The sequence below is a fragment of the Myotis lucifugus genome, unplaced genomic scaffold, assembly GCF_000147115.1.
Source record: "Myotis lucifugus unplaced genomic scaffold, Myoluc2.0 scaffold_13, whole genome shotgun sequence".
In the NCBI taxonomy this organism is placed as follows: domain Eukaryota; kingdom Metazoa; phylum Chordata; class Mammalia; order Chiroptera; family Vespertilionidae; genus Myotis; species Myotis lucifugus.
In genome coordinates, this window is record NW_005871061.1 from 6,587,140 (window position 1) to 6,659,228 (window position 72,089).

Consider the following 72,089-nt stretch of genomic DNA (forward strand, 5'->3'; position numbering starts at 1 on the left):
AATATATAAATATCTCCTACAACTGAAAAGAAAAAGCAAAACAAAAAATAACCCATTTAAAAATGAACAAATGTTTTGAATAGACATGTATCCAAAGAAAAAATTCAAATGGCTACACTGAGGGATCATCTCATACCTGTTAGGGTGGCTATCTCTCTCTCTATATATATAAAAGGCTAATATGCAAAGTGTCCCCTCGGGAGTTCAACTGGGAGAATGGTAGTTCGATTGCTTGCTATGTTGTGCGCTGACCACCAGGGGGTGGCACAGAACATGGTGTGTGACCAGTGGCGGTGGCAGGGCGCTGAGGTAGTGAGGGAAGCGGTGAGCTGGGGGAGCACAGGTGGTGAGGCGTGGGTAGCGAGGGAAGGAGGAGGCGGGGAGGTGGGGAGGCGGGGAACCTGATAGGCCCTGATCGCCAACCAGGCCTAGGAACCCTACCCGTGCATGAATTTCATGTACTGGGCCTCTAGTTATGTAATAAAGGGATAACAAATGCAGATAAGGATGTGAATAAATTGTAATTCTTATACATTGTTGCTGGGAATGTAGACTGATGCAACCAAAAAACAGCATGTAGGTTCTTTAAAAAAATTAAAAATAAAACTATAATATAATTCAGCAATCCCTCTTTGGGGTATATATTAAGAATAATTAAAATCTGAATCTCAAAGAAATACCTGAACTACCATGTTCACTGGAGTATTATTCACAATACCCAAAATGCAGAAACAAACTAAATGTCTACCAACAGATGAATAGATAAAAAATGTGGTGTATACACACAAAGGTAATTTATTTTAAAGTTTCTTTAGAAATAAGAAAATCTTGTCATTTGCAACAATTAGGATGAACATAGAAGATAGTATGCTAAGTTAAATAAGCCGATCACAGGAGGATAAATATTACGTTTCCACTTATCCAAAATAGTCAAACTTATAGAAGCAGAGAATAGAATTGTGATTGCCAGAGGCTAGGGAGAGGAGAAATTGGGAAGTGTTGCTCAGTGGGCATGAAGTTTCAGTTACACAAGATTAATAAGTTCCAGATTGTATACTTAGCAATGTGGTATTGTGCACTTTAAAATATGTTAACAGGGTAGATCTCATGGTAATTGTCCTAACACACACACACACACACACACACACTCTTCAAAAGAGCACAAGGAAATGTTTGGAGGTGATGGATACCTTGATTTGGTGAAAATATCACAGATGTTTGCATATGTCCTAACTCATCAGGATGAATAAATCAAATGTATGCAATTATTTTTATATCAATTGAACCTCAATAAAGTTTTTTTAAATTGAACTTATTGGGGTGACATTGGTTCACAAAAGCATACAAGTTTCAAGTATACAACTCAAAATAACATCATCTGCACACTACATTGTGCACCCATCACCCCAAGCAAAGTCTCTTTCTGTCCCCATTTTCCCCTACTTTGCCCACCTCCACATACCCTCCTTTCCCTCTGGCTATCACCATACTGTTGTCTGTGTCTATGTGTGATCAAATATATATGTTTGCTTAATCCCTCACCTTCTTTCATCTAGTCCTCTAACACCCCTCCCCTCTGACAACTGTCTGTTCCATGTATACATGCCTCTTTCTATTTTGTTTGTCAGTTTATTGTGCTCATTGGATTTCACATATAAATGAGATCATATGGTATTTCTCTTTCTCTGACTAGCTTATTTCACTTAGCATAATAATCTCCAGGTCCATTCATACTGTTGCAAAAGGTAAGATTTTCCTTTTTTAAATATTTTATTGGTTTTTTTACAGAGAGGAAGGGAGAGGGATAGAGAGTAAGAAACATTAATGAGAGAGAAACATCAATCAGCTGCCTCCTGCACACCTCCTACTGGGGATGTGCCCGCAACCAAGGTACATGCCCTTGACCAGAATTGAACCTGGGACCTTTCAGTCCACAGGCCAACGCTCTATCCACTGAGCCAAACCGGTTAGGGCAAAATTTTCTTTTTTACGTCCTAGTACTATTCCATTCTGTAAATGTACCACAGCTTTTTTTACCCACTCATCCACTGATGGGCATTTTTGCTGTTTCCAGATCTTGGTTATTGTAAACAACGCTGCAATTAACATAGAGGTGCATATATTCTTTCAAATGAGTTTTAATTTTTAATAAATCCCTTTAAAAATGAAAGGAAATAAATGATAAACACAACATGTATGAAACATTTATTCTATTAAGGAGGCAAGATCAGACAGAGGAAGATCATAGAGGCAGATATACTCGTATATGCTACTGGCTCTGGGTTGGGTGGTAAATTTATGGTCAAATTAACAAGAAGACCATGAACCAATTCAATCCTAAGCACCTGAAGACCAATAATAAATACAGAAGTAAATGAATTACACATATGTGGGTATACACACAAACATTCACACAGAGAGACAGAGAGAATGTACAATGGGGATATTATTTTACACAGTGCTTCTCAACCTTTCCTACCTATATATTCTTAATATCAGGAGATTAAACTGCTAAAATCAGATAGCCTGACATAGGAAACTTTGTAGGAGGTGCATATGTTCATTATCTTGATGTGGGTATGGCTTCACAAGTATATAAAAATGTCAAATCTTATAAAATTATTTACTTTAAATATGTGCAGTTTATTTTAAAGAAAGTATAGATTAATAAAGCCATTAAAATAAAAATTTAACAAATATAAAAATAACCAGGTAGCCTGTAGTATGAGAGCAAGCACAAGAGTCCCAAGTTTATATTAAAATTTTATTTGAAAAACAATGAAGAAATACCACTACTCACCTATTGGAATGGCCAAAATTCAGAACACTGACAACATCAAATCCTTGCAAGGTTGTGGGGCAGCAGAAACTCTCATTCATTGCTGCTGGGAATGCAAAATGATACAACCACTTTGGTAGACAGTTTGGCCATTCCTTACAATGATCCAGCAATCAGACTCCTTGATATTTACCGAAAAGTGTTGAAAACTTATGTCCACACAAAAACCTGCACACAGGTGTTTACAGCAGCTTTACCGGTATTCATCAAAAACGTCCTCAGGAGGTGAATGGATAAATAAACTGCAGCATACCCAGTCAATGAAATATTATTTAGTACTACAAAGAAATGAGCTATCAGGCCATGAAAAAACATAACAGAATCTTAAATGCATATTGTTAAGTGAAAGAAACCAATAAAAAAAGGTTACATACTGGACTTAGCCAGTTTGGCTCAGTGGATAGAGCGTCAGCCCTCAAACTGAAGAATCCCTGGTTAGATTCTGGTCAAGGGGACATACCTTGATTGCAGACTCTATCCCCTGGTCGGGCACATGCGGGAAGCAACCAGTCTATGTGTCTCTCTCACATGGATGTTTCTCTCTCTGTGTCTCTCTCTCCCTTCCACTCTCTCTAAAAAATCAATGAAAAATATCCTCAAGTAAGGATTTTTTTAAAAGGTTACTTACTGTATGATTTCAACTTTATGACATTCTGGAAAAGGCACAACTATGAAAACAATAAAAAGATCAGTGGTTTCCAGGGGTGCAGAAAAGGGGGTGAATTGGCAAAGCACAGAGGATTGTTAAGGCAGTGAAAATACTATACATGATACCATAATGGCGGATACATGTCATTGTACATTTGTCCAATCCCGTAAACAACACTTAAAGTGAACCCAAATGTAAACTATGGACTTTGGGTGAATATGGTTGGTCAATGTAGGTTCATCAATTGTAACAAATGTACCACCCTGGTGAGAAATGTTGAGAATGGGGAGGCTGTGCATGTGTGAAGGCATGGGGTATATGTGCAATCTCTTTACCATCCTCTCAATTTTGTTTTGAACCTAAAACTGCTCTTAAAAAAGAAATTCTTTGACAAATGCATGTTCTCCCCCTGAAAAGCATTATAAAGAATCATGGTAAGCCAAAAGACTTGTATGCGTGCATATAAGCCTAACCAATAGACAACAGGGGGGTGAGAGCATGAGTGGGGAGGAGTAATGGGGGGACAAGGACACATATGTAATACCTTAATAAAGAAATTAAAAGTCAAAAAAAGAATCATGATAAGGATTGTTTTAACTTTTTCATATTAATGAAATTGTAAGCTTTAGGAAATCCCAACACTTTCCACTTTTTTTGAACCTTCTTCCTCTCGTGCCAAGTTGCTGGAGTAAACTATGTCTCCATTACATGCTTCTAGAAAGAAAGCTCATCCTGAAATAAAAATTTCTATCTTAAGAAACAAAGCATGATAAATGTAGGGCACAAATGCTAGTTTTGAGCCTGGATTGGGACAGTTTTGTTTTTCCTATTTTTGTGGTATTTTTAGTCCTACTGACACCTTAGATATTCTGAAATGTTCTGATTTAGTTCTTAATCACTTACTTGGAGCTATGAAAATGAGGGGGAACCCTGTTGGCGTGGCTCAGTGGTTAAGCTTAGACCTATGAACCAGGAGGTCACAGTTTGATTCCCAGTCAGGGCACATGCCCTGGTTGCAGGCTTTTTCACCAGTAGGGGGTGTGCTGGAGGCAGCTGATTAATGATTCTCTCTCATCATTGATATTTCTATCTCTCTTTCCCTCTCCCTGCCTCTCTGAAATCAATGAAAATATATTTTTTAAAAGAAAGAAAATGAGGGGGAAATGACATTTATCCTGCTTAAGAATTCCTTCTAAATATTCCTTCTAAATATTTGAATTGAGACTTTGCGATAAAATGTACTAATAAACCAAAGCTTTAGCTTATGAGACTTTGTCAAATACAGGATTTTATTGCACTAATTTAGAATATACATTAAAATTATAGATATATAGTATTATTGATTTTAGAAGGTTTGGTTTATAGGAGTATGAATGGATTTAACCTTGAGCACCCCGTTTACTGTTGAGGAAAGTGAATCTCCAGAGTGAACAGCATATGTGTAACTGTACTAGAACCTAAATATTGTTTCCCCTATGTTCTTTCTGCTCATCACACTGCACAATAAAAGCCTCAATTCTTCCTAGTTGAAAAACTTTTAATTTTTAGGTATAATATATAATAATGAATATATAGTGAGATTCAAAGGTTTTTTAAAATATATATTTTTATTGATTTCAGAGAGAAAGGAAGAGGGAGAGAGAGACAAGAACATCAATGATGAGAATCATCCATCTGCTGCCTCCTGCAGGCCTCCCACTGGGGATAGAACTGCAATCCCAACATGTGCCCTGATCAGGAATTGAACCATGACCTCCTGGTTCATAGGTCAACACTCAACCACTGAGCCATGCCGGTCAAAGGTTAATATATGTGAACTCCAGAAAGTTAGAATTAAAATGTGAATTGATTTGCACCACCAAAAATGTATTAAATTTTACTTGATATTGGAAAAATACTTCACACAAAAAAACTACTTAACTCTTATTTTTCCTGTTTTACTTTTTGGTGCTAGGTAAAATAGGTAGAACTTTTCAAAATATATTTTACCTTTTTAAATACTGCCTTAATAATAATGATAAGTCAGATAAAGGTTGAGCTAAAAAAATTTTGGAGTTCATTTTCCCAGTTTTTCCACTGGGCTAACCTGTTAGGTAAACAACACCATCTGTACAGAATGCACAGCATGTTCACACCATTATAATACCGATTCTTTTTAACCTTTGTTAAAGTTCATGTCTGTGACATGTGAACACGGTTTTCTGGATTATTGGGAAATATATGCCTAATTAGAGTTGAAAATGAGATCTTTTTTTGTGTTTGGTATTTGAGTGCATGTCCAATTTAATAGGCTTACATGTCATATACATATTTTGAATGACAAGATGCAATATACTGAATTACATCTATAGTAGATTATTGATGGAAAATTATAGTCCCTCTTTTGAAATCTATTACCTTTCAAGAAAAGATATTTGAATTTTCATGCACTGTACCTGCTGTTCTTATGTATACCTTATTTTTAGTATTTCTTGTAAGAGACTAACCAATGCTTTCAGCATCCACCATTCTAATCATGAAGTATTGAACATTCTGAAAATAGGTTTATGACAGATGAAATTATCTGATTGCAGGGCATAATCATAAGCTTGATTTTTAAAGTAGAACTTTGATATTGCCTTGTCATGCTATTTATGTTCAGCTGAAAGTTTAGAAAAATCCATTAAGTTAGATTTTTCTTGAAGGAGGTTTGTTTTCCTGCAATTAGAGATCCTTAGATAAGTTAGTCAACTGGTCCCTCATGACTTCTCTAACTTACTGTAAATTCCAAAAAAAAAAAAATGCTTCCCTTAAGTTTGCTGACTGCTTAACAAAAAGCTACTCCGTACACTTAAGGTTCTGTTATTAATCATTATTCTGAAAACTACTTGAAATAAATGAATAAGATAACCCTGCTTGCTGGCTTGTGCAAATTACCTAAAATTTAGGCTCTGAAATTATTTCAATTATTTTGTCTTTGATCATATTTCTTATAGAATGACCTTAGACTCAACTCAAATAATTACAAAAATGGATTTATTAGTGTCTTTTCATGCCTCTGTTTCTCTTTTCTACTGAGCACTATATGCCTTTAATCTTCCTGAGATTTTTGAAGTAGGCAATAATTAAGGACCAAATTGTGACTAAATTCTCATTATGAAGCTGATATTTTTTAGCTACAGCTCATCAGTCCTAATAAAGGATTAATGTTAATGATGGTTTTAAAAAAGAAAAGCAAAAGCAACATATTAATTTTTTATAGGGACTGAACCTTCTCTTTTCCCCATCAACCACAACGTTATAGTAATCATGTGACTGTTTTTTCCTTCTACTTTTTTCTGACTTATTTTTTTAGAGTAGTTCTAGGCTTAAAGAAAAATTGAGAAGAAAGCTTAGTGTTCCTGAGTGACATTAATAAGTGATTGAGTAAGAAGCCCTGGTCCTCCTTCCCTCCATGAAACACTAATTCAACAATTAATAGACAAGTTTCCTTTGTGAGAAATCCAGAAATAGTCGAGGTTCCTGAACCCTGGATAAACACGAAACTATCAACAACAAAGTGGATACAAAAACATCACACACCCTCTAATGATAAACCCTAGCCCTGTCATAATGTCATCCAATCAGGAGGAGACTCCTCAGCTCCGACCTTCCCCCTGGGGAGGGAAAGAGGTGGGTTGCATAACCAATGCCCCAACTTTTCCCCAGAGGAATGGCTTCTATCTGGCCTGTCTCAGAACACCCATGACACCTTGTCAAATGGGGCCAGTGAGAATAGAGATGGCAGTTTGCGTTGGCAGTCACCATAGCCCTAAAGATCCTCTCCCCTCAGCTCAGGACAGAGCAAGCAGACAAAAATCCGAGATCTCAGCTCTCCCTGGAGGGGAATACCCCAGCTCTTGTGGGGATTGCGCAGAGGACTGGCTTTCTCCTGAAGGCCAGTGAGAAAAAATACAGCAGTTTTAGCTGGCAGTTGCCATAGCACCATAGCCCCTTCTTCAAGTCATGATAGAGGGAACAGACAAAAAACCCCAGTTCAGTTTCTCCCTGAGGAGAGAAAGAGGTAGAACACACATCTGTTGCCCAATATTTTATTTTTTGTTGTTGACACTATTACAAATGTCCCCCATTCCCCCCACCCACTTTGCCCACCTCTATCCTACCCCAGCCACCACTGCCTTGGCCTTCACCACTCTGTTGTCTGTGTCCATGGGATATATATATATATATATATATATATATATATATATATATATATATATATATAATTTCAGAGCCTTTGGCTACTCTCTTAACCTTCTTTTATGCAGTCCCCCCCTCCCCTCCCCTCTGACAGCTGTCAGTCTGTTCCACATATCCATGCCTTTGGCTCTATTTTGTTCATCAGTTTATTTTGTTCATTAGATTCCACATATGAATGAGATCATATGGTATTTGTCTTTCTTTGACTGTCTTATTTCATTTACCATAATACTCTCCAGGTTTCTCCATGCTGTCTCAAAGGGTAAAAATCCTTCATTTTTACACCTGCATAGTATTCCATTATGTAAATGTACTACAGATTTTTTATCCACTCATCTACTGATGGGCACTTAGGCTGTTTCCAGATCTTAGCTATTGTAAATAACGCTGCTATGAACATAGGGGTGCATATATTCTTTCTGATTGGTGTTTTGGGATTCTTAGGATATATTCCTAGAAATGGGATCACTGGGTCAAAATGCAGTTTCCTTTTTGATTTTTTGAGGAAACTCCATACTGTTTTCCACAGTGACTGCAACCTTTAGCATTCCTGACAACAGTGCACTAAGGTTCCCTTTTCTCTGCATCCTCACCAGCATTTGTTATTTGTTGATTTATTGATGATAGCCATTCTGGCAGGTGTGAAGTGATAACTTGTTTTAATTTGCATCTCTTTGGTGATTCATGTCTTTGAGCATTTTTTCTTATGTCACTTGACCATCAGTATGTCTTTAGAAAAGTGTCTATTCAGATATATTGCCTATTTTTTAATTGCATTGTCTTCCTGGTGCTGAGTTGTATAAGTTCTTTATACATTTTGGAAATTAACCCCTTATCAGAAGTATCGTTGGTGAATATGTTCTCTCAAACAATGGGTTCCCTTTTCATTTTTCTGATGGTTTCTTTTGCTGTGCAGAAGCTTTTTAGTTTAATGCAGTCCCATTTATTTTTCCTTTGTTTGCCTTGCACTAGGAAATATATTGGTAAAAATATGTTACACAAGATGTTTAAGATTTTATTGCCTATGTTTTCTTCTAGGATTTTTATTGTTTTGCGACTTACAGTTAAGTCTTTTACCCATTTTGAGTTTGTTCTTGCGTATGGTGTAAATTGATGATCTAGTTTCATTTTTTGCATGTGCCTGTCCAATTATCCCAACAACATTTATTAAAGAGACTCTTTTACTCCATTTTATGCTCTTGCCTCCTTTATTGAATATTAATTGATCATACTGGCATTGGTTGATTTCTGGGCTCTCTGTTCTGTTACATTGATCTATATGCCTGCTCTTGTGCCAGTACCAGGTTGTTTTAATTATAATGGCTTTGTAATATAGTTTGATATTCAGTATTGTGATCCCTCCAACTTTGTTCTTCTTTCTCAAATTGCTGAGGCTATTTAGGGTCTTTTTTCATATATTTTTTGGGGATATTTGTTCTAGATGTATGAAATATGCCATTGGTATTTTAATAGGGATTGTGTTAAATTGATAGTTTGCTTTGGGTAGTATGGATATTTTAATGATGTTGATTCTTTCAATCCATAAACATGGGATATCCTTCCTCATGTTTGTATCTTCCTCTATTTCTTTCCTCAATGTCTTATAGTTTTCCAAGTACAGGTATTTTTACCTCTTTGGTTAAGTTTATTCATAGGTACCTTATTTTTGCTGCTGTTGCAATAGTAAATGAGATTGGTTTCTTAGTTTCTCTTTCAGATAGTTCACTAGTGGTTTATAAAAATGCCACTGATTTTGGGGTGCTAATATTGTATCCTGCTACTTTGCTGAACTGATTTATTAGATCTAGTAGTTTTTTGGTGGAAGTTTTTGGATTACTCTGTACAGTGTCATATCATTTGTGAATGATGACAGTTTTACTTCCTCCTTTCCAATTTGGATGCCTTTTTTCTTCCTCTTGTCTGATTGCTTTGGGTAGGACTTTCAGTACTCTGTTGAAAAAGAGTGAAAATATCTCTTTTGTTCCTGATCTTAAGGGAAAAGTTTTTAGTTTTGCTTATTGAGTATGATGTTGGCTGAAGGTTTTTCATATATGTCCTTCATTATGCTGAGTTATGATCCCTCTATTCCCATGTTGATAGGAGTTCTTATCACAAAGCGTGCTGGATTTTATCAAATGCTTTTTCTGCATCTATTGAAATGGTCATGCGATTTTTTCTTTCCTTTTGCTTATGTGATGTATCACATTTATTGATTTGCGAATATTCTACCAACCCTGCCTCCCTAGAATAAGTCCTCCCTGGTCATGATGGATGATCATTTTAATGTATTGCTGAATTTGATTTGCTAATATTTTGTTGAGGAGCTTAGCATCCATATTCATCATGGACATTGACCTATAATTTCCTTTCTTTGTAGTGTCTTTATCTGGTTTTGAAATTAGGACAATGCTGGTCTTGTAAAATGAATTTGAATGTCTTCCCTCCTCTTGAAATTTTTTTAAGTAGTTTAAAGGTGTTTGTTGTTCTTTGAATATTTGGTAGAATTCACCTGTGAAGCTATCTGGTCCAGGACTTTCATTTGCTGGGAGTTTCTATTTATTTGTTCCCTTTATTGATTAAGGTATTGCATATGTATCCTTATAAATACTGCTTCAAATTCATTAGACATTATCAGTCTATTCTAGTTTTCTGATTCTTCCTGATTCAGTTTTGGAAGGTTGTATGTTTTTAAGAATTTGTCCATTTTGCCCAGATTGTTTAATTTGTTGGAATATCATTGTTCATAGTATTTTCTGACAATTCTTTGTATTTCTATGATGTCAGTTGATTTCTAGTTTCATGCCATTGTGATCTAAGAAGATGCTTGATATAATTTTAATTTTCTTGAATTGTTTAGAATTATTTTGTGTCCTAGCATGTGGTCTGTCTTTAAGAATGCTCCATGTGTATTTGAGAAGAATGTATATACTGCTGCTTTGGGGTGAAATGTTCTGTAAATGTCAATTAAATCCATCTGATCTAATGTGTCATTTAAGGTCGCTGTTTCCTTCTTGATTTTTTGTCTGGAAGACCTATCCATTGATGATAGTGGGGTGTTAAAGCCCCCTACTATAACTGCACTGCCATCAATCCCTTAAAGTTCACCAAGAATTTAAAAAAAATATATTTAGATGCTCCCATGTTAGGTGCATATATGTTTACCAGGGTTATGTCCTCTTGTTGTATTGATCCTTTTAATATTATATAGTGTTCTTTTTGTTCTATTTTTTGGCCCTTGTTTTAAAGTCTATTTTTGTCAGCTATAAGTATTGCTACCCCAGTTTTGTTTTCAGTTTTGTTTTTTGTTTTGTTTTGTTTTGTTTTGTTTTGTTTTGTTTGTTTGTTTCCATTTGCAGGGAACATTTTTTCCATCCCCTCACTTTCAATCTGTGTGAATCTTTTGTTTTGAGGTGGGTCTCTGGTAGACAGCATGCATATGGGTCAGGTTTTCTTATCCATTCAACTTTCAGCTACCTTATCTTTTGATTGGAACATTTAATCCATTTACATTTAAGGTTATTATTGATAGGAACTTATTTATTGCCATTGTTTTCTTTATATCTATGTTCCTCTCTCTCTCTCTATTTCTTCTTCTTAAAGCAGTCCCTTTAACATTACTTGCAATGCTGGCTTGGTGGTGGTAACACATTTCTTTCACCTTTTTCTTTTTTAGAACGCTTTTTATTTCACCTTCAATTTTTTTTTTCTGGATAGAGTAGTCTTTTATTCAGGTCCTTGCTTTTCATCACTTTGGATACTTCATGACAATCCCTTCTAGCCTGAAGTATTTTTGTTGAGAAATCAGTTGACAGTCTTATGGGAACTCCCTTGTAGGTAACTTGCTACCTCTCTCTTGCTGCCTGTAAGATTCTCTCTTTATATTTAACCTTTGCCATTTTAATTATGATGTGTCTTGTTGTGGGGCTCTTTGTGTTCATCTTGATTGGTATTCTCCTTGCTTCCCTGAACTTGTGTGACTTTTTTCTTAACCAGGTTAGGCAAATTTTCTGTCATTATACAGAGTTGACATCAATAGCACAATCCATAAAAATAAAAATTGATAAATTTGGCTTCATCAAAATTAAAAACATTTGCTCTGTGAAAGACTCAGTTAAGAGGATAAAATGGCTAGGCACAGAGTAGGAGGAGATATTTGTAAATCACATATTTGCCATAGGACTACAATCCAGTATATATAAATAACTCTCAAAACTCAGTAGTTAAGAAGTAAACAAACCAATTAGAACATGGGCAAAAGACACAAACAGACATTTCACCAAAGATGAGCAGATGGCAAATAAGCACATAAAAAGTTGTTCACTATCATTAACCATTAGGGAAATGCAAATTAAAGCCACAATGAGATACCACTATATACTTATCTGAATGGCTACACTAAAAATTCGTGACAACACCAAATACCATTGAGGATGTGAAGAAATCAGATCATTATGCATAACTGGTAAGGATGTAAAATGATACAAACATTCTGGAAAACAGTTTGATAGTTTCTTTTTTAAAAAAGGTATATATCAACTAACATACAACTCAGACACACACTCCTGAGCATTTATCCCAGAGAAACAAAGGCAAATGTTCACACAAACCTGTATATGAATCACATTTACTGTGGCCTTATTCATAAGAGCTGAAAACTAGAAACAACCCAGATGTTTTTCAATGGGTAAATGATTTGAAAAATACACAAAACTGTGATACATCCATTTCATGCTGTGTGGGCTGAATTTTGTCCCCATGAAAACGAATATGCTGAAATCTTAAACCCCCAGTACCTCAGAATGAGATTATATTTAGAAATAGAGTTTTCGAGTGAGCCTTAATTCAAAATGACTGCTGTTTTACTAAGAAGAGGACATTTGGAAAAAGACACATACTGAGGGAAGACAATGTGAAGATACAGGAAAAAGATTGTCCTCTATAAATCAGGGAGGTAGGCCTGGAACAGATCATTCCCTCATGGCTCAGAAGAAATCAACCTCAATTTCAGAAGAAGAAATCAATTTTAGACTTTCAGCTTCCAGAACTGTCAGACAATACATTTCTATTGTTTAAGTCACCCAGTCTGTGGTACTTTGTGATGGCTTTCTTAGCAAACTGATACAGGGTTGTGATAATTTCTTGTATGTGTCAACTTGGTTAGTCCACAGTACTCAGGTATTTGGCCAAACACAGTACCGAGATATATGGTCTAGGTGTTGCTGTGAAGATATTTTTATATAAAATTAATATTTAAATCAGTAGACTCTGAATAAAGTTTAATGAGAGTGGGCTTCATCCAATCAGTTGAAGACCTTAAGAGAAAAAAAAAGACCGAGGTTCCCCAAGAAAGAGGAAATTCTGCCTCCAGACTGCCTTCAGTCTCCAGTTGCAACATTAACTCTTTCTGGTCTATAGCCTGGTGGCCTCTTTTTGTGTGTGTTTTTTTTTAAAGATTGTTTTGGCTGTTCTAAATTGTTTGCATTTCCATGTATATTTTATAATCAGTTTATTCAGATTTTGGAATTTCTAGCTTCCACAATTGCATAAGCCTTAACTATTCTCTCTGTCTTCCTCCTCCCTACACACACACACACACACACACACACACACACACACACACAGGTCTTATCAGTTTTGTGTTTCTATGAAGAACTCTGACTACATATAACTCTGACTACACATCTAATGTTACTGAGTTATAAAAATGATCTATTACAACAACCTGGAGGAATCACCAGAGAATTATAGTGTATGGGAGGAAAAGACAATTGAAAAACTTACTTATTGTATAATTTTATTTATATAACATTTTTTAAATGACAATAGTGTAGCAACAGAAAACAGATTAGTAGTTTCCAGAGTTTAAGAAGTGATGGGGTCATGAAAGAAGTAGATATGGCTACAAAAGTGTACAACAAGGATCTGCTTGGCAATGGAAATGTTCTATATTTTTACTCTATAAATATTAATATCCTCATTATGATATTATACTATAGATTTGTAAAGTTATACCATTGGGGATAAATGGGATTGAGTACATGGGATCTCTCTGTGTTGTTTCTGAAAACTACTTTGAATTTTCAATATCTCAAAATATTAATTTTACTTTAAAATTCTATTTTGTTTCTATACAACATCAATGAACAATTCAAAAATTGTATTAACAAAAGCATCCCATTTACAAAACATCAACAAAATAAAATATTAAGAATAAATGTACCAAATTAATTATAACTCTTCTACTCCAAAATTATAAAAATTATTGGAATGAATTAAACATTATCTAAATGAATGGAATAAAGTCCCATATTTATTCATCAAAATACTATATTTAATGTAATTAAGTTGGTATTACTCCCAAACTGATCTACAGATTCAATGTAACCCCTAGTAAAATCTCAGCTGCTAGGTTTTTTGTAGAAATTGACAAGCTGATACTAAAATTTATATAGAAATGAAAGCAATTTAGAATAGCCAAAAATAATCTTTAAAAAGAAGAACAAAGTGAAGAACTCACACTTCCCAGTTTCAAAGCTTACTATAAATCTACAGTTATCAAGCCAGGGTGGTACTGGCATAAAGATACACATATAGACTAATGGAATAAAATTTGGAATCTAGAAATAAGGACATACATATGTGGTCAATTGATTTTCACCAAGGTTCCTGAATTCATTCATGAAGGAAAGGATGATCTCATCAAGAAATGTTGTTGCAACAACTGGATGATCACACACAAAAGAATGATATTGGATTCTACCTTACACTATGAACACGAGTGTACTCAAACTGTATCATAGATCTAAATAAAATAGCTAAAAATATAAAACTCTGAGAAGAAAACTTAGCAATAAGCTATGTTGATAACGTTGAGTTAGGCAATGATTTCTTACATACCACACCAAAAGCAGAAGCAACTACCATCACAAAAGAGATATTAAACCTTATCAAAATTAAAAATATTGCTGCACATGATATCAAAAGGGTGAAAAACAACACACAGATGGAAAAAATATGCAAAAGCATGTTTGATGAGGAAACTATTTTCAGAATATATGAAAAATACTGCAATTTAATAATATAAAGACAAATCCAACTTAAAAATGGGCAAAGGCTCTGAATAGACATTTCTCCAAAAATGGTCTAAAAATGCCAACAAGTACCTTAGAAGGAGCTCCACATCATTATCCATCAGGGGAAAGCAAATAAAAACTACAATGAGATATAACTTCACATTCATTACAATATTTCAAATAAAAAAGACAAAAACAAGTGTTGGTGAAGATGTGAAAAAATTGGAATCATCACTGTTGGTGCGAATGTAAAATGTAGCTACTTTGGAAAATATCTGACAGTTCCTCAAAACATAGATTTACCATATGATACAGAAATTTTATTCCTAAGTATATACCTAAGAGAAATTAATATGCATGTCCACAATATAATTAGCACACAAATGTTCAAAGCAGCATTATTCAATAGTCAAAAAGGAAACAACCCACATGTGCATTAGCTGGTACATGGTTAAGCAATGTGTGTGTGTGTATGTGTGTATGTGTAAAGCCTAAGCGACCGTCTGACCGGTACTTATGACGCACAATGACCACCAGGGGGCAGATGTTCCAACCAGTAGCTATGATGCACATTGACCACTAGGGGGCAGATGCTCAATGAAAGAGCTGCTGAGCTGCAGTGACTTGGCAGCTGCGGTTCTTGGGTGATGCACCCGGAACCAGAGAGGAGGGAGCCCAATTCTGGGGTGCATGACCTGAGAACCACCCTATTGCAATCTGGGACCCCTCGGAGGATGTTGAAGAGCCAGTTTCGGTCCGATCCCCACAGGCCAGGCCAAGGAACCCCACCAGTGCACCAATCTGTGGACTGGACCTCTAGTAGTGATTATAAAAATGAATAAAGGCTATAAAAATAATGAATTACTGATTCTTGATACAACATTGATGAATCTTGAAAATGTTATGCTAAGTGACAGAAGCCCCGTATCATGTGATTCAATTTATATGAAATGTATAGGATAGGTAAGTCAGTAAAACATAAGGATGACCAGTAATTGGTATAGTGTTTCTTTTGGGGTGATGAAATATTTTAAAATGAGATTGTGATGATGATTGTTCAACTCTGAATAACAAATCTGTTTAATATTATCATTGAATTGTACCCTTTTAATAGATGAATTTTATGATACTTGAATTATATATTTTAAAGGTGTAAAAATAAAATCAAAATTTTAAAAAAACTTAAAAAACTAGAGTAATATTTGTGTATAGTTCTTGTTGTTTTATCTTATTATGATACTGTTTTCCAATGTTACTTAGATTAATTATTTCCTTCACTCCCTTCAGTGTGGCTATATTACTCGTTGATAACACAGTAAATTTCTTCTTTTATTGTTTATATACTACCTTAGGTTTCCCACATTCTTTGTGATTTTAATTGTTTATCAACCTTTGGTGTTTCTGAAATAACATTGTTCTGAAAAGCAACATTATAAAGAATAGTATACTCAGAGGTGCATCACTAACTTCCAACTTACCTCCTCAAACTTGTTCACATTTTCTAATGTTTCCACCCCATTCCTACTTAACCCATGTTAGGTAACTCATCTCTTTAGTTTCTGGCTTGTCCTTTCTGTATTTTCTTTCTGCACAAGTTAACAGATGTGTCTACTAGCATATTTCCTTATATATCCTCCTTATAAAATTCGGCATATCATAGACACTCTCTGGATGTTGGGTTTTTTTTTTTACTTACATCATATTCTGGAAACCCCTCTATGATCAAGGATGCCCATTCTCCCCATCAGTCAATATTCATTCATAAAGCTATTTCTCATTCTTATCTTATAGCTACATAGTAATCCATTTTGAAGATATACCAAAGTTTATTCAACCACTTTTCTGTATACTTTTTTCTTCATATTTTAGAATTATAAATGGTGTTACAAAAGAATAACTTTGTGCAAATGTATTTTCATGGCATCTGATGTATATTTTCAGGGGAAATGCCTATAAATGGCACTGTTGGCTGAAGGGGTAAGCACATATAAAGGTTTCTTAGGTATTGTCAAATTCCCTTCCTGAAATATTGTACTGGGTATAGAAGGAACATATCTCAGCACCATAAAGGCCATCTACAACAAACCCATAGCTAACATTACATGCAATGGAGAGAAATTGAAAGTGTTTCCTCTATGATCAAGAACAGGGCAAGGATGCCCATTCTCACCATTCCTATTCAGTATGGTATTGGAAGTTTCAGTTAAAGAAATTAGGCAAGACAAAGAAATAAAAGACATTAAAATTGTTATTTGCTGAAGATATGACCCTATATATAAAAACTCCCAAAAGAATCATTTTAAAAAACTATCAGAATTTGTAAAGTGGCAGGATACAAAGGAAACATAGAGAAATAAATTACATTCCTTTACATGGGCAATTTTCAACCTTTTAAATCTTGTGGCACACATAAACTAATTATATTAATCTTATGGCACACCTAAATATATTTTTTTCCAAACTGACACAAAAACAGTATAATTTTGATTCATCCACACTGGATGGCTATTGTTGTGTTGGCTGTTATCATTTTTTTTATTTGACAATATAAGGAAAAAGAGGTCAGTGCTTCTGACTAAATAGTCAGTTATTGCATGTTTGAAAAAAATTCTTGCGGCACATCCGTGTGTCTCCTATGGCACACTGTTTGAAAATCACTGCTTTACAGTGATAAGGAGACATTAGAAAAAGAAATTTTAAAAAAAACATTCCATTCACAATAGCATCAAAAATAATAAAATATTAGGAATAAGTTTAACCAAGGAAGTGAAAGATCTGTACAATAAAAGCTATAAAATTTTGCCAAAGAAGACACAAAGAAATGGAAAGATATCTCATGTTTATGAATTAATGTTGTTAAAATGGCCATACTACCTAAAGCCATTTACAGGTTCAACACAATCCCCACCAAACTACCAAGGAAATTCTTCACAAAAAGAGGGGAAACAATCCTGATATTTGTGTGGAACCACAAAAAAAAAAAAAAAACAATTAGCCAAAGCGATCCTGAGAAAAACAACATCAACAAGAAAGCTAGAGGTATGTGACTTCAAATATCAAACAACACTACAAAGCCATAGTAAAAAACAGAATATGGTATTGGCACAAAAATAGACACATTGACCAAAGAAACAGAATAGAAAGCCAAGAATTAAATCCTGGTATATAAGGTAAAATAATATTTGACAAAGGAGAAAACGGACCATAGACTTAAACATAAAACCCAATACCGTAAAACTCCTAGGAGAAAATGTAAGGAAGAAGTTCATTGATACCGTATTGGTCTTGGCAATAACTTGGGGGCATTATGCCAAAATCACAAATGACAAAAACAACAAAAAAAACAACTTAAAACTTAACAAATGGAAGCACGTCAAACCCAAAAGCTTCTGCACAGCAAAAGAAACAATTAAAATGGAAAGACAACCCACAATATTGGAGAAATTTTTTCAAAACTCTTTCTTGAATAAGGAGTTAATATCTAAAATATATAAATTACTAAGAATTAAATAAGAAAAACCAAACAATACAATTAAAAAATGGGCAGAAGAACTAAAAGACATTTCTCCAAAGAGAACATCAAAATGGCCAACAGACACATGTATAGATGCTCAGCCTCACTAATCATCACAGAAATGCAAATCAAATAAAAACAAACAAAAAAGATAGATCTATCATACAATCCAGCAATTCCACTTCTGGGTATATACCCAAAAGAAATAAAAACAAAATAAATTTTGATGAGATATTTACACTCCCATGTTTATTGCAGCATCATTCACAATAGCCAAAATCTGTAAACAACCCAAATGTCAGTCAGTGGCCGAGTGAATAAAAAAGATGTGGTATATACACAATAGAATATCACTCTGCCACAGGAAAGGAAGATGTACTTCCATTTGTGGCAACATGGATAAATCTTGAGCATAATATGTTAAGCGAAGGAAGTCAGACAGAGAAAAACAAGTAAGTATATGTGGAATCTTAAAAAGTTAAACCTGTAAAAACAGAGACTATAATGGTGGCTAATAGGGTAAGAGAAACAGGAGTAATAGTGTTTAATGGCACAAACTTTTTTTTTAAACAGCTTTATTGAAATATGATTCACATAGCATACAATTCACTCATTTAATGGCTTTTTAATACATTTTTGGACCACATCACCACAATTTTAGAACATTTTCATTATTCTCCAACTAGTAAATAAGCCATAGAGATCTAATGCACAGTATAATGAATATACACAATAATATCTATATATATAAAAGGCTAAGCGACCAGACAACTGGCCTGTAAGTATAACGCACACTGACCACCAGGGGGCAGATGCTCAACTCAGGAGCTGCTGTGATTCTACCTTTGGCCATGGGTTATGTTGTTGCTGGGTCACTGTCGCGCCGAATTTGGTTTACTGTACACTTGCGTTTGTGTTCTACACCCTGTAGGACAGCAACTTTGCAGAGTGCCCTCTTGCACTTGGTACCCCTCGGGACATGTAGGAGAGCTGGTTTAGGCCCGATCCCTGCAGGCCAGGCCGAGGGACCACACCTGCCAGAGGGACCCTCGCTCACTCCACAGATGCCCAGCGAGCCCTGGTGCCACCCCAGGTGCGGCCATCTGGGGAGGGACTGCAGGAGGTTGGCTCCAGGACATGTCTGTCTGTCTCACCCAGTCCTTCCCCGCTGGCCACCTTCTAATTAATTTCCTTTCAATGTGCATGAATCCATGCACCAGGTCACTAGTTGTATTATAATTATGTAATGTGTCAAATTTGGCAATAAAATTATAATATATAAATGTATCAAAATAACATGCAACTTACATAATGTTACACATCAAATATATTAAACTAGAGGCCCGGTGCACAAAAATTTCTGCACTCGGGAGTAGGGGGCCCCTCAGCCCAGCCTGTGCCCTCTCGCAGTCTGGGACCCCTCTGGGGTGACCACTTGCTGGCTTAGGCCTGCTCCCCGGGGGATTGGGCCTAAGATGGCAATCAGACATCCCTCTGGCAACCCAGTAGCCCTCAGGGGATGTCCATTTGCCAGCGGGGAGCAAACCTAAGCTGCAGTCAGACATCCTTAGCGCTGCTGAGGAGTCAGGAGAGGCTCCCACCACCACTGCTGTACTGGCAGCCATCAGCCTGGCTAGTGGCTGAGCAGAGCTCCCCCCTGTGAGAGCGCACTGACCACCAGAAGGCAGCTCCTGTATTGAGCATCTGCCCCCTGATGGTCAGTGTGTGTCATAGTGACCAGTCATTCCCAGTCTTTCTGCTGTTAGGGTCAGTTTGCACATTACCCTTTTACTATATAGGATAGAGGCCTGGTGCATGGGTGAGGGCCAGCTGGTTAGCCCTGAAGGGTGTCCCGGATCGGGGGGGGGGGGGGGATCCCGCTTGGGTGCCTGGAGGGCCGTTTTCAGGTTGGCAAGCAACTGAAGCTCCCAGCCTCTTTATTTTTATTTTTATTTTTATTTTGGGATTTATTTATCTTCGGTGAGGGACTGAGGGCCGTTTTCAGGCAGCTCTGAGGCCCGGCTCCAGCTCTGAGGCCGTGGCTGGCTGAAAGCAGGTATCCGGGGTTTGTGTAGCTTCTATAATTGAAACATTGTAGCTGTCCTGCCAGCTCCAGCTCTGAGGCCCGGCTCCAGCTCTGAGGCCATTGCCGGCTGAAAGCAGGTATCTGGGTTTGTTTAGCTTCTATAATTGAAACATTGTTGCTTCCGGAGCTCAGAGCTGGGCCGCGGCAGGCGGGGAACCTTGGCTTTCTCCATCACTGGAGCAAGCAAGCCTCCTGCTCGCTTCAGCTGGGTGGCTTCCGGCCGCCATCTTTGTTGGCAGTTAATTTGTATATCCTGCTTATTAGTCAATGGGAAGTGTAGCGGAGGTATGGTTAATTACCATGTTTGTCTATCATTAGATAGGATAACACTTTTTTTAAAGAATTTTATTGGAGCTTGTCAAATTGTCAGTAAACGATGGCAGATGTTGATTCTAGATGAAGGCTATCCTTTAGAAAATGTGGCTCTTTATTGATAATATTATAAAATCCAATGTATTGTAATTTCAGTGTTCATCTTTATCCTACCTCACTGTTTTTACCCTCAACCATCACTAGATTCATTTCTGTGACATTTCTGAAATGGCCTCATTGAAACTCATGCATATAAAATCATGATATAATAGAAAATACAAAAGCACTGCATTTTCAAAAGCACTGAATTGCTTACAGAATGAAGCAGTGGCCAAAAGTTTGTTTAAAATGACTTTGTAACTTGTCAGGACATGTATTTCAATTTTTGATAGATAAGAAATATAGATGTATATTTAAGTAAAAGTGTTGCGAGTTTTTCTTATGGAGGGGAGACATCATGGTTGAATGCTCCTATGGAAAAATGACTACTGCATAGTATGAAAGAACGATTTCATTCTATCTTCCACACCTCAGAATACAAACTTTTTATCACCCTACGCCAGGAAATATGGTGCTCCCTAGATTTTGCATTTGTAGAATGTTCAAGTCATTGCTGAGGAGTCATGTAGTAGAGACCTACAATGTCCTCTCTGGGGTAAATTAGTTAATCTTTTTGTCAACAGAATACTAAGACTTTTTTCTTACTAACTCTTATGTATGCTGTGTGGTTCGGTCATCATACTATGAAACAGATTATTGCATTATAGTCTTAACATACAGGATATAGACTTAAAATTGAATTAATGTTATTAATTTTTCTCTTTCCTTAACTTCTTCCTTTAAAACAGAGATGGGGAACCTTTTTTTCTGCCAAGGGCCATTTAGATATTTATAATATCATTCATGGGCCATATAAAATTATCAACTTTAAAATTAGCCTTCTATATTTGGTCAGACATTTAATTAACTCACCCCTAATGCCTTGGCAGGGCCAGACCAAATGATTTTGTGAGCCTTATACGACCCATGGACCAGATGTTCTCCACCCCTGTTTTAAAAATTGCAACAGTATATTTTGTTTCACGAATTTTTAAAAACAGATAAACAGAACTTATATGTACAGAAAAACAGAAAATATGGGATAATAACCTTTATGAGCGTTAGCATCTATTGTGTGCCAAGACTTGTATTTGTTACAGAAAGTAACCCAGTTAATCCTCAAAATACTGCATGAGATAGGTGTTACAAAATCCATTACACAGAAGGGGAAACGGAGTCTCAGAGAGTTTAAAAGAAATTGCCTATAATATGGCTAAAAAGTGGTGGTGTCAAGATCAGACTTGGGCTTGTATAATTCCAAAGATGATTCTCTACTATTCCATGCTACCTTTAGAGATACTATATTTTGCATGTTAATGAAGTAAATCACCTATCTTTCTTAGGATGTAATTAAGTGTGCTTGGGGCATTGTGGTTGAGTGTTACTATTTTATTCCTTTTAAATTTTTGCAGCTGGGTCTTCTCACATTGCAAAATATTTTTTGCCTCAAAAGGACTCATTTGATGAAAAACATCTCACCTTGCCCAGCCGGAGTGGCTCACTTGGTTGAGCATCTTCCTGTGCACAGAAAGGTTGCCTGTTCAATTCCTGGTCAGGGCTCATACCTAGGTTGCGGATTCATCTCTCTCTCTCTCTCTCTCTCTCTCTCTCTCTCTCTCTCTCTCTCATCTCCCTCTCTCTCTCTCTCTCTCTCTCTCTCTCATCTCCCTCTCTCTCTTTCCCTCTTTCTAAGAATGCCCTTAGGTGAGGATTAAAAACAAAAACCAAAAAATCCATCTCACCTTGTTCTGTTTTCTGTCCTCTAAATATATCATCTTCTTGTGATGGCTGAAATGTTGAAAACTATATATGAGCAGATAATCTATTTTGAAGTACCAAAGTTAAGCAATTTAATAAAAAAATTATCCTAAAAAAAGGAGTACTCTTCCTGCTTACAAATGAATGCTTTGAGAGTCTTTTGAAATAATTTATGTCAGAGATGCACATGCTGAAATGCTTTCTTTCTATCTTGAAGCAAACTAGAGCAAAGACCTAAGAAAAGTGTGTTGGATCCTAATGCTTGTTATAAGGTCCCTCCTAAATAACCCTATAAAATTTATAGTTGATCTTGACACAAGTCATGGCAAAATGTAAGTATCCTCTAAGCTAAAAATTGGCAAAATTTTTCTGAAAAGGAAGTAAATTTTTGTCATCGTGAGTCACACACAATCTCTACTTAACCCTTGTCTCCACCTCCTTCTCTTTCTTCTTTTCATTCTTTTTCTAACCCTTTAATAATGTAAGAAAAATACCACATTCTTACCTAGTGGATCTTGCAGAAAGCAATGCTGCTGGCCCAAAGTGGGCATAGCTCTGAAATGATGATTTCTTTTTCTTTTCTTTTTTAAAGTCATAAACTTTTTATACTCATAGGAAAGCAGCTATCCACACATCTAATTACTACCATAAAGGACATCTCAATATTAATTCTGCCAAAATCAAAGGAATTGTTTAGAGTAAAATATTCCTATTTTATAAATGATTCTAAGAAAATACGTCTAGTAAGTTAAGATTTTCAATTTTGTTGCTTTCTCATTCTAACAGTCTTCTTAAGAATCAGTACCACCTAAAATTAGAAATATACAGGAGTCGATTTCAGGTTATTTCAGAGTTGTGGAATACATTTTTCATCTTTACTCTTGACACTTCTTAGGTTAAAAATCTTTATTTTTTATTTATTTAATTTTTTATTTAAAAAATCTATTTTATTGAATTTTTACAGAGAGGAAGGGAGAGGGATAGAGAGTTAGAAACATCAATGGGAGAGAAACATCGATCAGCTGCCTCCTGCACACCTCCTACTGAGGATGTGCTTGCAACCAAGGTACATGCCCTAGACTGGAATCAAACCTGGGACCTTTCAGTTTGCAGGCTGACGCTCTATCCACTGAGCCAAACCAGTTAGGGCTAAGTTCTTTATTGAAGAACTTTGGAGTTTCAAGGTAGTATTTATTTAAATAAATGTAACTAAAATTGCTACCTATGTTATGCAGTCTCTCACTGTCCCTGCTTCAGATACTAGAATTTTGAACTGAATTGTTACTTATACTTCTCACTAACACATCAGTGACTGTCCAGAGATTTTAGTTTCACAAATTAAGTTAACAGTCTGGTGTGGCTATCACCACTCATATTTCAGAGCTGTTTCATCTGACTTAGAATAATAGTTAGCTGGATTCTAAAGGTACATATCTGACTATATCAGACTCTTTAAAAAATCTATATTCTCATTGCCTACCAATTAAAATTCCAATTTACCATATTAACTTTATTTCCTGTTATCGACCCGCTTATATCTTATGCTTGAGCCATACCAAACTCTTCACCAATCCCTGCACATACATTCTGTCTACCTAAAATGGCATTCACCGATTTTAAAAATGTCTACTTATGTTTATGGCACCATATGACTGAGCTAAGTTTGGTATTTAAAATTTCCCAAGGGAAAATTTTATCAGAGAAGCTGTTCTAGTACATGCCACCAACTTTAGAGTGCTAGATTTTAATAAAAGGTAATACTGTATCTCAGCAGAAAAACTCTTGTCATAGACATTTATTCACTAGAATATATTAAGATAAGTCAAGACATGTCAGCCTCTATGGGGGAGTGTTTTTGCATAAATTCTGCTGGTAAAATCAAAGATTTGAAATAAATGGTTTTCAAAAGTCACATGAATACCCTGTGTCATTCAATTTTCATCTGATGCAATCATGAGTAGTGGGGATTAGGTGATAGTGATTATTTACATGAGAATGGAAGATGGATTAATATCATAAGCAATTCCTAGGATCCATGGTGCTCTATGTCTGGTCCTATGTGGTGACAGGTCCAACATCATTTTACTTTCAAGGCTCTTAGGCTGCTACCTTGGAGGTTTGTATGAGTAGATCTGTTGTGTTAGACTAGACCACTGGGTTGCGGCGTAAGGCAGGGTTTTGGTGTACAATGGGTATCAGATGTGGAATGAAGTGGAATTGCCGGTGGTGGTGCTGGGAGTAATGAGGGAATAGGATCTGTCATGGATGCATTGGGTGGAAAGAAAAAGCTATAATCTAGTAGGTGAACACTGAACACAGCATCCAGAGTTCCCTGACTATGGAGTCTAGGCAGGTCAAGCTAGAGGTGTTACAAGGAAGTGCCTTTTTCTGACTAATATGGTTTATAATGCATTCTGTGGTTGTTCTAATGGTGCATGACTTCTTGTGTTGCCAAATAGTCTTGTTAGAGGCAAGGTTTGTGAGACAAAGCAGTTAGCTATTTCAGAGAAATACTGTCCCATAGGATCAGTACTGTTCCTCAGGGTCCATCAACTGGAGGCATTTTCACAACTTGACTTTGAGGCTGAAGGTCACCACAGTCACTGCCTTAGATGCTCACTCTCACAACTTCAATTCACCATAATACTAGAAATCCTCTCCAGAGCAATTTGGCAAGAAAATGAAATAAAATGCATCCAACTCAGAAAGCAAGGAGTAAAATGTTCCCTGTTTGTAGATGACATTGTTGATGGGAATGCAAAATGGCACAGCCACTACAGGAAACACTATAGAAGTTTCTCAAAGTCCTAAAGACTCCACACACACACAAAAAACTATTAGAACTAATAAACCAATTCAGTAAAGTTTAACAATACACAATCAACACATGAAAATCAGTTGCATTTACATATTCTAACAATGAACTATCTGAAAAAAGAAGGTAGGAAAACAATATAATTTATAATAGCATCCAAAACCAATTAAATACTTAGGAAAAAACTACGCAGGTAAAAAACATATATTGAAAACTACAAAACATTGATGAAAGAAATTAAGACAGACGGATGAAAAAAACTAACGTTCAAGGATTGGATGACTTAATATTGTTTAAATGTCAATATTAATCAAAGTGATCTGTAGATTTAATGTAATCCCTATCAAAATCCTTTTGGCAGTTTTTACAAAAATAGATTTAAAAAATTCTAAAATTTGTGTAAAACCATAAAAGACCATGAGTAGTCTAAACAATCTTAAAAGAGAAAAGAAAAATTAGAGGAATCACAATCTCTGATTTTAAAACATATGTATTATAAATCTTCAGTAATCAAAACAGTATTGTACTGGTATAAAGACAGACATACAGACCAGTAGAATAGATTAAAGCACACAGAAATATATCCACATGTATATGGTCAAAAGATGTTCAACAAGGGTGTCTTTTGTTTCTTTTTCTTGCCTAAGTGCTCTAGCTAGGACCTCTAGTACTTTATTGAATACAAGTGGCAATAAAAGTCTTCCTTGTCTTGTGCCTGATTTCAGAGGAAGAGCTCTTAGTCTTTCACCATTGAGTGTGATATTAGCCAGGGGTTTTTCTTACATGGAGTTTATTCTGTTGACGTAGTTTCTTTTTATTCCTAATTTGAGCATTTTTATCATGAAACTGTGTTGAATTCTGTCAAATGCTTTTTGGGGCAGTAATCCAGATAATTATGTTTTATTTTTTCCTTCATTCTGCTAATGTGGTATATTACATTGATTTTATATATTGTATCATTCTTTAATCCAAGAATAAATCTCACTTGGTGATGGTGTGTAATCCCTTTCATATGTTTCTGAATTTGATTTGCCAATAATTTATTGAGGATTTTTATATCAATATTCATAAAAATACTGGTCTATAGTTTTTTATAATGTCTTTGTCTTTGGTACCAGGATAATGTTGGCTATATGGAATGACTAGAAAACATTCCCTTCCATTTAATTTTTTGAAAGAATTTGAGAAGGATTGATGTTAATTATTCTTTAAATGTTTAGTAGAATTCATCAGTAAAGCCATTTGGTTCAGCAAATTTCTTCCTGGGGAGATTTTTGATCACTGATTTAATCTTCTTATGAATTACAGCTATTTGGGCGTCATATTTCTTTTTTATTTAGTTTTGGTAAGTTGTTTTTTGTTCTAGGAATTTGTCTATTTAATCTAGGTTATCCACCTTGTTTGTGTACAATTGTTCATAGTAGTATTTAAAATATATTTTAGTACTGTAAAATTGGTGTCAATGTTCCCTCTTCCATTTCTGATTTTTAATTTTGGGTCTTCACTCTTTTTTCCTTAAGTCTAGCTAAAGATTTGTCAATTTTATTGATATTCCGAAGAGACAACTCTTGGTTTTGTTAACTTCTCTATTATTTTTCTGTTCTCTATTTTATTTATCTCCACTATTTTATTTATTTATTTTCCTTATCACTTAAAATTTTTATTCACACTTACTGAAAGAGCTCTTTGTAGACTTCAAAAATACAGATCTTTACCATTTGTCACTGTGTGTGTCTCTAACTAGGAAGATAAGTTGGCTAAGATGCTCCTGAAGCCACACAGCATGTGACTGTAGAGTCACCTTGGCCTCCATGCTTTCCCATATTATATGTCACCTGTGCCATCAGGAACTGCCATGATGCTATTAAAAGCCGTTCTGTTATCACATCCAGGCAGCTCTCTCACAATGACTGCTGGGCAGATAGTGAGGCACCATCCACTTTGACTCTTCCTGATTTCAAATTTATCTCCACTATTTAAAAAATACTGTGATTTCCTTTCTTCTGCTAGGTTTGTTCTCTTTTTCTAGCTCCTTACGGTATAAAGTCACATTGTTGATTTGAGACTTCTTTATAAAATGTAAATGTTTGCAGTTATAAATTTCCTCTTAACACTGCCTTTACTACATCTAATAACATTTGGTATGTTGTGTTTTCATTTTTATTTTCTCAAGATATTTTATAATTTCTCTTTTTATTTTCTTAGTCCACTGGTTTTTAAGAGTTTGTTGTTTAACTTCCACTTATTTGTGAATTTTCCAATTATTCTTCTGCTATTGATTTTTAGTTTTATCCTATTGTGATCAGAAAATATTTTATTTTGATCATTTTAAATTTAATAAAATTGTGTTTAAACTGCTTCGGCTGGATGGCTCAGTTGGTTGGAGCATTATCCTGTATACCAAAAGGTGCCCTGACCAGGAATTGAATCATGGCCTCCTGGTTTATAGGTCAACATTTAACCACTGAGCAGCACTGGCTGAGCTAGATATTTTCTTTGTGGCTACCATGATGATTATATATAACATATTAATGTCATTACAATTTATCTGAAATTGATAAAAACTTAATTTTAATCACATACAAAATCACTAGTCCTTTACAGTCCCACTCACTCACTTCATATTATTAATATCATAAATTATATAATGTGTTATTTACTCATTAACGTAGATTTATAAGTGTTTTATGCATTTGTCCTTTAAATCATGTAGAAAATGAAAAATGGAGTTTCAAACTAAAATGACAATAATACTGTTTTTTATATCTTTCCATGTATTTACATTTACTGGAAAAGTTTACATTTTCATATGGCCTTGAGGTACTGTCCAGCATCATTTCATTTTAACCCAAAAGGTTCTCATAATGAATTCTTTTAATTGTCGTTTTTCTGAAAATATATTTATTTCTCTCTCACTTTGAAAGAGAGTTTTGTAGATGTAAAATTCTTGGTTGATGGCTTTTTCTTTTTTCTTTCAGTTCTTTAAATACAGTAGTCCCCCCTTACCTGTGATTTCACTATTTGTGGTTTTAGTTACTGTGGTCAACCATGGTTTGAAAATATTAAGTTAAAAATTCCAGAAATAAACAACTCTTATGTTTTAATGTGTATAGTATTCTGAGTAGTGTGATAAAATCTTGACCATCCCTGACCTGGACATGAATTCTTTGTCCAGTATATCCACACTATATGTGCTGTGTGTTACATGCTGTTGAGTTGGCTTTAACTTTTGAGGACTCTATGAATGAGTGGTGTTCACAATGCCTTATCCTTAACAGCCCTGCTCAGCCCCTATATAATGATTCTTACGGCTTCTTTTATGGAGTCAATCCATCTCATATTTAGTATTCCTCTTTTTCTACTGAATACACTATCCATTTTTTAGTCACTTATTAGCTGGCTTGCTTATCAGATCAACTATTATGGTATCACAGTTCTAGTGTTAAGTAACTCTTATTTTACTTAACAATGGCCGCAAAGCACAAGAGTGGTGATGCTGGCAGTTGGATATGCCAAAGAGAAGCTATTAAGTCCTTCCCTTAACTGAAAAGGTATGTATGTATAGGGAAAAAAAGTATAGCATATATAAGAGTTGGTACTATCCACATTCACTGGGTGTCTTGGAACATATCCCCTATGGATAAGGGGGGACTCTATATATAATTCCACTGTCTTTTGGCCTGCAAAGTTTCTGCTGAACAATCTACTGCTAGTTTAATTGTGGATCTCTTGGATGTGATGACTCACTTTTTTCTTGCTGCTTTCCAGATTCTTTGTCTTTTAGAAGTTGATTATAATGTGTCTCAGTGTGAATCTCTTTAGGTCTATCTTAATTTGTGTTTGTTGAGCTTCTTATATTTGTATATCCATATCTTTGCTCAAATTTGGTATGTTTTATTATTTTTTCAAATAAGCTCTTTGAAGCTTTTTTATTTTTCTATTTCTTGGATTCCCATAATGTATACATTGATCTGCTTAGTGGTGTTCCATGAGCCCCTTCAGTTCTGTTTAATTTTCATCGTTTTTTTCATTTTGTTCCTTACACTCAATAATTTTAAATGACCTGTCACCAAGTTCACTAATTCTTTATTCTTTCTATTCAAGTTGTTGAAACCATTTTTATAGGCTGAATTGTGTTTTCCCCCTTCTAAACTCATATCTTTCATTGAAAGTTGGGCATGTGAAAAACAGTCACTTATTTCAACCTCTGCAGACCATCATGAAATACCTTTAGTAATTAGTAAACCCCTTGAGCCTTGTACTCAGCCCTGCATGGAGGCTTAAGTACTCAAGTATTTTCTGGGTGTGTCTTTGTCTGGATCTGTATGAATAAGCTTTTCAAAATTTATTCATAATTTTCCGAAAAGTCTCACCCCAGCTTCTTCTGGGAGTTTAGTGCACAGACCAGATAGAATGTTGCAAATAAATTTTATTCTGCTCCTCCCATTTTAAGTGAGGGTACCAGAAATTGAGCCTCTTCCTTCCAACGTGGCAGTACTAAGCCAGGGAGGGGTTGGAATGTGGATGAGTAAAAATGGCATGAAATTTGCTACTAGTTTGAATGTGGCTTTTCCTTAATTAGGTATTCATTCTGTTGCTTTAGATCTTTAACTGGTTTCCAGAACTCCTATGTAGTTATTTTACTCAGTCAGTAGTTGTTTATTTAATCTTTCCATGGTGAAGTGAGTGCCTGGAGCTTCCTAATCTGCCATCTTGCTGATGTCATTACTAGACCATTTACAGTTAAAGTTATTATTCAAATAGTTGCACAGTGTCCTTGCCAGAACTTAGTGTTTTTATTTTTTAATTATTTATTTGTTTTAATTTTAACCATTCTATAAGAATTCTAGTGGTATCTCATTGTGGTTTTAATTTGCATTTCCCTAATGACTAATGATACTGACCATGTTTTAATATGCTCATTTAATAATTGTATATTAAATAACAGATATTAAATAAATTATATAATACTAGAGGCCCAATGCATGGATTCGTACACTGGTGGGGTCCCTCGGCTTGGCCTGTGCCCTCTTGCAATCCAGGACCCCTTGGGGGATGTCAGAGGCCCAGAGCACAGATTCAGCCTGATCCCCGCAGGCAAGGAGAAGGGACCCGCCTGGTGCACGGTCGAACAGTAGAACGTTCGAACAGTTGAACAGTTGCTTAGGCTTTTATATATATCTAGACTAGAGGCCCGGTGCACAAAAATTTGTGCACTCGGGGGGGAAGGGGGGTTCCCTCAGCCCGGCCTGTGCCCTCTCGCAGTCTGGGACCCCTCGGGAGATAACGACGTGCTGGCTTAGGCCTGCTCCTGAGTGGCAGAGGGCAGGCCCAATCCCTAGGTGCAGCCCCTGGTAGGGCTCAGAGCAGGGCTGATTGGGGAGCTGGGACGCCGGCCCCTGTCATGCACAGAGCAGGGCGGATTGGGAGGTTGTGATGCATCCCCCTAATCACGCTCAGGGTAGGGCCGATTGGGGGGTTGGGGCACCGCCCCCCTGTCACAATTCAAGGCAGGGTCGATAGGGAGGTTGTGGCGCCACCCCCCTGTCACACACAGAGCAGGGCCGATCAGGGGGTTGGGGCGCTGCCCCCTGTCAGGCACAGAGCAGGGCCCATCAGGGGGGTTGGGGCTCCGTACCCTGCAGGGCCAATCAGGGGGTTGGGGCGCTGCCCCCTGTCACGCACAGAGCAGGGCCCATCAGGGGGGTTGGGGCTCGGTACCCTGTCACGCACAGAGCAGGGCCCATCAGGGGGTTGGGGAGCTCCCCTCTGTCATGCACAGAGCAGGGCCGATCAGGGGGTTGGGGAGCTCCCCCCTGTCACTCACAGAGTAGGGCCGATAGGGGAGTTAGGGCACCGCCCCCGTCACACACACAGCAGGGCGGATCAGGGGGTTGGGGCGCCGCCCTCTATCACTCACAGAGCAGGGCTGAACAGGGGTTTGGGGCGCTGCCACTCTCACACTCAGGACAGGGCCAATGGGGAGGTTATGGCTCTACCCTGTCACACACAGAGCAGGGCCTGGGGGAGGGGGGTTGGACCGCCGCACCCTGTCACACACAGAGCCGCAGGGCGATCAGGGGGGTTGGGCGCTGCCCCCTGTCACGCTGATCCGGTGCCAGGAGGCCTCGCGGCTCCGCTGATCCTGGTGCTGGGAGGCATATTACCCTTTTACTATATAGGATAGAGGCCTGGTGCATGGGTAGGGGCCGGCTGGTTTGCCCTGAAGGGTGTCCTGGATCAGGGTGGGGGTCCCCACTGGGGTGCCTGGCCAGCCTGGATGAGGGGATGATGGCTGTTTGCAGCTGGTCACACACCCTTCAGGGTGGGGGTTCCCACTGGGGTGCCTGGCCAGTCTGGGTGAGGAGCTGAGGGCTGCTTTCAGGTTGGCAGTTGACTGAAGCTCCCAACTGCTCCTTTTTTTCTTTTTTTATTCTGGGCCAGCTTTAGCTCTGGCTCTAGCTCTGAGGCTTCCGCTGCTGAAAGAAGCTATCTGGTTTGTTTGCGTTCTATAATCGAAACAATGTATAACTCCAGCTCTGAGATCCCGGCAGGCTGAAAGCTGGTTTCTGGGGTTTTGTTTAGCTTCTTATTTGCAACATAGTACATAGTTTCTTAGAGTTGCAGCTCAGAGGCCGGCAAGTCAGGCGGGGCACGTTGGAGTCTGCAGTCCCTGGAGCAAGCAAGCCTCATGTTCGCTTCCAGCTGCCTGGCTGCCGGCCGCCATCTTGGCTGACAGTTCATTTGCATAAGGATATGCTGATTAGCCAATGGGAAGGGTAGTGGTCGTACGCTAATTACCATGTTTCTCTTTTATTAGTGTAGATAATATATAAAAGTAAATTATATATATATATATATATATATATATATATATATATATATATATTCCCCTCTTGGGTACAATATTTGATCAGATAATTTGCCTGTGTATTTTTTACTTCAGTGTGTGTGTTTTTTTAATTTTCTAGTTCAAAGTATTGTTTACATTTATTTGATACAAGTCCTTTATGAGTTATGTGGCTTGCTAATATTTTATCCTTAATCTCTGGTTTACCTAAACTTTCTCTTAAATTTGTCTCTAATAAAGCAAAAGTCAAGTTTATTAGTTTTTTTAATGTATTTTGCTTATGACATCATATCTAAAAACTTAACACCACCTGCCGAAACCGGTTTGGCTCAGTGGATAGAGCGTCGGCCTGCGGACTGAAGGGTCCCGGGTTCGATTCCGGTCAAGGGCATGTACGTTGGTTGCGGGCACATCCCCAGTAGGAGATGTGCAGGAGGCAGCTGGTCGATGTTTCTCTCTCATCGATGTTTCTAACTCTCTATCCCTCTCCCTTCCTCTCTGTAAAAAATCAATAAAAATATATTAAAAAAATAAAAAATAAAAAAAAAAAATAAAAACTTAACACCAAACCCAAGGACATATAGACTATCTTTTATATCTTATTCCGTGTTGAAATCCTGTTGACTATATTTGTTTTGGTTAATTTGGGGGCTCTCTATTTTGTCCCATTGAACTATGTGTCTATCCTTTGATTAGTTGCCAGGGCTGACCAGCAGACCCTGAGTGACATATGAACAGATTGCTCTGACACACATTTTTATGAAGGAGAGGGCTAAGGGACTGTTTTGCTTTAGAAGTAAAAAGCAGTCATGTTTGCCTGACTTCTCAGGCTTTTATTGTTACAACAGCTTGAACTAAAATTAACCTCTAGATACAATCAGCAGGGTAAGTATCCTTGAGAAAGTATATGCTTCTACAAGGTCAGGTATTTAAAGACTAAACATAGAGATTCTAGCAAAACACCCAAGGGGATCTGACTTGTTTGGAAAAGTCAAGGTAGGGGGCTGCTCCCTTCAGCAAGGTCCCCTCAGAGGCCCCGACCTTTCGAAGAATCCTTCTTACAGACATTCCAACCAAGTCCTGTGCTTCCTCACATTTAGTGTAGCTTTATAATAAACACAGAAATCAGGTAATGTGAATTTTCCAACTTTGTTCCTTTTCAGCATTGTTTTGGCTCTTCCTTTGCCTTTTCATAGAAATTTTAGCTTCAACTTCCTATTATATACAAGAAAATTTGTTGAGATTTTCATTGGGATTGCTGAATCTATATTTTAAATTTTGGGAAATGAACATCTTACCAATATTGAGTGTTCTAATCCATGAATACTATATGTGTTTTCATTCATTTTTTCTTCATTGACATCTTTCATCAGTATTTTGTAGTTTACTGTACACATAGCCTGCAGTAAAAAAATTAAGTATATTAATTTTATAACTAAGTATTTGCTATGTGTGCTACTGTAAATAATTTTTACTTTTGTTGTTAATATATAAGAATACAATTGACTTTTATTTATTAACCTTGTATCCTGAGACTGTGAGAAACTTGCTTATTAGTTCTTAAAGCTTTTTTGCAAACTTGTTCTATATAGAAAACATTGTCATCTAATGATAGAGACAGTTTTATTTATTTCTTTACTATCATTAGGGCTTTGTTTATTTTTATTGCTGATTGCTCCACTAGGGTTTTGAATATGATATTGACTAGAACAAGAGAGAGAGAACATCTTGCCTTATTCATTAACTCTTGTAATTATTAGTGATGATACTAAATGTTGACAGATGAACTTTTGTAAATTAAGAAACCTCCATTTTATTATAGATTTAGTGAGAATTTTTGTGCTGTTTATGTATCTATTGAAAGGATATGTACTACACAAGAATAAACTCAAAATGAATTAAAGACTGAAATGTAAATCACAAAACAATAAAAATCTGAGAAGAAAACATAGGCAGTAAAATTTGGACATTTCTCCTAGCAAAATTTTTGCAAATAGGGCAATGGTGGGCAAACTGCAGCTCAGCAAACCGCGGCGTGGCTCTTTGGCCCCTTGAGTGTGGCTCTTCCACAAAATATCGGCTCTTCCACAAAATACCGACTTCTGTGCATGGACCACGAAGTTTCAATCGCACTGTACGTGCATGCCCACACGTGGTATTTTGTGGAAGAGCCACACTCAAAGGGCCAAAGAGCTGCATGTGGCTTGCGAGCCGTGGTTTGCCAACCATGGTCGTAGGGAAAGGAAAACAAAATAAACAAATGGGACTGCATCAAACTAAAGAGCTTTTGCACAACAAAAGAAACGGGAACCCACTGAGTGGGAGAACATATTTGCCAATAATACATCTGATAAGGGGTTAATTTCAAAAATACATAAATAACTTATACTACACAACACCAACAAGACTAACAACCCAATAAAAAAAAAATGGGCAAAGGACCTGAATAGACAGGTCCTTTGCCCAAAGAGGACATACAAATAGCTAATAGATATATGAAAACATGCTCAATGTCACTAATCAGAGAGATGCAAATTAAAACCACACTGAGATATCAACTCATGCCTGTCAGAATGGCTATCATCAATAAATCCACAAAAAAACAAGAATTGGCCAGGATGTGGAGGAAAGGGAACCCTCGTGTACTGCTGGTGGGAATGCAGACTGGTGCAGCCACTGTGAATAACAGTATGCAGTTTCCTCAAAAAATTAAAAATGGAACTGCTTTTAGACCTAGTGATCCCACTTCTGGGGATATATCCTAAGAAACCTGAAACACTCATTTGAAACTATATATGCACCCCTATATTCATTGAAGCATTATTTATAATAGCCAAGATCTGAAAACAAACCAAGTGCCCATCAGTAGATGAGTGGATAAAGAAAAAGTCGTACATTTACACAATGGAATACTATTCGGCAGCAAAAAATAAATAAATAAATAAATAAATAAATAAATAAATAAATAAATAAAAAATTGAGGGGGAGGGTGGGGGGAGATCTTATCTTTTGTGACAGCATGGATGGACCTGGAGATTATTATGTTAAGTGAAAAAAGCCAGTCAGAGAAAGACAAATACCATATGATCTCACTTATATGTGGAATCTAATGAACAAAATAAAAAATAAACTGGCAAACAAAATAGAAACAGACTCATAGATAGAACAGACGGACAGCTGTCAGAGGGTTTGGGAGACATGGATGAAAGAAGATGGAAAGATTAAGCAAAAAAATAAAAAAGACATGCCATATATATATACATGGTGACAGCCACAGGGTGGTGATAGCCACAGGAAGAGGGGGGTGGGTAGTACCTAGAGGTGAGTAAGGAGGGAATGGGAAGGAAAAGAGACTTTGCTTGGGGTGTTGGGTGCACGATGCAGTGTGCAGATGATGTTTTGTTGAGTTGTACACTTGAAACCTGTATGATTTTGTGAACCAATGTCATCCCAAATAATTCAATAAAAAAGCAATTAAGAAAAAAAAAGAAATGATATATACTTTATCTTATACAGTCTCTTAATGTGCTGAATTCTATTGATTAATATTTGAATTTTATCTAGTTTTTATTTTAGAATAATGCTTTACTCATTAAATGACTTGGGATGTATTTCTCCCTTCTCTATTTTCTGGGACAACTTATTTTAGAATTTATATTTGTACTAGAGGCCCGTTGCACAAAGATTCGTGCAATAGGCCTTCTTTCCCCTGGCTGCCAGCACAAGTTTTCCTCTGGCACCCGGGACCCAGACCTTCACTCTGACCACCGCCTTCCCATCTTCGCTCTGGACACAGTCTTCGCTGCAGCTGGAGCCTTCAGTCTTTGCTCCTCACTCTGGTGGGAGTCTTCAGTCTCTGGCCAGAGCTGCTCCTATAGCTCATTCCGCCCCCCACCCTCCCCCTCATAGCTTGATCGCTGCTTTGCCTGCAGACCTCGCTGACAGGCTCCTGGGTTCCAGGGGGCCCCCTTGCCTGTGCCCGGCTTTCCGATCACGATTACCGGCCATAGGCAAGGTGGCTCCTGGATCCTGGGGTGCCGCCTTGCCTGTGGCCTGGTTTATGATCATGATCAAGATCACGGCCGCAGGATCCCCTCGCCCAGGGCCGCACACGGGAGTCCCTGCTGGGGGCGGGGCTTAGGCGGCACACGGGGGCCTCGATGGCAGCTCATGCTGGCCCGCTCTGCCTGCAGTATGCAAATTAGATGACATCTTTGTTGGCAGTTAATTTGCATATCGTGCTGATTAGCCAATGGGAGGCATAGCGAAGGTACGGTCAATTACCATGTTTGTCTATTATTAGATAGGATTAGTCAAAGTTCTCCAGAGAAACAGAACAAATAAGATGTACGAATATAGCTATAGACATAGCTAGATATATATATATATATATATATATATATATATATATATATATATATATATACACACATATAGATATAGGTGTGTAGATAGATTTATTATAAGAATGTGCTCAGGCAGTTATGGAGGCTAAAAACTCACATAGTCTGCTACCTGCAAGCTGGAGAATCAGGAAAGTTGATGGTATAAATCCGTTCAAGTCTGTAAGCCTGAGAACTAAGAGCTCTGATGTCTGGGGGCAGAACAGGATAAAAGTCCCAGCTCAAGAAGAGAGGAAAAATTTGCCCTTCCTTTGCTCTTTTGTTCCAATTGAGTTCTTAACGGACTAGATAATGCCTGCCTCCATTGGTGAGGGTTAATCTCTTTCCTCAGTCTACTGCCTCAAATGCTAATCTCTTCCAAAATGCCTTCACAGACACACCCAGAAATATTTTATCAGGTATCTGGGCTTCCCTCAGCCCAGTCAAGTTGACATATAGAATCAACCATTATATTATTTTTTCTTTCTCAAGTGTTTGTAGAATTTGTTATAGAAATCATCTGAGCCTGGAATTTTATTTTATGGAAGGTTTTAAACTACAATATCAATGTTTTTAATAGACTCAGGACTATGCATGATTAGCTATTTATTTTTTAATGAGTTTTGGTACTTGTATCTAATATTAGTTTTCTACTGCTGCTGTAACAAATCACCACAATGTTAGTGTCTAAAACAAATTATCTTATATTTTTAAAGCTAGAAGTATGACATCTGTCCCACTGGACTAAAATTAATGTGTTACTAGCGCTGTGTTCCTTCCTGGAAGCTGCAAGGGACAACTTGTTTCCTTACTTTTTTCAGTTTCTGGGTGCCACTTGCCTTTCTTGGTTTGTGGCTTCTTTTTCTGCCTTTATATTGCTCTCTCCCCTTCTATGATGACATTTTTTATAACATTTTTATTGCTGCTATAACAAATTACCATAAATTTAGTAACCTAAACAACATAAATCCATTATCCCACAGTTTTGGAGGTTAGATGTTCAAAATGGATCTTCAGAGTCACATTTCTTTTGGAAGCTCTGAAGGAGAACCCATTTCTTGTCTTTTCCATCTTCTAGATGTTGCCTGTATTTCTTGCCCCATAGTCTTACATCACTCCAACCTGTTTCCATTGTTACCTCTCCTCCTGTGACTGTAACCCTTCTGCCTCCCTTTTATAAGGACCCTGTGATTACCTTGGGCCCATACGGATATCCAGGATAATCTCCCATTGCAAAATCCTCAATGTAATCACATTCACAAAACCTTCTGTGCCAGGCAAAGTAACATATTTTTTGTTTTGTTTTGTTTTGTTTTTTTTGTTTCTTTTTCGCTTTTTTTTCCTGCAAGGTAACATATTAATAAGCTTCATAGATTAGAATATGAACATCTCTTTGCCAGGGGGAGGCACTATTCTGTCTTTATGCATTCCTTTCTGACTTAACCAGGAAAGGTTCTTGCTTTTAAAAATGGATGTAATTAGATTGGGTCCACTATATAATCTAGGATAATCTCTCCATTTCAAGGTCCTTAATCTTAATCACATCTTCAAAGTGTTTGTTTGTTTATTTGTTTGTTCTTATCAAGTAAAGTAATATATTCATAGGTCCTGGGGATTAGGATTACAGCATGATTTTTTTTTTATGAAGCCATTATTTTGCCTACCAAATTATATTTCAGGAATTAGTCCATTTCATTCAGGTTTTCTATTTACTATTATAAAATTGTTCATAATAGTCCCTTACTGTCCCCCATGTCCACTCTTTCATTATTGATAGTGGTAATTGTGTTTTCTGTCTTTTTATCTTGTTCACTCTGCTTAGAGATTTATCAATTTTATTGATCGTTTTGAAGAAACATCTTTTGTAGTCATTAATTTTCCTTCTGGCTTTCTGTTTTAATTGATTTATGCTCTAACCTTTAGTTACCTTGTTCTCCTTTAATTTTCTCTTTTTATTTACCTAAGGTGGATGCTGATTTTAGATCTTTTTTCTCTTTTCTATTACAGGCATTAATTGCTTTAAATTTCCTTTAAGCACCACTTTAGCAGCATCCCATAACTTTTGTTATGTTTTATTTTCATTGAATTCAAAATATTTTTAATTCCCCTAAGACTTACTTTGATTATTTAGAAGTGTGGATTTTAATTTCCATATATATGGAGACTGTACAAATATTCTGCTACTGGTTTTTAGTTGATTTCTAGTCCTAGGACATGCTTTGCATCATTTATATTGCTATAAATTTGTTAGTGTCTTTTATGGTCTTGAATACAGTCTATCTATGAGAATGATTCAGATACATTTGAGAAGAATGTGCATTCTGATGTTGTTAGGTTGAGTGTCATAAATATCGATGATAAAATTGTTCAGATAATCTCTTACTATTGTTCTGACTACTTATTCTATCAATACCTTAGAAAGAATTGTCTAAGTGTCCAATTTTAATTGGTGATTTGACTTTTTGCCTTTTCAGCTTTATAAGTTTTTGCTTCATGTATTTTGAGGTTCTTTTGTTTGAGACATGGTATTTAGTATTGTTATGCCTTCTTGGTCAATTGACTCTTTCATCATCATTTAATATGCCTGATTATACTTGATAATATTCTTTGGTCTAAAGTCCTAAGGATACAATTGCTGTTGTTTGTCCCCCTAAACATTAAGGATTTTCTTTAATAAGAGACTAAAAAGTGATGGATCTGGGTGAAATTTTATCTGAGGCTTCTCTTCCCTTTTCCTAGCCAGCACCATGAAGAAAATTTTGTAAGGATTCTCTCGAAATTCCTTGTAAGCACCAAGTGCAGTTTATGGAGGAAAAGTTTTGTTTGTTGTTTGTGTGTTTTAAATATATATTTTATTGATTTTGGAGATGAAGAGAGAGAGAGATAGAAAAATCAATGATGAGAGAGAATCATGGACCTACTGTCTCTTGCACGCTCCCTCCTGGGGATGGAGCTCACAATCCTGGCATGTAACCTGACCGGAAATTGAACTGTGACCTCCTGGTTCATAGGTCATGCTCAACCATTAAAGCACACTGGCCAGGTGAGGAAAAGTTTTCAAGAGAATACTAGCCCCAATATATCTGCCACTCCTAAAGTCTTCACACTCTCTCCCTTGCCCATGCTCTCAGCCTTTACAATTCATTAGTATTTTTACCTGAATCTTCTTATTGTCTTATATGAAACCTAATGGCATCTTCTCCAGGTAAGCCAATGCTAGAATTTGGTTTTCAGTTGTAGGTGCTAATTTCTCCCTAGATTTAGGGTTAATTATTTGACTTTTGGCTATAGTTCTTTGATTGGCTCAAGAAATACCTAAATTTTCCATGTCTCCAGCATTTTCTTTTTGTAAGCATGATAATGATGCTCTTTTTAGCTCTCTGTATCTCTTAGCAGAAACCAAAAATGGCGTCAGGGAGAGGATCTAGTGAGAGATTCCTAGATTGTATCTAACTTGGTATTCTTACAAACAATGCTGCAATAAATGTCCTTTATATATTCCCTTATGGTACTCTATGAGAATTTTCCTGGGTTTTGGGGAGAGGGGTTACTTGATTCTATCATGTGTGTGTACTTAATTTGGCCAATTGCTACCACACTGTTCTCCAAAAATGGCTGTATATGTCTATATGCCCACTATAAGTCAATGAAATAAGTGTTTCCTGGATCCCTGCCCATATGTAACATTATAAAATTTTCTAATTTTAAAAAATATAAATATAAAGTAGCATAACATTTTTTAATGTACATTTCTCTGATTACTAATGATTTTGAGCATATTTTTTATACTTACTAGAGGCCCAGTGCACTAATTCATGCACTGGTGGGGTCCCTCGGCCTGGCCAGCGATTGAGGCTGGCTGGCCTGGGGGGAGAGGGGGAGGAGAAGGACCATGGGAGGTTGGCCAGCCACAGGAGGTTGGCTGTGGGAGCACACTGACCACCAGGGGGCAGCTCCTGTGTTGAGCATCTGCCTCCTGGTGGTCAGGGCACATCATAGCTGTCTGGCTATCTGGTCATAATGGTCTCTTAGGCTTTTATATATATAGATTATACCTAGAAGTTTTATTTCCCTAAATTGTCTGTTCTTATACTTTCACCATTTTCATTGTTTTATTTTTCTTGTATTTTTAAGGTGGTTTAATTGTTTATTTTAGTTCTTAGTCCTTCATCAATTAACTTGATATAGTCAACCCATCAAATTTTATCTTACAATTTGTATTTTGGGGGGTATCATGATGTTTTTCCTTATATTTAAGCTACAGAGACAATAGGACTTTAAAACTTTTTTTTACATCATTGTTTCAAATCTTGTTACCAACCTTTGATTCAGTATACATTCAAATGTAAATTAACCTTACTTTTAAGAATTAGAGGAAAGGGAGCACTCTAGCAAAGTTGAAGAGTATAGCATAAAGCATACTAGACTACAAGTTGGAAGGCTAAAGTTTTTGTCCAAACTTTACAGCTAATTAGTGATAAAGTTTGGACAAGTGATCTTAATCAACTAATAGTCTCATTGAACTTGATAATGTTTGATTGGTAAAGTGGAGATAACACCACCAGGTATGCCTTGTGTTTCAAGTAGTTTTGAAAGTACTTTGAAAATTATATATTGCAGTGGGATGAAGACCTGGGGAAGGGGCAGGAGCAGGGTGGAGGGGGTCATTGGGGGGTAAAATGGGACATATGTAATACTTTCAACAATAAAGATAAATTTTAAATAATAAAAATTTAAAGGAAGAAAACAATTACATATTGCAATACAAATATAAAATCCTGGTGTGGACAGCTTGTGTCCTTGGTTTTGCTTTATTAGTGAGATTACCTAAATGAGTGGCTCTCAGAACAGTTTCAAGGATATTAATAAATGTTCTTGAAAAAGAAATTCTGTGTTAAAATCAGTTGGGAATTATTATTTAAACCAGTTATATACTGTGGGACTTCTTAGAAACATCACTACTCTAATATGCAATGAACTTGGTCAAGAGTCATAAAATAGTGTAATTTTTTCCACCACAGAGATTTTCCTTTTGGACCTTTTTAAATGGAATTCCTATGAAACATCTCTCAGAAAGTAATCTTATAAAATACAAATCGGGGGGAAATGGTTTATTGGAAAGAACACTGGGCTTCTCATATTCTAGTTCTGCTACTTAAGTGAGACTTTGGGAAAAGTACTTAACCTCTTAGGGACTCACTTTCTTAACCCTTGAAAATAGGGCTAAAGATTTCCATTAAATGACTTTTTAAGACACTGTATGTAAAATAAGTGTCTGGTACATAGTAGAACCACTAAGTTGTGGTGGTGATGGTTTGTTTATTTTTGTTATTACTGTTGATAGTATTATTAAGATTATCAGTGTATACACCTGCCAGAATGGCTACCATCAATAAATCAACAATCAACAAGTGCTGGTGAGGATGTGGAGAAAAGGGAACCCAAGTGCACTGTTGGTGGGAATGCAGACTGGTACAGCCACTGTGGAAAACAGTATGGAATTTCCTCAAAAATTAAAAATGGAACTGCCTTTTGACTCTGTGGCTCCACTTCGGTGAATATATGCTAAGAATCTAAAAACACCAATTTGAAAAAAATATGCACCCTTATGTTCATAGCAGCATTATTTCAACTAGAGGTCTGGTGCATGAAATTCGTGCACGGGGGGGGGGGGGGGAGTCCTTCAGCCCCGCTTGCACCCTCTCACAATCCAGGATGCTTGCCTGCCAGCCTTCCTGATTTCCCCTAACCACTCTGCCTGCCTGATGGCCCCAACTGCTCACCTGCCTACCTGTTCATCCCTAGCTGCCTCTGCCTGCCTGCCTGATTGCCCCTAACTTCTTGCCTACCTGCCTGATCACCCCTAACCACCTCTGCCTCAGCCCCGCCACTACAGCTTCATCTGGAAGGATGTCTGGAATGATGTCCGGAAGGTCGTTTGGCTATCCGGTCTAATTAGCATATTACACTTTTGTTATTATAGGTAGTTGCCTTGCTCCAAGCTGTAAGGACCTGCTTGTCATAGAGATGGAAAAGTTTTAATTTTTACTCTTCATTATGGCAATTAACTAACACAGATGGCCACCAAAAAGGGGACTTACCAAAGGGTGTATAGCAAACAGTGCTGTTAAGTCCTCTTCCACGAAAATGTGCATGTTGTGCATTGTATCTGCCTGGCTACATGAAAGAGTGAAGTTTCTGTCTGTCTTTGCAATCATATGAGTGAATTGTCTGAGACCCCAGCCCAGTCTGGTTTGGTACTCACAGAATAGTAGAGGTCTTTTTTTATTCTTTGCTCCATTGGTGGAGATTTCCTAGACATTGCAGGATATCTTCCTTTTAATTTTTCCTCTACACTCTGACTTTACTTATGTCTCTCACCTTTGCTTTCCCTCTATCCCCCACCCGCAACAGTAACTTGCTCCAGGCTCACTTTGCTCGAGTGTCTAGGACAGTGATTCTCAACCTTCTGGCCCTTTAAATACAGTTCCTCATGTTGTGACCCAACCATAAAATTATTTTTCATTGCTACTTCATAACTGTAATGTTGCTACTGTTATGAATCGTAATGTGAATATCTGATATGCAAGATGGTCTTAGGCAACCCCTGTGAAAGGGTAGCTCGACCGCCAAAGGGGTCTCAACCCACAGGTTGAGAACTGCTGGAGATCACGCCAATGCGTCTGCCACCAGAACTACGATTCCCAGCATTCCTGGTGCTCCCCACGCTCTTGGTTTCTGCTTCCAGTCCAGGAGCTGCAGAAACCAAAAGGACTGGGAACTCCAGCTGCGTTCTGTCTGCTGGGCTTCTGTCCACTGGGCTAGGAGCATGCTCCGAGACGCGCATTGGCCGCTGGGGGCATGCCCCCAGCCCAGCAGCCCCTCGTTCTGACCCCTGGTCTTCTGTCTGCTGGGCTGGGGGCATGCCCCGAGCCAACGGTGGCCACCGGGGGCATGCTCCCAGCCCAGCAGCCCCGCATTGTGTGCGCAGTCCTCCCTCCCTCCACAGCCACTATGGCACCGCCATCTTTGTCATGGAGTGATGGTTAATTTGCATATTGCCCTTTTATTAGATTAGATAGCCAAGATCTGGAAAGAGTCCAAGTGTCCATCAGTAGATGATTGGATAAAAAAAAGCAAAACAAACTGTGGTACATTTACACAATAGCATATTACTCGGTCATAAAAAAGAAGAAAATCCTAGCTTTTGTGACAGCATGATGAACCTGAATATTATTATGCTAAGTGAAATAAGCCAGAGAAAAACAAATACCATATGATCTCACTTATATGTGGAAGCTAATGAACAAAATAAACTGACAAACAAAAGAGAAACAGAGGCATGGATACAGGGAACAGACTCACAGCTGTCAGAAGGGAAAGGAGTTGGGAGCTGGGTGTACAAAAGGCGAAGGGATTAAGCAAAATATATATATGGTGTCACCCAAAAATATAAACACAAACTTTGAATTATAAAGGCAGTGTTTATTAAAATAAATTTAAATTTCAAAATCAAGCTATAAGCTGTTAAAGTGTGTATACATATTTTTATTTTTTTTATTTTTTATTGATTTCAGAGAGGAAGGGAGAGAAAGAGAGAGATAGAAACATCAATGATGAAAGAGAATCATTAATTGGTGCCTCTTGCACGGCCCTCACTGAGGATCAAGCCCGCAACCTGGGCATGTGCCCTTAACCAAAATTGAACCCTGGACCCTTCAGTCCACAGACCAACGCTCTATCCTCTGAGCCAAACTGGCTAAGGCTGTATACATTTTTTTGAGAATATATATATATATATCTCCTATAGACACAGACAACAGTATCGTGATGCCAGAGGGAAAGGGGGTGGGGGAGGTGGAAGAGGGCAAAGGGGGGATAAATGGGATGGAAAGAGACTTTGCTTTGGGCGATGGGCACACGCCCAAATGCAGATGATGTTTTGTTGAGTTGTACACTTGAAACCTGTATGGTTTTGTGAACCAATGTCACTCCAATACACTCAATGAAAAAAGTGATTGATCAGAGAGCATACAGCTAGCGATCGACAAAACTAGGTCAAAACTCAGACTCCTATAGTGTTGTGCTCTTTCCATTCACTAAAATTAAAAAAGGCAATACACATACATCACTAGTCCACCTCAATGTGTTTGTCAATTCTGCTAGCAAAATCTACTTGAAATAGGTGTCGTACTTCTTTCAGGATTGTAAAACTCCATATCCACCTCTAATTAAACAGACTTTCTTTATCTAATCCAAAATATTGAACTTCTTCAAATTATTCTGTTCAAACCTATAATCCCCTTAATCATTCTACCCGTCTTTTAACTCCCAGTAAGCTGTTTGTAAATTTTTAGAGCCATAAAAAAAGATCACTGACACTTTTTCCCTCCCACTGAAGTAAAATATTAGAAGGATCTTAAAGCAAAGGCAGTTCTCCACATGGAACAGAATTTCCTACGGTGAAGTACTGGCGACTTCATTTCCCTTACTGAACAACAGAAACTACAAAGGCAAAGGGTCATACTATATGGATTAAGATGCTGAGCCCACAGCAGGAAAAGCCAGCTAGGGGTCAAAGTAATAAGAAACGAACTGTTAGTTGTACAGTAGTTTGTCTGAATGTGAATATAATCTGTGCACATCTCGGGGGTTGGCATTTGGGACTGAAATAAAATCAAAGAAATGTTTTGTTTTAATTTACCATTTATATAGAGAGACATAAAAAGGTAGATTCTCCTGGGGCCTAAAAGTTCCTGTTGGGCATTAAATAAGGTATTGCCATTTTCAGGTTCCCTGGATAGGACTTATTAAGCAACCATGTCAGCAAAAGTTGAAAGCCTGAAAAAGTAAATGTTTAAATGTACCTCCCAGCTAGGAGTAGCTAAGGCCTTGGGAGAAGCTGGCTCAGCATGTATAAAGCTGGGCTCAGGGGGTGTTTTTTTCATTACCTGACCCTACTCAAAAGCTAAACAGAACAATGCAGGTTCAGTAGAATAGTTACCCTTAGAGGAAATCCTATTCCCTGAAAAGTATAGTTTTTATTTTGGATGTTTTCCTTCTAAGAGATAGTTTTCACAGCACTGCCCATCGCTGTTTCACTGACATAGGATACAAAGAGCAGTCAATTGTTTTTATTCCACCCATTTCTCTCGACCCTCATTGAAGAAACATTCTTTGCACAAAGTTATGAGTCACTCTTCCCATTAACTCTCTAGAACTTGAGAGGATATTGTTTTAAATTTCATGGGAGGGTCATACATGCATACAACACTCTAAACATGTACATTCGTAGCTTCGGTTGCAAATTCTGTTTTCTGATCTCCATAGTAACTGTTTCTTTGCACAAGTATCAAAAGGACAGGCAGACTAAGTTGGCCTTGACTGCTCTTTAGTAATCAGCCCTTACACAGCATGCTTCAGGAAACATCCTTTTGATAGATGGTGTTCCTGTGAGAGTAGCTGCAAAAGTGGAGGCAAAATGTCTTCCTACCTCAGGCTTTCCTGATGAACCGTAGCAATCTGGCATAGCTAGAGTGGGATCCCCAGGCCTAATCATAGCCAACTGGCTCCTTTGTGATTTGCTTCATGTTCATTCTGTTTGACAGTTCTGAAGCTGTGTTTTCTTACAGCTGAGTGGCCTGTGGCAGCTGGGTGCTGAGAGTAGTTCTCACTCACATAGAGACCACACACACAAGAAGAGAGAGAGAGAGAGAACACAAGCGAGCGCGAGAGCAAGAGCTAGGGAGATAGACGGAGATTGAGAGATGTGTGAAAAATTGAAATGGCAAGGACTGTTAGGAAAAGAAAATGTGTGAAAAATTGAAATGACAAAGGCTGTTAGTGGCTTGTCTCATCGTCACAGACAAACTGAAATGGCTGCTGGTAATCTGAACACTTGAGAGGTGGCAGGACAGAAGACGTGGCTATCAAGGTTCACGCTTCCCACTGGAATTCTACAAAGGTCAGATTCAAAATGATCGTGGATCACTTCTAAGCCTATAGGGCTGAAGAGAGCACAGTAAGGATACTAAGAAAGGAGATGCCTTTCACTGCTTGACAGCTTGAAAATTATTTAACTCTTCAGAACTGATTTTGTGTAACTACCTGTTGGGGCACTGGTGATAATAGCTTCATAGATTTGGAAAAATTCCAGAATCATACTCAGAAAGAATAGATAGTTAACTTCTCATTGAACAAAATGTAATAGAATAAATGTTTTGGGAGTGAGGCATGAATTCAGAATCTAAATGAGGTCACTGGAGCAAACTGTACATAGAAAATAATGAATAAATAAACAAAAAGACTTTGAAAGGAAGACAAGGCACTAATAACAATTGAAAAATAGGGCAGTGAGCCTTCATCATGATCACGTTACAATCAAAACCCCACTCTAATACCCAGTACAGGATCATGGCTGAAAGAATTTGCTGCCTTATGGATTCATTTACATTACAGCCACAGAAAACTTTTTGAGAAAGAGCTCCAACCCACCCATTTTCACCTCAGTGTTGGCTAAAATAATGATGCAGAAAATACAGCTACCAGAACAGCTGAGATTTTAGTTATACAAATAGCAGGGATACTAGATAAGCTGGTGCAAGGAAAGATTACCAACCTCTGTTTTATTCTTTTACTAGTATGTTTAGGAAGAGAAAGCGAAAATGTGAAACAAACTATTAATCAAAGATCACTGATGATCTCTTTTTGTTTTTACTTTATTTTTATTGTTGACACTATTACAGATGTCCCCTTCCCCCCAGCCCCCACACACTCTTCCCTCTGGCCATCACGTCACTGTAGTCTGTGTCCATGGGCTATGCATATATGTTCTTTGGCTAATCTCTTCACCTTCTTTCATCCAATCTCCCCTCCCACCTCCCCTCTGACAGCTGTCAGTCTGTTACATTCCACATATAAGTGATATCATAAGTTATTTGTATTTCTCTGACTGGCTTATTTCACTTAGCAAAATACTCTCCAGGTCTATCCATGCTGTCACAAAAGGTAAGAATTCCTTCCTTTATACAGTGATATAGTATCCCATTGTGTAAATGTGCCACAGCTATTTTATCCTTTCATCTACTGATGGACACTTAGGCTGTTTCCAGATCTTGGCTATTGTAAATAATGCTGCAATAGCAATAGTAGGGGTGCATATAGTCTTTTGAATTAGTGTTTCTGGTTTCTTTGGATATATTTCCAGAAGTGGAATCACTGAGTCAAAAGGAAGTTTCATTTTTAAAAATTTTGAGGAAAGTTTCTGGGCCTCCATTCTTATCCATAAAATGAGGGATATGTGAATTATTTCATAAATCAATTTCTGCTCTGCCATATGACAATTCTGTAATTTGTGAATATTCTACTGTGATGGTCATTATCACTGATCAGTGAGTATTCCTGGTACTCTATCTTCTGGGCTTTTTCTGGGCACCCTTGTGGTGGAGTGGAACTCTATGACTAGCTCTTGTAAATTAGAAGTTCTGTAAAAATTTCTGTAAGCTAAAGTGATATGTGTCATTTCTGGGTCAGAGCATCCATTTACCAGTGTAAAATCTCCATAAATATGATTCTTTTTAGCATAGGTACTAGAAAATTCAATATGAAGACTATTGTGTCAATTTGTATCTCTGAGGTACTACTTAATAGACATGTAATATGAAGGAACAGTAAACCTTTATAATGTTAAGGCACTGAATTTTGGGACTTGTTTGGCATTGTAGCATAATCTAGCCTATCTTTACTTATATGCCTGTTTCCAATGTTAGACTGTACATTTCTTCAGGGAAAGATGATGTTGTCTACAACCTTTGCAGATTTTGACTCTGAAACTGAAGGTGTTAAATGAATTTTGGATTATTTGTTGACTTTTCAGAAGAATTTTTTTGACAGAGTAACTATGGTATAATAGAGAAAGAAGGAGGTAGGAATGATTTTAAATCTTTGTTAGGTCTAATAAGGCTAGTAGATCTATAAGACATAGGCCTCAAATAAATAAAAATGAAATATTAATATATTTGATGTTACATTATTTTATTTCTAGCCACACTAACCACAAGATAGATACAATTAATAGTTGATGCTCTTTAGTACTGTACACATTTAATACAGATTTAATATGTAAAATGTACCTACTATGTGCTGGGATGTGTTAAGATGTATGATTACATTAGCAACTAAGAAATACACAGTGCTGTTGTTACATATTTCATAATCAAGCATGTTGAAAAAGTAGGTAGAAACTATGTGCAAGGTAGTTAGATACCCTGAGCTTATTCAGTGAGAAGTAATGCCAAAGATTCACTTTATAGATTGTGTCAACCAGTGATTGAGCCCATACAATGCTAGGCAACTATCATCATCTTCCCCTCCACGGGAGGTTCATTAACTGCATTACTTCATAAACTGTTTCTTTTTTTGAGCTATAAGATTTATTTTTGATGTTTAGAATAGCAAAAAGCAAATCTAAATGTCCAATAATAGGGAACAAGGTGAATTAAAGCCACTGAACATATGCAGATGTATGTTTACTAACAGAAAAAGATACTTATATATTATTAATTGACAAAAGAAGGTGAAAAAGTTATACCTGGTGTATACTAATTCTGTAAAAAAAATTAAAAAGATATGTATCCATAGGAAAAGAAATAAGTCTGAAACAATCTCAAGTATCATCTGTGGTTATTTCTGTATGGTTTATGGTTAAGTCTTACATTCCCATTTCAGATATCCTATATAATAAAAGGCTACTATGCAAATCGACTTAACTGCAGAATGACCAGTTGCTATGATGCACACTTACCATCAGAGGGCAGACGCTCAATGCAGAAGATGCCCCCTGATGGTCAGTGCACTCCCACATGGGGTGTGCTGCTAGGCCAGAAGCCGGACTCACAGCTGGCGAGCACAGCAGCGGTGGCGGGAGCCTCTCCCGCCTCTGCTGCATGCAGGTGGTAGGAGCGAGGGGTCCCAGACTGTGAGAGCCCTGGACTGTGAGAGAGCACCGAGCCTCTAGTTACTTACATAATTAGATATTTAATCATTTAAATAATCCACTTGCATATTATTTGTATAATAGTAAGAATATATTAATAATCTACCTATCCATCATGTCTGATGTTTGATTATCTCCTCCTTCTAGTCCGGCAGCCTTTATTTTCTTGGAAGGCAGTATGAGGGAACCAAATTTGGTTCCTCACCCTGACTCTAGCCACTTCCACAAAAGATAATGTCTATTCTGTTTCGTTTTTAAGTTTTACAAATATTTAGTGGGTGCCTACTATCACTACCCAGGCTTGCTTTAGGCATTGGGAATAAAAGTGATTTCAGGGTGATTAAGACACCAGCTTTATTGCTTGAGTACCTGTTCTTTGTCTTAATAGCTGTGTGATTTGGGCAGCTTACAACCGTTATTTTTCTGAAGTCATTTAGACATAGCCCTTTATTTTTTTCCCCTTGATGCAATAACTGATTATTTTTCTTAAAAGTCTCTCATCGCCATTATGCCCTCATCAAGAATTTGTGTTCACCAAATGCCACATCTGAGGGGAGGACTACAATTCTGATAAGGCATACCATCTTGAAGAAGTTACTTCAACTATGTTGATTTCAATTCTCTAAAGTGTAAGAGTGCTGAATTATATGGTTTTCAAAGATCTTTCAATTCTAAAATTCTATGATTATAAGGTTCTGCTTGTCTTTTCAGTGGAGGGAGAGAAATTAAGCCTCTAGATCAGTGATGGCGAACCTATGACACGCGTGTCAGAGGTGACACGCGAACTCATTTTTTTTGGTTGATTTTTCTTTGTTAAATGGCATTTAAATATATAAAATAAATATCAAAAATGTAAATCTTTGTTTTACTATGGTTGCAAATATCAAAAAATTTCTATATGTGACACAGCAGCAGAGTTAAGTTAGGGTTTTTCAAAATGCTGACACGCCGAGCTCAAAAGGTTCGCCATCACTGCTCTAGATTAATTGAGAATGAGAAATGAATTCTTATTTGTCAACAAGGCTTTGAGGGGTTCTTGATAATTGCACTTCAGAGAGTCAAGATTTGTGGATTATCCACTACACACATGCAAATCCCAGGCTACCACCTTGCTGAATCATAGTATTCTGAGTCAGATGCCACTAATATCTATTCAGGAACTGCCCATAAGGTAACACTTTACTAAATATAATCAGGAAGGAGACCTTCAAACATTAAAAAAAAAAGAAGAAGAAAAGCAATCTAAATGATTTGGGAAAATCTGCCTTATTGTTCCCTATGTTTTTATGATGTTTTAACATGTTAGTTTCATCTTTTAGTATTTCTTGTAATTGATTACTTCTAAGAAAACTTGTGTTTGAAGAAGCAGAAGCACATTTGTTTATATCTACCTGACCCTTACTTTAGAATCTGATCAAAATCTCAACACAAATGCGGTTTACTGGATGAAATTGGTTCATTTTGAAGGCCTGCAATGCCACCTTGTGGATAAATGATGGCAGCAATGGACTATGTACTTTCATATATTATATATTTCATATATAAGCTGAAATTTGAATCATTCTAACTTATCAAGTTTTCATTCAAGACTTTGTTTCTTAGATCAAAAATAAGATCAGAATATATATCACAGTCAGTGACCCACTTTGTCTTCTGAAAACAATAGTTAAAAATATACCATTTTATTACTGCTGCTAGTTACATTGAGTATTAATTTAAGATGCACAACCCATCAAAATTACCACATCAGAACTTTTTGTTTTAAGCCATGGCCAGGTGGCTCTGTTGGTTGGAATGTCCTTCCCTATACCAAGAGGTTGGCAACCAATCAATGTTTCTCACATTGATCTCTCTCTCTCTCTCTCTCTCTCTCTCTCTCTCTCTCTCTTCCTGTCTCACTCTCTCTCAAATCAATAAAAACATATCTTCCAGTGAGAATTTTAAAAAAAGTTTCTGCTTTAATAGTATACAAGTAGTGCTATTTAGAACAACTGAGCTTCAGTGACAGATTTGTGACACCTGGTTTCTATTTTCCCTATGGGAGCTATCAGTAATTTCTACATATAAGAACTAAAAATTACTTGCTCTGTAAATAGGTAAGTGATATACATAGAATTATTTGGAAGAGGATTTAGAATCAAGCTCCAAGTCATTACAGAGGCATGGCTTATTTCATATTCTAAATAATCCTCTCACTGAAGACATCTGAAATGCTGAATTGTAAATCCTATATAATAAAGAGCTAATATGTAAATGGTCATCACACCTTCACGCCGTAACAGCTCAGACACTCAACACTGGGGAGAGAGGAATGGGGACCAGCCAGGCAGAAATGAGCTCACAAGAGAGGAATGAGGACCAGTCAGGCTTCTGCCTAGGAGAGGGACAAGCTGCCCACCCCAAGGTCATGGATGCCAGCAGCTGCACCTATGCCTGCAGCCCAGGAGAGGGACAAGCTGCCCGCCCCGCAGTCCTGGGTGCCTGTGGCTGCAGCCTAGGCAAAGCCTCCTGCCCACAGTCCGCTGTGGCTGTGGCTGGCCCAGGCGAAGCTGGCCTGGGTCCTGGGTGCCTGTGGCTGGCCAAAGGGAGGGAAGCCTGGGTCCTGGGTGCCTGTGATCAGCCAGAGGAGGGAATCCTGGGTCCCAGGTATGGGGCGAGGCAAAGGTGGTTAGAGGTGATCAGGCCAGCAGGGGAGCAGTTAGGGGTGATCAGGCCAGTAGGGGAGCAGTTAGGAGCGATCAGGCAGGCAGGCAGAGGTGGTTAAGAGCAATTAGGCAGGCAAGCGGTTAGGAGCCATCGGTCCCAGATTGCGAGAAGCAGTCAGACATCCCCTGAGGGGTCCCGGATTGGAGAGGGTACAGGCTGGGCTGAGGGACCCCCCCTGCCCCCTGTGCACGAATTTCATGCACTGGGCCTCTAGTAAACAAACAAATGTATCAATAAAATAGAAAATAAGACACACTCAGAGATTAAACAGTATAGTAAAGATTAGAACTCAGAAAGGATATCTGGACACTAAAGTTACCTTTCACATTAAAGATATTTGCTAAATCTAGCAACTTTGATTTTCATGTTTTCTTAGGGTGAGGAGTAAGGGCGAGAGGCTGGAGACAAACAGGTCTGTCAAAGTTATGGATTTTAATCAAATATCTCAGACAGAGAGGAACGAATAACAATATAATTAAAGTTTAAAACACAATGGATATAATAACACTAGTAAAAGATGGATATGGGTTATACAGAGACTGTCAGTACAATGTTTACAAATTTTCTGTAAATCTACAACTATCCTAAAGTAAAAAATATTTTTAAAAATCAGTGGATGGATTAAAACATAATAGAGACAGATAATATGAGAATAAGTTTGGTGGAAGACTAAAGAAAATTCCCAGGACAGAGTATGGAGAAATAAAAAGCTGAAACATAATGAGCAATATTCTAAGAGACTTGGGGGATAGTGTGTAAAGCTCTGAAATTAATTGATTTGGAAATTTGAAAGGGAAAGATAGTAATAATAAATACCTAAAGGGGAAGAACCTTTATTTGCATAAAAATTTTACTGAACTAATGAAAGGTAGCAGTACCCTGATGTAGGAAGCCAAATAAAATATTTTATGTAGGCCCAATGGTAACAAGGAAATTACCTATAGAAGCTATAAAAAGAAAAAAGAAGGGAATCAATGCATATCAATAAAGAAAAGTTAAACAGAGACAGTAAGAGAGAACAAAATAAAAATCTACAAGACAACCAAAACAATTACCAAAATGGCAACAGTAAATCTTTTGCTATCAATAATTACGTTAAATGTATATGGAGTAAATTCTCTATTCCTAAGATATTGAATGGCTGAATCAATACCCTCCAAGAGAGATCCAACTGTGTGCTATCTACCAGACACTCTAGCTTTAGGGACACACTTGGGCTGAAATGAAGAGAAGGAAAACCATATTTTGTGAAAATGGTAACCAAAAAAGAGCAGGGGTAGCTTACTTACATAGACAAAATAGACTTTGAACAGAAAACCGTCACAAGAGACAAAGAAGGACATTATCCTATCTAATAAAAGAGAAACATGGTAATTAGCGTACGACCACTACCCTTCCCATTGGCTAATCAAGGCGATATGCAAATTAACTGCCAGCCAAGATGGCAGCCGGCAGCCAGCAGCTGGAAGCGAACATGAGGCTTGCTTGCTTCAGTGAAGGAGGACTCCAACGTTCCCCGCCTGACTTGCCGGCCTCTGAGCTGGCAGTTTGAAACATTGTAACAAATATAGAAGCTAAACAAAACCCCAGAAACCAGGTTTCAGCCGGCCGGGATCTCAGAGCTGGAGATGATACAGTGTTTCGATTATAGAACCGAAACAAACCAGATACCTGCTCTCAGCAGCAGAGGCCTTGGCCCAGAATAAAAAAAAAAAGAAAAAAAGGAGCGGTTGGGAGCTTCAGTCACCCACCAGCCTGAAAACAGCCCTCAGCCCCTCACCCAGACTAGCCAGGCACCCCAGTGGGGACCCCCACCCTGAAGGATGTGTGACCAGCTGCAAACAGCCATGATCCCCTCATCCAGGCTGGCCAGGCACCCCAGTGGGGACCCCCACCCTGATCCAGGACACCCTTCAGGGCAAACCAGCCAGCCCCTACCCATGCACCAGGACTCTATCCTATATAGTAAAAGGGTAATATGCCTCCCAGCACCGGGATCAGCGGAGCCGAGAGGCCTCCCGGCACCGGGATCAGCGTGACAGGGGGCAGCGCCCAAACCCCCTGATCGCCCTGAGGCTCTGTGTGTGATAGGGGGTGGGACCACAACCTCCCTATCCGCCCTGCTCTGTGTGTGACAGGGGAAGGCGCCCCAACCCCCTGATCAGCCTTGCTCTGTGCCTGATAGGGGGGAGCTTCCCAACCCCCTGATCGCCCTGTGGCTCTGTGTGTGACAGGGTGCGGTGCCCCAACCCCCCCCCCCTCACGGGCTCTGCTCTGTGTGTGACGGGGTAGAGCCATAACCTCCCCATCGGCCCTGCCCTGAGTGTGAGAGTGGCAGCGTACCAACCCCCTGATCGGCCCTGCTCTGTGTGTGACAGGGGGCGGTGCCCCAACTCCCCTATCGGCCCTACTCTGTGAGTGACAGGGGGGAGCACCCCAACCCCCCTGATGGGCCCTGCTCTGTGCGTGAGAGGGGGCAGCGCCCCAACCCCCTGATTGGCCCTGCTCTGTGCGTGACACGGGGTGGCGCCGCAACCTCCCCATCGACCCTGCCTTGAGTGTGATAGGGGGCGGTGCCCCAACCCCCAATCGGCCCTACCCTGAGCATGACTGAGGGTGGCATCGCAACCTCCCAATCCACCCTGCTCTGTGCATGACAGGGGGCGGCGCCCCAACTCCCCAATCGGCCCTGCTCTGAGCCCGACCAGGGGCTGCACCTAGGGATTGGGCCTGCCCTCTGCCACCGGGAGCAGGCCTAAGCCAGCAGGTCGTTATCTCCCGAGGGCTCCCAGACTGCGAGAGGGCACAGGCCGGGCTGAGGGACCCCCCTCCCCCCTGAGTGCACAAATTTTTGTGCACCAGGCCTCTAGTCTTATATAATAAAAGGCTAATATGCAAATTGACCAAATGGCAGAACAACTGGTTTCTATGACGTGCACTGACCACCAGGGGGAAGACACTCAATGCAGGAGCTAGGGCTTTCCACAGGGGGAACACCACTCAGCCAGAAGCCAGGCTCATGGCTGGTAAGTGCAGTGGCTGTAGCGGGAGCCTCTTCCACCTCCACAGCAGCACTAAGGATGTCCAACTGTCAGTTTAGGCCCGCTCCCAGCTGGCCTAAGCCATCAGTCAGACATCCCCCAAGGGCTCCCAGACTGCGAGAGGGAGCAGGCCAGTCTGAGGGATCCCCTCCCCGAGTGCACGAATTTTGTGCATCAGGCCTCTAGTACAGTGATAAAAATATATCAATTAATCAAGAAAAAGTAACAACTTAAAAATATGTCCAATATATAAAGCAAACATTGAAGGAACTCTAAGGAGTAATAGACATCAAGACAATAATAGTATGAGTCTTCAATATCCCACTTTCAATAATGGATTAAATTTCCAGAGAGAAATTCAACTAAGAAACAAAGGACATAAACAACACTACATATCAAATGAACCTAACTGATATATACAGAACATTCAACACAGCAGCAGCAAAATGTACATCATTCTGAAATACACATCGATCATTTGTTAGAACAGGTCACATGTTACATCACAAAACAAGTCTTAACCAATTAAAATTCAAATTATACCAAGGATCTTTTCTGACCATAATGTAGAAATTAATAGCAGAAAAACTGGAATATTTACAAATCTGTGAAAATTAAATAAATTAAAAAACACACTTTTATACAGCCGAAGGGGCATTGTGCAGGTGATGTTTTACTGAGTTGTACACTTAAAGCCTGCATGGTTTTGCAAACAATGTCACCCCAATAAATTTGGTAAAAAATAAATAACCAAAGAGTCAAAGAGAAAATCAAAAGATAAGTTAGAAAATATCTGAGACAAACAAAAACACAACATACTTAAAATATAGGATGCTACAAAAGCAAGTACTAAGAAGTAAGTTTATAGCAATAACCACCTACATTTAAAAAGAATAAATATTTTAAATAAAATTTAACTATATAATTTAGAAAGCTAGAAAAATAAAAACAAACTAAACTTAAAGTTAGTAGAAGGGAGGATATATGACCAGAGCAGAAATACATGAATGAAATAGAGAATAGAAAAGGCAAAAAAAAATTATGAAACAGTTTTTTTAAAGGATGGATAAAATCAACACACCTTTATTTAGAGTAATTTTATAAAGACAGAAAACTTAAAGTAAATAAAGTTTGAAATGAAAAAGGAGACATAACTGATTCTACAGAAATAAGAAAATCATAAAAGACTATTATGAACAATGATACACCAACAAACTTTATAAACTAGAAAAAAGGATAAATCCTTAGAAACAGTTAACCTGCCAAGACTGAACCATTAAGAAATAGAAAATCTGAAAAGATCTTTAACTAGTAAGGATATTTAAGCAATAACTAAAAACCTCCCAACAAAGAAAAGCCTGGGAATAGGTGGCTTCACAGACAAGTTCAACCAAATATTTAAAGAAGAATTAATAATAATCCTTCTTGAATTCTTCCAAAAAATTGAGGAAGAGAAATTACTTTCAAACTCCTTTTATGAAGGCAACATTACCCTGATACCACAGCCAAACAAAGACACCACACACAAAAACAAAACTATAGGCCAAGATCCTTGATGAAAACACATGCAAAAATAATCAACAAAATACTTGCAAAAGGAATTGAACAACACATTAAAAGGATCATAAACCATAACCATGTACAATTTACACCTTGCAGGAAAGGATGTTTCAACATAGGAAAATCAATTAACGTGATAAACTACATAGCAGAAAAAAGGATAAAAGTAATGTAATCCAAGAGTGAAGAAAACTAATTTAAAGAGCCATATTGGAATTTTATAGGATAAGGTACAAAAGAAAAAAAAGTACAGTGAATAAATTAAACAATATTAGAATGAAAATGAAAAATAATCTACATAAAGACAAGAAAGGTGAGAAATAGAAACAAAAATAGTATAGGACAAATAGTGATGGAAATAAAAAATATATCAATATGTTGAGTAAGTAGAAGTGGACCAAATATTTCAATTAAAATAAAATTTTTGTTAGTCTGTATAAAAATATAATAGAAAACAAGATCCACTGTATGCTGTTTTCAAGTGACACAGATGTAAATTAAAATCACAATGAGATATCACCTCACACCACCAATAAATCAACAAACAAATGCTGGTGAGGTTGTGGAGAAAAGGGAACCTTACTTAGTACACTGTTGGTGGGAATGTAGACTGGTGCAGACAATGAGGAAAACAGTATGGAATTTCCTCAAAAAATTAAAAATAAAACTGCCTTTTGACCCAGTGATCCTTCTTCTGGGAATATATCCTAAGCATCCCAAAACACCAATTTGAAAGAATATGTGCACCCCTATGTTCATTGCAGTGTTATTTACAATAACCAAGATTTGGAAACAGTTCAAGTGCCCATCAGTAAGTGAGTGGATAAAAAAGCTATGGTACGTTTAACAGAATGGAATATATGCGGCCTTAAAAAAGAAGGAACCTTTTGTGACAGCATGGATGGACCTGCAGATTACATATTATGCTAGGTGAAATAAGCCAGTCAGAGAAAGACAAATACCGTATGATCTCACTTATATGTGAAATCTAATAAACAAATTCTATCTATCTATCTATCTATCTATCTATCTATCTTCATCATCATCATCATCTATCATCTATCTATCTATCATCTATCCATCTATTATCTATCTACCTATTTATCATCTATCTGTCTCAGACAAATACAAACAAAATGGAAGTGTATGCAGTTATTTTAACATCAGACAATATGGACTTTCTGACCAAAACTAATTCCTGGAGATATTACATAAAAGGTATAATTCACATACAAACACAAACACCAAAATTAAATTTGCATTTACCTAATTACATAGGTTAAAATATATGATGCAAAAATAATATGATCACAAGAGAAAACACCCCATTCCATCATTATGTTGGGAGATGTTTAAATTCACACAATATGACTTGTCTTTGACAATACCTTCCTAGAGATTATTGATTCTGGTCTAGTGCATCATTTTATCAGCTTCACTTTTGTTTATTTTATTATACTCCTCTAGATGAGGGAAATGATTAAACATTTTAAGGCTAAAAATTAAAAATGGAATTTTAACTTAAAGCAGTATATTTAGGTACATTCGGGTACTTTTCTTAAGTCTGCAAGTTTTCAAAATATTAAATGGATAGAAGGATCTGAAGTTCAGAAAAGAGGTCTGGGCTAGAGATATAATTTGGGAGCATGGGAGAGATTTCATTGGGAAAATGTATAGAGTAAGAAGAAATAGACATACATTTATTTAATGAATGTCAGCATTTAGTGATCAAACAGCAATGCTTGAGTCTAAAATAAAACTTAGAAGAGTGACCATAAAATAAAAAGAGGAAGATCAGGAGAGTGTGTTAACATGAAAGCCAAGGAAGAGATAGTTATAACTAGAGGTCCTGTGCACAAAATTTGTGCACTTGAGGCAGGGGAGTCACTCAGCCGGGCTATGCCTTCTCGCAGTCCTAGAGCCCTCAGGGGAGTGGGCCTAAGCCAGCAGTCGGATATCCTTAGCGCTGCCGCAGCGGCAGGGGAGATTTCACCATCGCCGCTGCTCTCACCAGCCATGAGCCCAGCTTCTGGCTGAGCAGTGCTCCCCTTGTGGGAGTACACTGACCACCAGGAAGCAGGTCCTGCATTGAGCATCTGCCCCCTGGTGGTCAGTGCACATCATAGCGACTGGTTGTCCGCTGTTTGGTCAATTTACATATTAGCCTTTTATTATATAGGATATTTGTAAATATTGTTTACTATATATGTGACACTCAAGATATAGCTAGTCAGTGAAATAAGCCAGTTGGAGAAAAATAAATATCACATGATCTCACTCATTTGTGGAATATAATGAACAACATAAACTGATGAACAAAAATAGAGCCAGAGACATAGAAGCATCAAACAGATCATCAAATCTAAAAGGGAAGGAAGGGAAGGGGGCTGGTAAGAGATCAACCAAAGGACTTGTAGACATTCATATAAGCATAACCAATGGACACAGACTGAAGAGGGATGAGGGTATGTGCTGGGGGACGGGAGCAGGCAGGGAGAGGTCAATGGGGGAAAAAAAGGAGACATATGTAATACTTTCAACAATAAAGAATTTTAAAAAAAACTAAAAAAAAAGATATAGCTAGTCAGATTGTATATATTTTATAAGTCTAGGATAAACCATTCTGAGAATTCTCTTTTGGTCTTAGTGATTGACTAAAACTCAAAATTGCAAATTACATATTCTTGTTGTAATTAAATATATCAGTTTTAATCAGGACAGTTACTTGTAGAATCTCTATCAGACCCACAAGTCGTTTAGGTGTGACTATAAAGAAAAAAACTAGTTTTTCTTATAGCACCTAAGTTACCTGTGCTTTAGAGTCATATTCTTTATGGCCCTTAGAAAAATGGAACTGCTAAAACCATTGAATAAATCATTCTGAACGCTGAACTTACACCAATGCAATGAGTCTTATCATTCTTACATCTCTAGAAATTTAGGCTTGTGCCAAAATGTCATCTATTAATTGCAATACATTAGGTCAGAACTATGCTTACTCAATTCCTTTTAACCTTATCTTTCTGTCCCTCTCCTCAGATTTGAGAAATGTTCACCTCCTTATATCCCATCTGTTTGTTTTGGGGCAGGTTCATCTTCAGATTACAGCTTCCTCAGTTTTTCTAATACATAATGTTCTAGTACTTAAAAGTTTCAGAATATACTGTTCTGAAACAAGCACAGAAGTTTCTCTCAATTTTTAAAATAAGATATTTTGTTGCTACCAGCACACAATAATTTTGTGGTTTCTGTTTTTTTTTAAATTTTTTTATTCCTATCAGTCTTTTATTTGATACAGAAATTTCTCTATTTTCAAAATTTTAACCTGAAATATTTTATAGAAAGGGCTGCACATCAGAGCAAAAGTATGTCAACCATGTCTGAAACTGTTAGCTAGTTCGAGTGCTCCCTTGTACAATATCATTTTGGACTTAAGACAAATAAAGTTACAGTCCCCTAAAGTTTAGCTTGTTTATAAGTAGGGGAATATACATATTACTAATTTTCCTTTTTTATATAGAAACAAATGAAATAAGATTATCCTTTCCATGTCTTTTTAATTTTACTTTATTTAGAATTTTAATAGATTTATTGAGGCATAATTGCCATACAATAAACTGCACATATTTAAAATTTACAATTTGATACACTTTAACATATGTAACACCTATGGGTAGGACCCTTAACTTTCTTCTAACAGAGTTTGACAAAGATGAAGGAATTTCATGTCTTTTTTTAAACATATTTTTATTGATTTCAGAGAGGACAGGAGAGGAAGAGAGAGATAGAAACGTCAGTGATGAGAGAGAATCATTGACTGGCTGCTGCCTGCACGCCCCACACTGGGGATCGAGCCTGCAACTCGGGCATGTGTCCTAACCCAGAATTGAACTATAACCTTCTAGTTCATAGGTCAACACTCAACCACTGAGCCATGAAGACATTTATTGAGTCACTCTCTGGGTTCTGATAAAGTGTGATGTTGTGTATTTCTTTGAGACAGAAGTGGTTGTTGAGAATTGGAGATGAACTCAATAGGTTTTCATTATGATTCAGTGTGCTAATTCTTTAATTTGTTATCTTATGTAAGTATTAGGAAGTTCACCAACATATCCTAGAAAAATATTTATTTTTTTAAATTTTTATTGTTAAAAGTATTACAAATGAAATAAGACTACCCTTTTCGTGTCTTTTTAATTTTATTTTATTTGGAATTACTTTTGTTTATTTTATTTATATGTCCCCCCCCTTCAAACCCCCATTGACCCCTTCTAATCCACAGAAAATTATTTATTTTCCTGTTTCAAAGTCTCTAAATCAGCGGTTCTCAACCTGTGGGTCGCAACCCCTTTAGGGTCGAATGACCCTTTCACAGGGGTCGCCTAAGACCATCAGAAAACACATATATAATTACATATTGTTTTTGTGATTAATCACTATACTTTAATTATGTTCAATTTGTAACAATGAAATTGGGGGTCACCACAACATGAGGAACTGTATTAAAGGGTAGGGGCATTAGGAAGGTTGAAAACCACTGCTCTAAATAATTTCAGGTCAGATCCTGTATCTACTCATTTCATCAATGACTAGAACATAGTAGATACTTGTTACATATTTTCTAAATTGAACTGAAAGCTGGAACTCCCTTATTAGTCTTCACACTAAATTCCTCTTACTTGTTTGAAAATATCTCTAGTTCAGAATTCTTTTAGAGTGCCAAGGTCATTGCCATACCCTAGATCCGGGAAATCATTAAATCAGGCGTCACTTGAGTTCTCCAGAAATATTATAATAAATTCTTCCCATATCCCTAAAAGCACAAGTACTACCACAGTGCATATATGCTTGCGATATACAGCAGGAGATATGGGAAAGAGACAAATCTGGGTTTGAAACATTTCTCCAAAATTAGACAAATTATACTTTTCAATCATGAATTCTTGGTTGATATACTGAAAATGATAGTACATCATTGTGATAGCTGATTAAGAGAATTATGCAAAAATGCTAAGCACAGTGACTAGCATAGAGTAAGGTATTTAATATTAGGTGGTTCCCTTCCCCAGGATCAGTTTGTCAGTTTCACTCCCTGCAATTCATTTACTTTCATTTGTCTCTTTCCTTTACATTCTTCATCCATCTCACTATCTAGTCTTCTAGAATCCTATTGTTACTGTTTTACAACCACTTTAAGTTAGGGAAAAAACATCTGTATTCTCTATCCAGAATTTGAATGTTATGTTTTTGATAAAATATGTTTTTATTGATTTGAAATAGAGGAAGGGAGAGGGAGAAAGAGATAGAAACATCAATGATGAAAGAATTATCAATCAGCTGCCTCCTGCACACCCCCCACTGGGGATCAAGTCTGCAACCCAGGCATATGCCCTGACTGGGAGTCGAATGGTGATTTCCTGGTTCATGGGTCCACACTCAACCACTGAGCCACACCAGCTGAGCCAATGTTATATGTTTTCATCAATAGCCACAAACTGTTGGTGATTGGCCTCAATATAACAGGTGAAACTCATAGAAATATGTCCTTGCATATATGAGCTGCTACTTTTCCAACCTCTGATATTGATTTCCTTTTCCCTTATGATTGGGCCTCAAAGCCAATGACATACATATTGGGTGTTTGAATTATTCAGAATCTTCTAAAATTCAGAGAGCTGTGGTCCCATCTATTGATACTTCTTTGTATTCAAAATAAAAGGCTAGTTAGGACCTTTAAGAAGATGGAAGTAATTATAAAGTGAATGGTGACTCACTGTTCTCTTCTTTGTATTAAAAAGTTCTAGTTTTGATAAACCTTCCTAACGAGTTGTAGTGGACTATGATCCTGAACTATTTACTGTCTCTTCCTGTAAGAGGATCTATTGTCATGGATATTGCAATGTCTGCTAAGGAAGGATTTTTATTTCCACATCTCACTAATGTTTGACCAATAAAATGTGAGCCCACATTATGTACAATTAGTCGATTTAAGAGTCATTGCATGCTTTTGCCAGATGTTTCTTCCCCCCCGCCCCATCTACCATGATAACATGTTGTTGTTATCAAAGCACTTTCCAAATAGGGGCTGCTCCAGCAGACTGTGTTGGGAAAAAGAAAACAGAGAGCTACAGCTGACCTACAACCAACATAAAATGTGAGCAAAAATTAACCAATGTTGTGATAAGCTCCTGAGAATTTAGGGTTGTTTTGTTACCACAGCAAAGGTGACTACAATAGCTATTAATGGCAAGGTTGCTGACATAACGAAACACCCAATATGTATGTCATTGGCTTTGAGGCCCAATCATAAGAGAAAAGGAAATCAATATCAGAGGTTAGAAAAGTAGCAGCTCATATATGCAAGGACATATTTTTATAAGAGTTTCACCTGTGATAACTTGAAAGGCAGGTAATTGATTGTCTAATGAACTTGTTATTAAATCAAGTTCCCACCTAATCTTAAATCAGGGGTGGGAAATGTCCAGCCTTTGAGCCATATAAGGCCCTCAAAATAATTTTGTCTGGCCCTGCCAAGGCATTAGGGGTAAGTTTTAAGCGTTTGTCCAAATATAGCAGGCTATTTTCTTTTTAAGATTTTTTTGTGTGTGTGGAAGCAAAGATGGCAGCTAGCAGGACGGAGGTGAGGGAAAGGGTATGAGTGAGTGAGGGGGTGAGAGGAGAGTGTGTGTGTGTGTGGTGTGTGTGTGTGTGTGTGTGTGTGTGTGTGTGTGTGAGTGAGGGACAATTAAATCTGGCAGGAGCAGCAGGGGCTGGCAGACCAGGCTCTCCTGGAGAGGGAATACCTACCACTACTATGGGCACTCCCTGGGCTGCGGGGCTTGGTCACGGAGCCCACACCATCTTGAAGGGGATAGCAGCCTCTTCTAGGAACTCATCAGCACCACCACCCAGACTGGCTTTGGACACTGCCCGTGATCCTGCAGCCACTCTAGCGAAAATCCTGCTGCCCCACCTGCAGACCTGCAAGGATGTCCACCTCCAAGGGTGCACTGCTCCTGCAGCAGTAAGTGCAACTTCTTCCTCCCCAGCTGCTGACTTCCGGACACCTCAGTTACACCTTCCCAGCGTGCAGGCTTCCTGAGCCCACTGGCCCACAGGTTGCTCTTGGGTGCCGCTGTGAGTCCCTGCTGGGTGTGCTCATATCCAAACAAAAGCACACGGCCCCAGCAGTAGAAACTCTGAATTTCCCCTTCCCGGCTGCCTGCCCACAGACACTGCGGTTGCATGGCTTCAGCGCAAGAGCTTTTGGAAAAGGGCCCCGGTGCCTCTGTGAGCCTCCACTGGGCGTGAGTGAATCCAACCCAGGGCACACAGCCCTGGCAGTAGAAATTTGGACTTCCACCCCTCCTGACTGCTTGCCCACATACACCTTGGTCAGGTGGCTTTGGTGCAAGGGCCCCTTTCAGTGCACCACCCTGGTAAATGGCCCCTGGGTGCCTCTTGAGCCACAGCTGGGTGCGCACAAATCCAACCAAGGAAGCAAAGCCCCGGCAGCAAAAACTGAGTCTTCCCACTCCACAACTGCCAACCTCTGGACACCACAATCATGCTTTTCCAGTGTGCAGGCCTTTAGAGCCCACTGTCCCAAAGGTGGCTCTTGGGTGCCTCTGTGAGCCCCCACTGGGCATGCGAGAATTCAACCAAGGGCACAAGGCGGAAAACATTGGGACTTCCCCCTCCCCAGCTGCTGGCCCCCAGACATTGCAGTTGCTCCTTTCCAGCATGCAGGCCTATGGAGCCCACCGCCCCTATAGGTGACTCCTGGGTGCCTCCTTGAGCCCCCTCTGGGTGCACTCATATCCAAACAAGGGAGCAGGGTCCCAGCAGTAGAAATACGGACTTCTCCCTTCCAGGCTGCCTGCCCACAGACACTACGGTTGCATGGTTTTAGCACACAGGCCCCCGAGGCTGCCACCCCAGCAGGAGACTCATGGGTGCCTCTGTGAGCTACCACTAGGTGCACTCATATCCAACCAAAGATGCAAGGCCCTGGCAGCAGAAGCTTAGACTTCCCCCTCCTTGGCTGCCGACCTCTAATCACTGCAGTCACACCGATCCAGTGTGCAAGTCCCCTGAGCCTGCTGCCCTGGCAGCGGCCCCTGGGTGCTTCTCTAAGTTGCTGCAAGGCACAACCCCAGCTGCTGGCATCCAGTCCCTGTGATAGCGCTGCTCCAGCACACGGGCTCCCTGAGCCCACTGCCCCAGCATACAGCTCCAGGGAACCTCTTTAAGCAGGTTCTGGGCACGCATATCCAACCAAGGGCACACATCCCCTGAAGCAGAAACTGGGACTTCTCCCTCCACAGGGATGGAGGCACACTACAATCACTCTGATCCAGCATGTGGGCCCCACGAGCACACACCCCTTGCAGATGGCTCCTGAGCCCCTCTGTGAGCTACCACTGGGTGAGTGCTTCTCCAAACAAGGCACACAGCTCCCTCAGAAGGATCCATGACATCTCCCTCCTGGATACCTACCTCTGGACAGCTTGGTGAGTTACTGAGGACTTGCCTCCCTGCACAAGGTCACATTGTTTCATCCACAGTCTCTAAGATGCACACATCCCCAGCTGCTGGATCCTGAACCCCTTTGTGATTCAGAGAGAGAAATCACATTGGTCAGAGTCCCACTACCTCAACCACAGACTATGAGAAACCTGCCACCACTAGCACGGGGTCTGGGACCCTCATAGTGAGTTGCAGAGTCATGCTAATCCAGCAAGAGTCACACCACACCAGCCAAAGTCACAGTACCTGAACCTCAGGCCCTGAGACTCTTCCACCCAGTCCATGGACTCTGGGAACCCACAGTGAGCACATACCAGTGAGACCTCAGACAACCTTTTCCACAAGAGCCGGAACCATGATCTTATCCAAAACAGCTTGCAAAACGAAGCAGGGGTGAGTCACATTGCCAATTTGTGAGGAGACTTCATCCATGAATAAGAAACTAACATTCAAGATTCAACTACATCAAGAGACCCCAAATAGCTCAAGTAGGGAGCTCCACTAGATCACCAAGCTCAGGAGACCTGAGAGACCGCATCAGTAGCACCATCCCCAAAATAACCTAGGTAGCAAAGCAGTTGGATTTAAGACATAGAAACAATTAAAACATTACAGCAAAAAATGGGGAGACAAAAAAATCCCCAAAGGAAAGAAAAAGAAGAATCACCTGGAAGGGAATTAAATGAAATAGAGATAAGGAACATGTCAGAGAAAGATTTCAGAGTAATGATTATAAGGATGCTCAAACAGCTGGATGACAAATACACACAACTCAATGAGAATTACAAGGAGCTGAATGAGAATTTCACCAACATGAAAAGGAACCAAGAGGAAATGAAGAATGACATAGCGAGCCCCCACTGTGAGCCCCTGCTGGGCGTGCTCATATACATGTGCAATAAAGAACACAATGGAAGGTTTAAACAGTAGACTAGAAGAGGCTGAGGACCTCATCAGAGAGCTAGAAGACAAGGTAGGAAAAAACACACAAACACAGCAGGAACTGGAAAAAAAACTTAAAAAGCAGGAGGAGAGCCTAAGGGAGCTTTGGGACAATATGAAACGAAACAACATCTATATAATAGGGATACCAGAATGAGAGGAAGCAGAGTAAGGAATAGAAAACCTATTTGAAGAAATAATGACAGAAAACTTCCCTGATGTTGGCCAGAAAAAATTCACGCAGGTCCAAGAAGCACATAGAGTCCCAAACAAGAAGAACCCAAAAAGACCAACACCAAAACACATCATAATTAAATTGGCAAACATCAATGCCAAATCTTTTGATAATCTAATGGGAGATCCTTTGTAGGTAACTCTCTGCCTCTCTCTTGAAGCCTTTAAGATTCTCTCTTTGTCATTAACATTTGCCATTTTAATTATGGTGTGTCTTAGTGTGAGTCTTTTTTGGTTCATCTTGTTTTAGACTCTCTGTGCTTGTGTGACTTTTTTCTTCCCCAAATCAGGGAAGTTTTCTGTCACTATTTCTTCAAATAGGTTTTTTTTTATCCTTGCTCCTCTTCTTGTCCTCCTGGTACCCCTATTATACATATGTTACTTTGTTTCATGTTATCCCAAAGCTCCCTTAGGCTCTTCTCCTGCTTTCTAATTTTTTTCCCCAAGTAATGTTCAGATTGGGTGTGTTTTTCTTCCCTATCTTCTAACTCACTAATTTGGTGCTCCACTTTTTCTAGTCTACTGTTGAAGCCTTCCATTGTGTTTTTATTGTATCTATATAATTTTTTATTTTACCTTTATTCTTACATAAGTTGTTGATTTTCTCATCCATCCAGTTTATGAATTGTATGACCCTTACTCTGAATTCTTTTTCTGACATATTGCATGCCTCCATTTCATTTAGTTCATTTCCTGACAATTCTGCCTTTTCTTTCCTTTGGGGGTTGTTTCTTTGTCTCCCCATTTTTGCTGTCTCTTTCTGGCCCTGGGCCCCCTGCTTCGAATCTGAGGAGTTGAAGCCCCTGGCAGTTTAATGGTCCTGGTCTCACTAGCCCTGAGTCCTGTGAGTTTCACACCTTTACTGTCTCTGCTCTGAATTTTACCCCCTTCTCCAACAGTTCTGGTCCCTCAGTTATCTGTTTCTTGAGGTTGGTGGGGGTGGGTGCACAGTTCCTCTGGTGTGCGACTCTGTGAGGGCCCAGAGCCCTCTGGTATGCAATTTTCTGTGTGGTCACAGCCCCTAAGGTGGGATTGTGTCCTCCGTCTCTCTGGCAGTGCACTTGCAGTGTGGTCCTGTGACCTCTGGCTGGGCACACCAGGTCACACCAGAAGCTCTGACTTGGGATGGGGGTAGGGCAAATGCCAGGTGACAGCTCTGTCTATGCTGGTGGCAGAGAACCCACTGGACCAAGGCTCTGTCTCTGCCAGTGGTGTAGCACACACTGGGCTGTGGCTCTGTGCCAGAGCAAGGTGCACACTAACCAAAGGATCTGTCTGTACTGGTGGCAGAGAATGCTCTGTCTGTGCTGGGGGTAGGGCGCTCACTGGGCAAGGGCTCTCTGTGGGTGGGGGGTGTACATGCACCTGTCTGCGGTTCTGTATTGGGATCAGGGATGGAGTAGGAGTGGGGTATCTGTGGCTTGCACTCATAGCACAGGGACCTGAAGCACGGGATCCTGGGATGCTGGACTTGGGCTCTGGCTAGTAGGCACAGCTCGGGAGGTCTATCTGGTGTGCACTCATTGTAGACATCTGGTTCCCATGTTGCGGTACCACATTGCACACTGTGGGAGTATGGTGGTGGTTCCATGTGGGTTATGACTGGCAAGCAGCTACTTGCACAGTCATGGGGTGCTGTCTGATGTCAGTCTGGATTTTGATTTGGCAGCACTCTTGGTCTTTGTTGCTCTCCTATACAAATGGTTTGGGTTCTGCACCAAAGCTGAGCCAGCCTGTGGTGCCCACAGCAGTAGCAGGGACTCCCCATCTAGGAGAGCCTGATCTGCCAGTCCCTGGTACTCCTGAGGTATCTATCTGTCCTTTACTCACCCACACCCATACCACACACGTTTATACACGCTCCTCTCCCTTCTTTACTCTGTCACACTCTCTCCCTCCCTGCACTCCTGTAGGCCACCATGTTGCTGATCTCCAGGCTAATTTTTAAGTTGATAATTTTGTATGGCCCATGAATGATGTTGTATATATCCAAATGGCCCTTTGCAGAAAAAAATGTTCCCCACCCCTGTTTAACTGAAGAAGTAAAAAATTGAATGTTGAAAGCATAATTAGTTTGGTGCTAAATATTGACAATGTATTATAAGAAAGATAAAAACAAAACAACTGGGTAGTTTATAAACAGGGGTGAAGGTAGAAAGTGATATAGGTACAACTCTTTCTATTATCAAACTGGAAAATGAAAAATTTAAGAAATACTTTGAATAATAAATCCCACTAGGACAAATTAAGATTGAGCCTCTATCAAGGACCAGATCAAGAGCAGGCATGGTCACATATTTTGTTAAACACTTCTGAGTAGATTTAGTTGATTCTCAGTAAATCCTTTAAATTAAATTAAATAGTTCAGGGTAAACAGACTAAGATAGTTGGTTTCACAAAAGCCTAATAAGTTTATATTACCTCTAAGTCTAATCAAGGGGCATATTTTGAAAGGAATTGTGAGTATAGCTATTGTCACATGAAACTGACTAGAATAAAATAGGAAAACATATTTTCCATGTTTTCTTTAGATGTAGCTAAGAAGCATCATGGAAAAAGAAGCACTTGACTGCAAAACTTCTCTCAGAAAGTGGAACTGGAATATAATCAAAGAACAATTCTTATCCACAATCTTTTCCCACCAGGATTTCAGAATTTGTATTGACCAGTGAGTGACTATGTTTATGTCATCCCACTTTCAGATGTATCATTGTTCCATCATCGTATGTTAGATGTTTGTAGGACTAAAAAACTTGTCTTTAATTAATTCAGATTCTTGAATTTAGAAAAAAGCTTGATGTTGAAACTATTGCAGTCTAACACTTCAATTTTGATGCCATAATTCAGAGGTTTTTTGAATGCCTTTTTGGGAAAGAGTGAGTTTATTTTACATTCAAGAGAAAGAAAATTGAATATTTGTTAACAAGAGGGTGGAATGTGATAGATTGTATATATTTCTCATCTGTTCAGTCTATTTACTGTTCTTTCCAGTAAAAGTTTTTATGCATTTTTGCTTGTTGGCATTTGACTTACAGTGCTTCTTATGGCCCCATATCCCACCCCACTGATGTTGAGCTTGGCCATATGATTTGCTTTGCCTAATCTACACTAATAAAAGAGAAACATGGTAATTAGCGTACAACCGCTACCCTTTTCATTGGCTAATCAGTGAGTATATGCAAATTAACTGTCAGCCAAGATGGCGGCCGGCAGCCAAGCACTGAAGTGAGCATGAGGCTTGCTTGCTGCGGACTCCAACGTTCCCCGCCTCACTTGCCAGTCTCTCAGTTGCAACTCTAAGCAACTATATACTATGTTGCAAATAAGAAGCTAAACAAAACACCAGAAACCAGCCGGACTGAAACCCAGCCGGACCGAAACTTTGTATCAATGTTTTCAGCAGCGAGGCCTCAGAGCTAAAGCTGGCCCAGAATAAAAAAAAAAAAAAAAAGAAAACAAGGAGCGGTTGGGAGCTCCAGTCACTCACCACCCGGAAAACAGCCCTCAGCCCCTCACCCAGACTGGCCAGGCACCCCAGTGGGGACCCCCACCCTGATCCAGGACACCCTTCAGGGCAAACCAGCCGGCCCCCACCCGTGCACCAGGCCTCTATTCTATGTAGTAAAAGGGTAATATGCCTCCCGGCACCGGGATCAGCAGAGCAGCGAGGCTCCCGACACCAGGATCAGCATGACAGGGGGCAGCGCCCAAACCCCCTGATCGCCCTGCGGCTCTGTGTGTGACAGTGGGCGGGGCCACAACCTCCCTATCCACCCTGCTCTGTGCCTGATAGGGGGGAGCTCCCCAATCCCCTGATTGCCCTGCGGCTCTGTGTTTGACAGGGTGCAGCACACCAAGCCCCTGATCGGTCCTGCTCTGTGTGTGACAGGGATGCAGTGCCCCAACCATTGGCCCTGCCCTGAGTGTGACAGGGTGCAGCGCCCCACCCCCTGATCCGCCCTACTCTGTGAGTGACGGGGGGAGCTCCTCAACCCCCTGATCGGCCCTGCTCTGTGCATGACAGGGGGGAGCTCCCCAACCCCCTGATTCACCCTGCTCTGTGAATGACAGGGTACGGACCCCCAACCCCCCTGATGGGCCCTGCTCTGTGAGTGACAGGGGGCAGCGCCCCAACCCCCTGATGGGCTCTGCTCTGTGAGTGACAGGGGGCAGCGCCCCAACCCCCTGATCGGCCCTGCTCTGTGCATGACGGGGCGGCGCCCCAACTCCCCAATCGGCCCTGCTCTGAGCCTGACCATGGGCTGCACTTAGGGATTGGGCCTGCCCTCTGCCACCTGGGAGCAGGCCTAAGCCAGCAGGTCGTTATCTCCCGAGGGGTCCCAGACTGCGAGAGGGCACAGGCCGGGCTGGGGGACCCTCCCCCGCCTCCCCGAGTGCACAAATTTTTGTGCACCAGGCCTCTAGTATATATATAAAAGTCTCAGTGACTGCTACAATGGAATGACCAGAATGACTGTTTGCTATGATGTGCACTGACCACCAGGGGGCAGACGCTCAATGCAGGAGCTGCCCCAGCCCTCAGGTCCCAATCGCTGATGGGGCCCACCTGTCAACCTCCTGGTCCCTCCCCCCAGCCTGCAGGTCCTGATCGTCCAATCGGGGCTGGGCTCTGGGCTGGGATGGAGAACCAGGGGTGGGTGGCAGTGGATGTGGGCAGCAAGGGAAGGAGGAGAGGCGAGGCGGGGAAGCAGGGAGGTGGGGAACCTGATTAGCCCTGATCACAGGCCAGGCCTAGGGACTCCACCTGTGCACAAATTTCGTGCACCGGGCCTCTAGTGGAGTGAAAGTTGATTTAACTTCTGAGCAGAAACTTTAAGTGCTATCTGCTATATCCTTGCTCTTTTTCCTTTGCCACAAGGACAGCATGTTTGCAGCCAGTCTGGAAAAGATAGGGGCAGTAAGTTTAAGATATTTGCTTTTCTTATTTCCATATACGTCAACATTTTTTAAAAAATTATTATTTAGGACAGTGATTTTCAACCAATGCTCTATGGCAGGCACACTGGTGTGCCACAAGACTTTAAAAAACATGCAATATCTGACTATTTAGTCAGAGGCACTGACCTATTTTCCCTTAGAGTGCCAAATTAAAAAAAAAATGAGAACAGCCAACACAAGGATAGCCATCCAGTGTGACTGAATCAAATTTATACCTAATTTTTGTCAGATCAACAAATGTAGTGTGCCACAGGATTTTAGTAGTTTGCGTGCCATGAGATGAAAGAGGTTGAAAATTGTTGATTTAGAATAATCTTTACTCCTTGCAAGCAAAAAAGTTCAATACAATTTATAGATTTGCATACCACCTGTACTCATTGCTTCTATAAATGTGACAGATATTAGAAGTCAGGTCATGTCACCTCTTTGCTTAAAACTTTTCTAATCTTTCTCATTATATTGAGAATGAACTCCAAACTCCATATCATGACTTATAAATCACATGGCCATACATCCAATTTTCCCA